Here is a 72089-nt window from a genome sequence, read left to right as displayed (position 1 = left end):
ATAATTTATTATCCTTCTTAGCTTGCTTTAGGGACATTTGCTTATATGTTTGTAGCCGTAGGAATACCCAATCACCTACACCAAAACTTCTTTCACTGCGATGTTGATCTGCCTGTTGTTTCATTCTATTTTGTGCCAACACGAGGTTATCCTTTAAGAGTTGGAGGACTTGTTGTTGATGTTCGATGTGATGTTCCACTACCTGAACCTTAGAATTTTCTCTTAAATATGATGTGATGGATGGTGGTTGATACCCATAAAGTGCCATAAATGGGGTCATTTTTGTTGCTGTATGGAGGGAAGTGTTATACCACCATTCAGCCAGAGGCAACCATTTGACCCATTGTGTCTGTTTATCAGATACAAAGCAACGAAGATATCCTTCCAAACATTTGTTTACTATCTCAGTTTTCCCATCAGATTGAGGATGATAAGATGAGCTATGAGATAACTGAGTACCAAGACAAGAAAATAATTCTGTCCAAAAATTTCCAGTGAAAATGGGATCTCTGTCACTTACAATAATCTTTGGGTTTCCATGAAGCTTTTGAACTGTTTCCATAAATGCAGTAGAAACTGTACTGGCTTTAAATGGATGTGATAATGCACAAAAGTGTGCATACTTGGTAAGTCTGTCAACTACCACCATGATGACACTCTTTCCCTCAAACTTGGGTAAACCTGTGATAAAATCCATTGAAACCTCCTCCCAACGTTGGCTTGGAATGGATAAAGGTTGTAATAGACCCGGTGTCTTAATTGTTTCAACTTTATTTTGCTGGCAAACCAAACATTCCGCCACAAACTTTTGAATATCTGATTTAAGGCCATCCCAAAAAATTCCTTCTTAACCCTGTGGTAAGTTTTTAAAAATCCTGAGTGCCCTCCTAAGGGAGAAGTGTGCAATTCCATAAGAATCTTTTGTTTTAGCTGGGAATTCTTACAGAGGTATAAGCGATCTTTGTACCATAACGAATCATTTTTCCAGCTAAATGTATCAGAAGTACTGGAATCTTGTTGTAGCTTTCGAATAAGTGCCCACACTTCTTCGTCATTCTTCCATTCCTCACTTGCTTCATTTATCCAATCCGGTTGGATAATAGAAATGGCACACAACAATGCTTCCACATCCTCATCCTTTCTTGAGAGTGCATCTGCCACCACATTTTTCTTCCCTTTTTTGTAGATGATTTCAAAGTCATAACCCAACATCTTTGTGACCCACTTTTGTTGCTCTTCAGAGGATAATATTTGTTCTAAAAAGTATTTAAGGCTATCATGATCCGTTTTTACCTTGAAGTGTCTTCCCATTAGGTAGGGTCGCCATTTCTTAAGTGCATGGAGTATTGCCAACATTTCCTTCTCATAAATAGCTTTGCTTAAAAACTTTCCCTTGATTGGATGACTTTCAAAAGCAATGGGTCTTTCATCTTGCATTAGAACAACACCAATTCCATTTCTTGAAGCATCACATTCCACAATAAAGGTTTTTGTGAAGTCCGGTGTAACTAAGACCGGTGCTTGGCACATTGCCTCTTTAAGATGTTCAAAGGCTTTTGTTGCTTCCGAAGTCCATGAAAATGAATCTTTCTTCAATAATGTTGTTAGAGGTGCTGCTATTCTCCCATAATTCTTAACAAAATTGCGATAATACCCTGTCAACCCAAGAAATCCTCGCAGATGCTTTATGGATGTGGGGATTTTCCATTCCTTAATGGCTTTAATTTTGCTAGGGTCTACCTTAACTCCTTCATGAGATACAATATGACCCAAATATTCCACCTCTTGGACTCCAAAGAAACATTTGGATCTTTTTGCATATAATTGTTTCTCCTCCAATAGTTGTAGCACCCTGTCAACATGTTCAACATGATCCTTCCAAGACTTGTTGTAGATTAGTATATCATCAAAAAATACTAACACAAATTTTCTAAGGAATGGTTTGAAAATTGAATTCATCAAACCTTGAAATGTTGAAGGTGCATTGGTAAGGCCAAAAGGCATGACCAAAAATTCATAATGACCCTCATGAGTTCTAAATGCCATTTTCGGAATGTCTTCAATCTTCATTCTGATTTGATGATATCCCGAACAAAGATCCAACTTGGTGAAGTAAATTGATCCATGCAATTCATCCAGTAATTCATCAATAATAGGAATGGGGAACTTATCTTTAATAGTGAGCTTGTTGAGCTCCCTATAATCCAGACACATGTGCCATGATCCATCCTTCTTGTGCACCAATACTACTGGAGCTGAGAAAGAACTTTGACTCGGTTGAATTATACCAGCCTCTAGCATTTCTGCAACCATACGTTCAATTTCACTTTTTTGGACATAGGGATATCTGTATGGCCTGATGTTTGGAGGAACACTTCCTGGAATCAGATGAATAGCATGATCATGATCACGCATAGGTGGGAGAGCTTTTGGAGTCTCAAATACCTTGGAATGATTGTCCAGGACTTTTTGGAGATCTGGAGAAATAGATGATTCCAATGTGGAAACATCTAGTGAACATAATTGTGCAATTACACCTCTTTGCTCCTTTTTTAGAAGCTTTGTCATGCCATTAGAGCTGATTATCTTTCCTGGTTTCCCTACAATACCCCTTAATTCAACTTCCTTTCCTTCCGTAGAAAATTTGATGAAAATTTCTTGAAAGTTAAAAGCTATTGTACCCAAGGATTGTAGCCATTGGACTCCTAGTACAACATCAGCACCTCCCATTGGAATGGAAAGAATTGGGCTAGTCAATACATATTCTCCCATGGATAGCTTGATATTATGGCACTTTCCAGAGCAATTTATTGTTCCTCCATTTGCAATCATCACTTGACACTCTGGTGCTGGATATAGGAAGCAATTCAATTCTTTTGCTACCCTACAATGAATAAAATTGTGGGTGCTTCCTGAATCAATCAACACTATTACCTTTTTCTTCTTGATTTGTCCTTCTATCTTGATGGTTTGAGGAGTGGTAATTCCCGCCAATGCATTACAAGATATGGTCGGATTCATTTTTTCTTCATCTAGGCTTTGTTCCTGGAGTATATATTCTTCTTTTGACCTTTCTTGCTCATTTTCTTCTTCCTCTTCACAATCTATGTAGAATAATTTCTTCTCAGCACACTTATGACCTTTAGTGTATTTGCTATCACAACTGTAACAAAGCCCTTTTGCTCTTTTTTCTTCCAATTGTTGTGGTGTCAACCTTATAGGTTGTGGAAGACTAGGGGCAACAACACTTCCATCTTTATAGTTGTGAGTGGTATGCTTCCTGGTTGCCATAATTTTGCTTTCCATTTTTCTTGCTAACCTGAATGCCTTCTCTAATGAATCAGGTTCCCAAAGGCGAACATCATGTTGGATATTATCCTTTAAAGACGCTATGAACACATCAATCCTATGCTCCTCTGGAATATCTTTTACCCTTATGTTCAATTTTTGGAACTCCTCAATGTGCTCCATTACTGAACCCTTTTGTTTGAGACTTATCAATTGGCTAAAAAAAATGTTGCTTTTTGTATCTTCATAATGTGCTATCAATTCTTCCGTAAAAATTTCCCAAGTGATAAATTGTTTACGAGAGAAAAGCCATTGATACCATACAAACTGATTTGGTTCCAAATATACAGTTTCCATACGTACCTTTTGTGCGTTTTGGACATTATTGAGATCGAAGAATTGCTCCATCTGTAATATCCATGTGGCGGGATCCTTGCCATCAAACTTCCTTATATCGATTTTTGGAATATGGTGATTCTTCGATCCAACATTAGCATCTATGGAATCATGATTAACATTTATTTTGTTCTCATCATGAGTTTCCTTTACTACCTTTTCACCATTAGTGACCCTTTCTTGTAGCAACTTCTTCAATTCTTCCATGTCTGTCTTCAAATCTATCTTCAAATCTGCCATGTCTCTCTTCAAATCTGTCTTCGAATCATCCATCTTAGCTTCCATTCCCTTTATCTTAGATTCCATGCCATTTATCTTAGATTCCACGCCACTTATCTTAGCTTCTGTTAGCTTTTGTGAGCGTGACATTTGTTGCACTTGTTCTTGTAATTTTGATATATCATGTAGCATTTCTTCCTCTTCTTCATGATTCATGCTAGAGCTTTCAGGTTCCTTACTAGGTGTTTGCATTTTCTTTCCTCGGGGCATCAGTTACCGATAATAATGCTTTACTATGCCCTTTGAATTCCGTTAAACCAAGCTTACACAAAAATTAAAAAAAAAACTACACAGTTTTTTTTACTTTATAGAAGCCTGATATTGAATTTGTTGTATATCTATAATTTTGGATCATCCAGTTCTTAAATTGCTACCTATAGTAGCCTTCTGTGTCCTCTTTCCAATGCCACAAGTCTGAGCCAAATTGGATTCTCCAAGGGAGAGTTATGTGAAATCTCCCACAGTGACTTGCTTTTAGACTGGTTCAGTAGAGCGAACTTGTATGACGTGCCATGAGTCACTGTTTCAACCTTTGAATCTGAAACACACACACAAGACACTATAGTCCGTCCTCTTTCTGTAACCTCTTACGAAATTTCAATCCGATCCTCAGAGAGAAAGTTATGACGATTTTCCCCAGGTCACCTGTTTTGAATGTAATTCAGGAGTCTGCAAAAAGACCAACTTCCGCAGATCATATCTCCGCAAATATCGCCCAAAAAGCTCTGAAATTTGGACCCAAGGTTTAGCGTGATTTCTTCTCAAATGGGTTTTTTTTTCAACTTCTGAAACGTCACAGAAAAAAAGTTATAGCGAAAATCCCACGATGACCTGTTTGGAGCAGCGAAACCCTAGAATCCAAAGCTCTGATACCAAATGTTATGAAACCAGCTCAAGAAAAGATAGAAAAGATAGATCAACGCCTTAGAATTCAGCCTCTTCGAGGGGGCAACCTCCTTTACATTACATAAATGAACAATTCTTGTATCATACAAATGACAAAACCTCCTTTCTATATATAGGAGTCTAAGGAGTCACAATATAATCCAGCCGACCTAACAATAATAATATAAAGCCACAAAAATAACAATAGAGGGATTCTATGGGGCACATAAATAACAATATGGGGGTAATAGGGGCACAAAAATATAAATAAGGGTTATAACTACAATAGTAATGGGGTAATCACTAGTATTATAGGGACCCAACAGTTCGAAAGAGAACAACAAGTTCAAACAAGAAGGTATTAAGATCTTCGGTAGTCAGTCCATGGAAGTGAGGTAAGGCTGAAGGACTTATGTTTTTCATTTTTGTGTCCCCATTGGTCTCTCAAATAGGAAAGACACCTTCTATTCTTTCCCCATTTCCTCTAATGTTTCTGTCTTCAGCCATGGTCTTATGAAGAATGGTTTCTTGCTCTTCTTTTGTTATAGGATCTTCGTATATCTCTGGAGGTTCATCTATAGGTTCTTTTGGATCACTACCATGAAAGAAGAGAGAAGGGTGACTTAGTGATGTGGTGGGGGTATTGGGTAGGAATTTTCCTGAATTGTCTTTGTTCCTACGAGGCATGAAAGGAAATCTATTTTTTGGGTGATTTTTGTTTTTTGCTTGTACTTGCAAAACTTAAATGGATTGAGCAACAAATTGCAACTCACTGAAATGAATCTTGCTGAAATGAAATTGCAGAATTGAAATGAAAACATGAGATGCCTAATCTACGCATGCTGAAATGAAATTGCAGAATTGAAATGAAAGCAGGAAATGCCCAATCTACGCTTGCTAAAATGAAATTGCAGAATTGAAATGAAAATAGAAAATGCCTAATCTACTCTTGTTGAAATGAAATTGCAGAATTGAAATGAAAGTAGGAAACGCCTAATCTAATTTTGCAGAATTGAAATGAAACAACTACCCTACTTTTGCTGAAATAAACTACTTAGTAGAATGTTGTAGTATAAAATAGAAGAAAAGCAATAATCACAAAATACTCTGACGCTTCCCCAGGATGGTGCCAAAAAGAATGATGGGATCCAGTATTGCAGCAATAATGCTACAACTCCTGGGGCTTCCTTCTCTACTTTTTATCAACCCGGTAGTTTGTAACAAACTTGGAAGCGACAGTGCTGCATGCACAAGTACTAGCTCTTACTGCAGGCTGTCACTTGATCAGCTGGTGCAAGTTCGCTAGAAGCTTAAGCCAACTTCTATGAGTTCTCAAAAGAAGGTTTTACTGTGATGGAAGAAAGCTAACTCTACAAGGGCTATTCTACTTGTAGAAAGAGAAGGAAAACTGAAACGAAATGCAAACCCTAGAAAACCCTAGTTTACCCACTAACCCTATTTTTGCAAGAAAAGAGATGGAAACTAATGGAGTGAATGCCATTGACTACTTAAAAAGTAAATTTCATTTATTCAAGCTACTTCTAAAGAGAAATGAGAAGAAATCATATTTTTATACTTTTGAGTATTTTTATGTGGGATTATTATGCTTGTGATTTGATTGGTTGTGAGTGTGCAGAGGTTTGGTGGCAAAGGAAGGTGGAGTTGGCTTTTGCAGAGGGTGAGGAAGGTGCGGAGAGGTCCTAAGAATCCCATAGTACCCTTTGAAGACTTTCATTGCGATTAGACTTCGAACAATCAATCACAGGAAACTCTACAGGAGGCCACAGGGGATCTATAGGAGGATCTATAGGAGGAGGCCGAAAGATGTTTTTTGAGGTTTGAAGGTGGAAAAATGATGGGAAAGGGGAAAGGAAGGTTGGATGAAGGTGTTGAGGGGTCTAGAATTTGTCAAGGAAGATTAGGGATGAAGGACATGGTTGGATTTGTTCAAATGGCAAGAAAACATTATGGAAGAAAACGCAGAAATTAGGGCAGATTGGCGAAAGGTTGTGAGTGAGCTGAGAATTCTATGAGAAGTGGGCTGGTGCTGGCTATTATATGGATGGATGGTGAGCTAAGATTTCGTGCAAGAGATCTGCACATTTACTTATCAAAACTGACCAAAGAAAGAACTAAAAACAGAGTTTTATATAGCTTAACCTAATTTCTGACCTAAAAATAGAAAATGTTGAACAATACCTCATGAATAGAAAATCATGCATGAGAACTATGGAAAAACAATGGGAAATGATCTAAGAAAGTGAATCTAAACCAATATCAACTTTTCCAAATCAAGTTCTCACACTAGCAGTTGCATGGAAGAGAAAAAACTGTGTTTTTGGTGGCAGCAGTAGTGCCTTGACCCAAATCATAGTCCCAGGAAGGGAGAAAGGAGATCAAGACCTGTTGTTGGCCTTTTTGAATCCTTTTCTATCACTGTAGCAACTTACTTAAGCAACTTGAAGCAAAAACAACTATGCTAACCATCAAAAACAACCTAATCTAATGAAGTAAAATGAATCTATGCAACATAAATTAACTCATGAATGGAAGCAAAAACATATAAGTACAAAAAGGAGGTGTTGGGTAGCTTGGGTTGGGCCCTAACCCAAGAGCTTCAGCCCTCTGAAAGAGATCAGTGTTGGCTCAAAAACTGTGTCATCTTTATTTATCAAAAAAATAGCAGTTACATCACATAAATTGTTCTCAAAAAGAACTTGAAAATAAGCTGACCAATGCGCTGTACAAAAGTGCGAAAATCTAACAGGATAACCTATTGAGGCTCAAAGTCTTCTTATTTATACAAATTGGGACTTCTAATAGTCCTCCTAAAATCAAGGAACTCGGCTTCCTAGGACTGAAGATAAAACACAATCCTACTTGACTTGCTTAGCTGCCCCTTGGAATCATCAATGTGGGCCTTTGTGCTTCGAGTTGTTGATGGAGCATTCGAGGAAAGGGGTAATTAATTAAGGAGGCACCCCCCTACAAGTCCTCTTCCCTATTTTCCTCGACTTTGGCTGCCATTTGCTCATAAATTCCTTGTCTTTGTCCAAAATTGTCCAAAAAATTTGCATAAAACACTCATTAGACTACATGGCAAAGTGACTAACCCAATTCACTTTATTAGCATAAATATATTCAAAGACATGAAAAAGAATAATGAGAATGGTGGATTAAGTCAAAATAACAGGCAGAATGAGCCTATATCGTTACCCATTTCTAGGGCTTATCATTGCCAAGGCATGGAGAAAAATGGTTTAAAATTAGAGGGATTGATAGTGAAGACTGGAGGGTTTTTCTTAAGGATCTGAGCATGGACACGATGGTCTACAAGAAGGGTATTCCAAGATTTTCTCTTAAAGGTAAATGGAGAAACTTATTGTTTGTGCTTCAGAAGTTTATCACTTGTGAGAGTAGGTTTGGACAAATGTACTTTTTTCATATTAGAATGATGATGCACTTCCTGGAGGATCATCAGATGAATCTTCCATATTTTCTCTTGAATAGCCTAAGGAAAATGGCTACAAATGTTCATCAGAAAGTTCATTGCAAAGAAAACACCATGCCATCGTGGTTTGGTGAAAATATTGGTTGAATTTCACCTCCAAAGTACAGGGGATGACTGAGAAAGTTTCTTGATAAGGAAACATTTGGATTAAAGATCCCCAGAAAAACCAAGTAGAAACAAGACCCTTAGGGGGAGAAAAAGAACCATAGAAACGACAAAAGAACAGGCACCAAAACTCAGACAAAGATAACAGAAGAAGATTTTCCCATAGTTAAGATTTTGTAGAGAATGAAGAGGGGAAACCCTAGAAGGAAGAAAGCTAGCCCAATAAAGGAAGAATTCTCACGAATTGAAACCTCTCCTCTAAAAGGAAACATCAGAGGATAAAAGGAGGAAAGTGCAGAAAATACAAACCGCAGGGTTGAGAAGAAGCACAAGATTTAGCACAACCCAACAAACCACACCAAAAATTACATAATACATCAACCCGGAGGAAAATGAGCCGACTGAAAAAGAGCCAATAGAAAACACTCTGATAGAGATTGAACCAATAGAGGATGAGCCAATTGGAAGCCCTAGGGATTCTCCAAAAGGGTCACCAAGATCATCACCACAGCCTCACAGCTCACCTCTAGGGAGCCCGATACATAATCCAAGTATTGACCTTGAACAACAGGAAATATATGACTACATAGAATCACTAGAAAGGAAGGTGATAGCAACAAAGGAAAAAATACAGAGCCCTAGAGAAGGAAGCAACCAATTAAACGAATAATCGGCCTCAAACATCTTGAAGCAGGAGATCTTTGAACTGGAAACATTGAATCGATATCTTAAAAATGAAAATCAAGCCTTGAAGACACAGAGTGAAATACAAATCGCTAAGAGTGATAATTTAATCTTAAATCTAAGCTTGTGGTATACGAAAAACAAGAAGTTGGAAAAGGAGAATAGAATTATGCAGAGAGAGATAATCAGTTTAAAGTACAAAATCCTAATGAGGAAGCCTAGAATTCCAATCTCTGCTAGAAAGAAGAAAGCAGTGAAAAAGGGAAATAACAAACAAGAGACACAAGCAGAAGACAAAGAGGAAGTGTATGAGAACATACAACATCTGCAGTCTGGGGGAATGTATAGTTTGAAGATTACGCTACCATGACATCTTTTTTTCCCAATAATCCTCTCTTTTTCATATGTATGCACCACTTAATAAAGCCATATCTCCAAGGTTTTGTTGAAGGTATGAATTAGTATTTTTTCTTGTTCATATTTAGCTGAATACCCTATTGTTTTAATTAAAGTTGCAATTAGCTACCGAACTTATGTGTTTCCACAGCTAGTCCAAGATTTCATAGCTGCCTTCATTGTTCGCGAGGTTTTAGAGCTCCAGTTTAATAACGAAGGTGTGGATGGATAGAATGTGATTCCCTCATGAATACCTTCCTATTCACTCGAAACCATTTTCCAAAGGTGGCACAGGAGATTGTGGTCAAACCCTGAGTCAACCATCAAATTAATGCAACACAGAGCCGAGATAAGCTGAAACCTTATCGTTTTGCTTTCAAAATAGAAAAACAATGGTTTCACGACATAAGATTAGATAGGGTTAAGAGATATTAGGCTTAGAATTATCATACAGTTATGAAAAATACATGCTATAAATTCAATGGCCTCATTGGTATTTAGGTGCGCGCGGTATGAAATGTTTTCTGAAAAATTTATGATTTCTGTGTGAATGAATTTGGTTTCTATGTGCAAATATTGTACTGGTTTAAAGCTCTAAACTGCTATGTGGAGGGCCCCTGCAATCAGTGTTAGGTTTTGATCGAATGAAATCTGATTTCTTTCAATTATTCAATTACTTTGTTTTGTGTGAATATGCTGTATAATGATTTCAAATCATTACTTGCATAAGAATTATACTTTTCTTTAAACTTAGATTAGACTATTGTTTACTTTTCTTTATACCTGGTACTGCACATTTATTTTCTTTTCTTATTATCCAACATAATTGAGTGTGTTCAATTCAGAAATGTTGCTTTGATTACAATGCTTGAACAGGAATTGAACAAGTGAGAAGACTTCTCCTAAATCAATTGAGTTCAAAAGTAATTCCTTCATAGATGATAGAGTAAGTTTCTATTTTACACTAGAAGATTAGGAGCTGCAGCAAGAGGTTTAAAATCAAACTCCAAACAACTTAACATAAGAAAAACCACCCTCACATCATCCACAAACTGATTGAACAACGATTGATTCCTAGGAAACTTATCCTTAAGAATGATAACATTAGTTCAACTAACAACATCACCTCCACCCTCAAACTAGATTGTGAAAAATACATAATGACATACTAAGATAGCTTCTAAGCACATATTATGCACCTATAATTCGCCAATCTACGCACCATGATTGATAGTTTATGATTGCCAATTCAATAACATTGAATTTACCAAACAAATACTAAGCACATATCTCACCACAAAGGATTAACGCATATGTAGTCACTGCACCAGTGAACGCACCAACACATACCAAGTTTTAATGCAGACCCTCTAAATTCATGATACACACCATCGTAACATACCACAATACGGCCTTTTCAACAAACATATAAGAAAAAAATAACACACATCATTGATACCACATATGCCAATCAACGCAGCTTCATACCTTTGAAAAGACGCAACGTATAACACTTGCATAAATTACGACCTTCAATTCCACTCTCAATGCACAATTCCAAACTGTTCAATGATGCTTCCTTTAACGGTTAAATAGGATTGATGCAAAGGGATATAGAATATGGCAGAGAACAAAACAAAGTTTTAATGGAAGGAGTTACATAAAAGAAAGGTAAATGGGACTGGTAGGTCTGATACCATATCTAACCAGGTTTGTAACTCCGAATGAAATTTTGTTTTCATTAAGTGAAATCATGAATATATACAAAAAGAGGGAGACTATTCGAATTTATCTTCTAATGTCTTTCCATCTTCTTTATTTTATTATTTATAATATTTACACTAATTTCCCAATCCCTTAGGATTAAGTTTCAACATCTTAAGGTGCCAACAATGTTCATGTATAGTAAGGTATTCATACAACCACTGATCAAGTAAGTTCAGTTTTGTTCAAAAATATAGTTGTAAAAAGAATGAAGGTAAAAATGTATAATACTATGTGTAAAGATCATATCAAGGAACTAGGTGTAAAGGAAGACGAATACTATTGTACGTGTAGGCCTAGTTGCCCAAAGAATATATCAGCAACACAAGATCAATGTAATGGTCATTCTCTTTTAGAAAAGGAGAATTATGTTCTTCAACAGGTCCTTCCTATGGTAAAGATGATCATCAATTTTTTTTCTTTCATTCAAGTGATAAAGAATTTGAACTACCAAGCCATGGCCATTTTAGTAAATATTTGAAAGTTGAGGAAACAGAGAGTTATCTTATTTAGAAGTTCCCAGTTTGGACAATATAGAAACAAATGTCTCATGTCTTGATGTGATAAATATCATGTCTCATCTGATTTGTGGAGACTTTCAAATTTTATGCTATCTCATATCTAAATTGTTAAAGTTATACAAGTAATTTATTTAACCAAAGGGATTTTGGGAGTAGCTTGGGTTATTCATGTCCAGGAAAACCTATAGCAACACTTGCTGCTACAACAATTACAAACTTGGGTTATGACAATGTTACAACAAAACAATCAACGAATATTTCCTTACCTAAGCAGTTGTTGTGCTAATGAAACACATTTTGAGGCAGAAGTTGCCACAATTCAAAAAAAAATCTATAGATTGGAAAGTGGGCAGTTAAGCATGTACTAAGTTTCCAGAAAATTCACCTACCAACAAAAAGGGAGTTTTTGAAAATTTTAATATAAATTTTGATTATTTATAATATTTTGCATGAGTTTGTTCCTTGCCTGTACTAATTGCTTTATTCCACTGTTTTATAGGTATGATAATGATCATGCCAGATTTGAAAATCCATAGGGGTGGAGCACAAAGAATACTTATGGGTCTTGTTATTGCTCAAACTAGCAGGGGCCCTAGGAGGGAATCCTAAAGGGACAATTGCTAGGTCTAGTGCAACAATGGAGCAATAGCCCATTGTCACCTCAACTAAGGTTCCCTACTCTTTACAGACTTTCACTGGTGGGAGGAGACTCGGTATGATAAGGATCACAAAGATGAATAGATCAACAATAGGATGGAGGGTGATCCTGGAAGCTTATTTACAAGAGAGGCTCAATATTGGGGCTTTCTTGTGTTGGAAGACAAGATGGAAGGTTCTCTAGGAAGGGCTTGGGGAGAATTTCAAGGGTTATGTTTTGAGTATGTGTCTTATAAAGGAGATCCTAAGCCCTAGAATTCTTGTGGAAACTTGGGTTTGAGGGGATCATTGAAGAATTAATCTTGATAGTCCATGGGACCACACGTGACCAAGTGGACCCGAGGTTAGATCAAGAGGATATGATTTAGCAACCAATGATACAATTGACCTAATTAGGGAGGGGAAAGGGATAAAAGAATGACTTTTCAATGAAAGGCAATGCAAGGATCCCAGTGAGGTTTCTAGCCTAAGGGAAACCAAGGGAAAGAATTGGTTTTCGAGCTATGCCTTATGATATCTCAAATCCCACTATCAGAATCTCATGAAATTTAGAGGGCTTCTTGAGGACACACCAGTGCAGTTGTGAACCAAAAATTGAAGTATTTGGATGGCTAGTTTGTGAGATAATCGATGCCTTGGGTGACCTATGTAGGCTAGGCCTAGAAAAAGAGGGAAGGTGAAAGAAATAAACTTTTAAGTGATCACTAGTGGAGGACCAATGCTTTTTCCTTTGGGAGAGATGGAGTCATGGAAGATTTAGAGTTTGGATTGATTTCCACTTGTCAAAGAGGCCTAAAAGATGGAGAGATGGAAGATTTAGAGGTTGGATTGATTTCCAAATCTTCATTTGATAGGTGATATTCCCTACCAATGACATTAATACGGTAACTTCCCCCAAACATCCCACTTTCCACACTTCTCTTAATAGTGGGGCAAGTAGATTCTTCATGCAAGGCCTCACAAGCCCTACAATATGGAGGAGCATCCTCAACAAGATTGGCAGGTTCAAGGGGATTTGGTAGTCAATGTCCATTAGATTGTCCTTTCCTCTGACAAGCATTATTATTTCTATTGTTATTATCTTGTGACCTTTCCATTTGGACCAACCTATATTGCAAAGTACTTATCTCTTTAGCATGGTTAGAGATTAATTTTTCTTGGTTGAGCTCCATGTTTTCAAGCTTTTGAAGTAACTTCTACATAGGACTAGCTTCAGATTCCTTAACTTCTTTACCCTTAGGATCTTTTAGTTTTTTGGAAGCTTTATTAAAGCCCGGAATCTCAAATTTCCCATATGCCTTCTTATCCTTCTCAAGCTCATTAGCTAAAGTTTGACACTCCTTATAATCCAGAAGTTTAGCACATCTTAATTCATAAGAGGTATCAATGTTAAAAGCATCAATTTAGAAGTCTTGGAGAGATTTATCGGGAGGTTTATAATCTTGAGGTAATTCCTTAACAATACCATTAAACCCTCTGTTAAATTCCTCAACGGTTTCATTTTATTTTTTCTTTATGATACTTAGGGCTTTAACCAAATGCCTTTCTTCCCTCTTATCTCCAAACTTATCCTTGAAGGCATTAGTAAGAGCTTGTAATGAATTGAAGGAATGATCAGGTCTTTCGGTGAACCACTCTAAAGCATCCTCTTCCAAAGAGAGCACAAAGAGCTTCATCCTCACATCCTCATGAGCAGCATTAGCACCACCCCATTTGTTAATGAAATGCCTAAAGCGATTAAGATGTTCTTTAGTGGTTACCGCATTATTCCCTTGGAAAGAAGTCAATTTATCCATACATGCATTAGGAAGGTCATGTAGGTAACCTTGAATGTTAGCAAAATTGCAAGGAAGATACAAGTCATCCATGATGTCTTGCTGAATGGGATCTAAAAAAAGCGAATGGATATCAGAGAGAGCTTCCTATCCAATATTATCAAGGAGTGCATGGGAAGAGAGCCTATTTAATTGAAAACATTTTCAGGATCCAGAGTGGGATTAATTAGGGTACTTAGGTTCCTTCTAGTGCAAACCCTTATAGGAATTGAATAAAGTGGAGTCGCCACTTGGAAAAGAATCTAACTCAAACACTTGAGATGAAAGATGAAGGATAGAAGATGAAAGATGATAATTGTAATAAAGCCAAGGTCCAATAAATTGGTCCCCGGCAAGGGCGCCAAAAAAAGTTGTCACACAAAATGTCTAGGCACCATGACAACGACTTAGATCAGGGGTCATCACCTTGATCCCCAATCTCTCCATTTGAGTTGTCTCCCAAAAGCAGACTAAGGGGAGTAGACCCTATGGAAATTGAATGAGGGAAGATTAGTTGGGAACTAACCAATCTGGGAAACACAGTTAAGAAACTGATGCAGGAGCATGAGGCTTGAAGACTAATGGCTTCAATTTTATTCCAAAAATACAAAAGAAAATTACAAGCAAAGGAGTGGGATCCTTTAGTTGTTATTTTACAAAGCTTGCTAGATAGGATTTGAGCTAGAATTCAGGGATTTGAATGTTTTTGTAATTAATTTAAGTATTTAAGCTTAGTTGAGATTCTCGAGGAGAATATCATGTAGGTAAGGTATTTATGTAGGATTAGGTAGTTTCGATCCATTGATTGAGGATATGATTGTTGAATGTATGGTATTTATCTAAGTTTTGAATTAGTGTAAAAGGATTTGGATGGATTTGGCTGAGGAGGATTTGATTGTAAATTCTGGAGTCTCTTTGTATCTCTGTATATATTGTGCATGAATGGTCAATCCCAGAGGGTTTAATTTCCTTCAAAATAATTTTGAATTGTGTTGATTTCTAGCCGACCTTTAGAGTTAAATTTTGTATAATATTTGTTATCGTGTTGAAAATATTCGTTCGCTATGTATTGAAACAACCTGGATATGTTTTAAGAGATATAACTTAGAAACAGTCTAAACGTAGCAGAAATGCTAAAACATGGCGGAATGAAGAAAATCCAACAAAGTTTTGGGTTGCTACACGCACCCCTTTGTCCTTGATGTTGGAGATGTTGTAGCCCCTCTTCTTCTTCTCCAACTTATATTTCGCCTTCATGGCTTCCGCAAGAGCCAAATCACTACCTTTACTGGCTATTATCATGGGGTCTTTTCCTTTACATGGGAGTCGAGAAATCCAGTGAATGAGGTCTTCCGTGATGGGAATAGGATCCTCCAGCCATAGGTACCCATCATGCACTAGGAAAAGTAGCTGCTTGATGATGAAAATGGTGATGGGCGCATGGTCGAAATGTGGTATCCATAACAAGTGCAGCAACCCGGCCTTTTCCACACCGCGCAGTCATTTCTGCGGCTCTAGCATTATCACCGCCCCCTCAGTGTTCTGCTTCATTAAATTCCCAGTCTCTAGGTGTGGGAACTTTTCGTTGTCAGCAAGGTCCCAGTCTTCAAATTTCATGGTTGGTATACATCCTAGGTGCATGCCTTGAAATACAATGCCATTGGGGAGGAGCGGGGTCTGGAGTGAGCTTTTTGTTTCATCCAAGTTCTTCAGTACTTTAGTTTTCCCTTCCTGCGAAGGGAGATATGTTGGCAGTTTTTTTGCTGCATGTAACAGTTGGATATCCTCCTCCACTTCTTCTTCTTCTGATGTGGCAATCAAGGCCGACAAGTCTTCCGCTTCCTCATCAGTTTCTATTGTGACTGCTTTCCCCTTCTCTTCCATGGATAATTTGTTGTGCCATGGATTCCATAGGGACATGTGTACTGGACCCATTTCCTGTTTATCCTTCTTGGGCCATAGTGTTTACGGCGATTTGGGGATTTCTGTCACCACCTCGACACCTTCTGGAACATCCTCTACCATTTGGGTCTGCGCGGCCTCGCCGGTGGGTACCTCTTCAATTCCCAACCCAACCTTAGTGGCCGTCATCATCTCTAGACTATATTCTATCTCTCGCAAACTTAGGGGCTCAATGATTGCTCAAATCTCAATGCTCTGTGCTCTGCTCAAGCACTCAATTATCAACTGACCAAGTGTTGCTTTCTGGCCAGCCCTTTGAGTTTTATAGTGCCTTTTGAATTTGAATTCGACCGTTCCCCCCAATTTTGGGCCATTAATGCTTTCTTGGTGGCAGATTTTCCCAAATCTTACCCATAACTTGCATCTTAAATGCCCACTGCCTACTCCATTTGGCCTCAAATCGAACATCCCATCATGAATAATGACACCAACGGTCAGTTCCCAGCCAACCTGTGTGGCAGCGCAACTCTCCATGCATGGCCGCAAGCCCTATGACATTTTGATTTTCCGTGCATCTCCAATATCGCAGCTCCCAGGCAGAATATTTTATGGTCCCACGCTCCCTTTCAACTTCCTGGAGTGCTAAGACTTTTCTTCCTATGGCTAGTTAGGTGGTCGCACCACCCGTGTGGGGCTTCATCTCGTCCTCCACCATGTTTTGAGGAGAATCCCCATCTTCCATTGGGTGATCAACATCACACACTCTACTATTTTCACTGCGCTACCCTAGTCACTATGTTTGGTGAGATGCGGTCTCAGCCACGGCAACAGACTAACTATTTCACCGTGATAGTTTTCCAATTTGTTAGTATGACTGTACACACCTTATCTTACGTTCCTTTGTTTTTCAATGATAAAATCTTCCTTTATTTCGTTTTCTAGTTTCTTGACCTTTGCATCCATTAAAGTGATTTTCTCCCTTAGCCGTACCTGGTCTTTTTCAAGTTCGCGAAGTCTAAAGTTTCCCCGTCGGATTTCTTCCTCAAGTCTTAGAAATTCTGTTTCACGTAGCTGTGTGATTTATTCATTCCGGTCTGTGAGGACCGTCATATCTACGGATGTCATTACACGTGTACTTGGATTCACATGCCCCACAAGGATTTCAGCCCTTGCTTCATACTTCGGCTTCAGAAGCGCTTGCATGGTCAGAGTTTTGCACATGGTCCTATAAGCTCACACAATTGCTGGTATGCACAGGTCCCTATCGGTGTGTCTCACATGGTGGAACCTGTTTAGCATTTCCCACACCTTGTCGAAGGCTTCCCCATGTATGATTTTTTTCATGCTAGGTCTTATCATGCTTCATTGTTCGCGCACTTGTCTTGCTTGCTTTCGCTTGTTGTTCCTATTTCCTATCATGAGAGCAGTGTGAGTTCATGCAGGCTGCGTACCATACGCCTGTACCCATCTGGAAAGGTGAGCGTGCAGGTTGCACCATCATGGCCGACTTCCACCCTCATCTGAGGCTTCCCAAATTGTAAGTGAATCATACTTCTGCAGTCACGCCAGCTCTTAATATTTTTCTGATGTGTACCCCACCACCTTACAGGCATAGCGCGTAGTGCCCATTTTAGAGCATCGAATCGTTACTATTCTGGCACTGCGCTTTCAAATTTGTTTAGGAATACATCCACCATTATCAACCCATCATACATAGGAAAATCCCTTACCTCTGTTGTCACATAGTGAAGTGATATTACCATCATGTTGCAATTGAGTGTGGTTACCTCATGTAACCGGTTCTGCCATCGTTCTATTTCTTCATTTGAATCTGATGTGCAGGAGCTTTCACGCTCCCACGAAATTTTTCCATCCACTGTAGGATTAACCCAATCCTATTCCCGAGTGGTTATGTTGTAGATACAGTCTAGCTCATCATTGCTCTTGTCGTCATGCACTGGCTCTGTGTAGCACGATCCTTCTGCAGGGTCTAGAGGTAGCACTACGCATAGTGACTTTTTCTCAAAGATCATTTTGTGCTTCTTTAGATTTATCACTCTGTTCATATCAGTAGCCCAATCTATTCCCAGAAGCGTGGGATAGGGATTGCTATCATCGACAATCTCTATCACCTTGAAATCTGCAAGCATGCTCGCACCTTCAATCTCTACCATTATTCCCTGCAATCTTCCCATCGGTAAGATCTTATGCTAGTTCTCCATTCGCAATAGAATATGGGACCATTGCAACGCGAGCCTACCCATGTGTTCCCATGACTATTTTGGCAGTACATTCATGTCTGATCCTAAATCCAGAATCACTTGATCCATTTCATACTCCCCAATTTGCGCAGTCAATCTCATTCCCCTTACTGTTCGCGATGTATGCTTTCTGAGCTTCTGGACTACGCGCAGTTCTCCCAACCTAGCACACCTAGTGATAAGCTCCTACAATCCTTTCATAGCCTTGCTGTCATGCAACAACTTCATACATGTCTCCAGGAAGGTAGTGATCATTGAAGGATCTATCGTTGACTCTAGTTGATCCTTACTATCTGAAGTGGAGACCTCTGTGAAGCTCTTTTTAGCTTCCATGAATGTCTCCTTCATGTGCTCCAAATCAAATTTAGGTTCCTTTGTAGGAGCCTTGTGAACCCACACACTTTCTTCAAGCTGATTACCTTTGTCATCTCCTGTCGTGATACAGATTCAAAGCACTATGTTTACATTCGGGTCCTCTTCGCGTGGCTCAGACCTCATCATTTGCAAATTCTGAGTCGGGGGAGGTTGGAGTATCCCTTTATCGCATAGCCTCGCTATCAGTGTAGGGCAGTCCTCTCTCTCATGATCAAACTGAGTACAACATAAACATGATTCTCTCATCATATTTATACAATCACGAGCATAATGCCCTGGCCCTCCGCAATTGTAACAAATCAACCGCGACCCCTCTTGGTCCCATTCGACCTCAACCTCATCCGCGCCCCTGAAATCCAGCGCATGCCATCCCTACATTTGGATCGAGGGCTTGTGTTTCAGTCTGTACTCTATAGGTAGGAGTTTGATCCATCATCAACTTGTAACTTCTGCAGGTGCACTTATCATGGCCTACCAACCTGCAAAAATTACAAAACAATTACTGGGACGTCTGCATATACTTATGTAATAGGTGACCATTATCCGTAGTTTGTTTTCCTCCTATCTGAAAAATCGTGCACCATAATGTAGGCACCGCAATCGGTCCTACCTGTGCCTCTGGTCTTAATGGCATCGACCCTCCTCCCGCTAAGTAGTTCGTGAAGACAGGATAATGGTCCGTGTCATGCCCCTGGCCTTTGCATTTTATTCACCATACCTCCTCGCGTGCTTTTGGGCGAGTTGTCCTGTCCTATTTCAAACTCTTCATTTCTAGACATAAATTTTGTAGTTGCACGTGGATTTGTTGGACTCCCAGGGTAGGATCTTGTATTAGCGTCTCGTGTAGTCTCATTTCAATCTCCAAAGCTTCAGCCTGGGTGGATAACTTTTGTTGCGACAACGACATCCTTAAATGTGGCATTAGTGACGCTACAAACCATGCACGATGTTGCCCATCTGTCAAAGTCATGTTGGCTTCGCGAATCGTACTCTTCAGTATCTGGTCCAGATCCCATGGGCTCTTGCCTGAAACCATCGCGATTGTGTCTCCGACTTTGGCCTACTAAATTCCCTGTTCAGCGCAACCTGGATATATGCGATCCCCGCGTTTGGATGGTTATTAGAATGCTTAATGTACCATGTTAGTGTGCGTTCCTGCAACATGCTTACCAGCGTTGCCTTCTTTATATTTTCATCCATGACTCCTTGTGCTTCCCATATGGCCCTTACCACAAACCAAAATTGGTCTGGATCTTCGTTCCCTACTCCTTCGAATACTGGAAATTTTATTGGGCTTGCCATATTGAACTGTGGTGGTGGCGGAGGTGGTGTGGGTGGAGATGGAGGTGAAGATGGTGAGATTGGTGGTGGTGTAGGTGGGGGTGGTAGGCGCGGAATTTGCTACCTTATCAGACTGACCATGCTCCTCGGAGAAACTTTCATGAGCTCTTCCTCACTTTCCCGCTGAGGTGAAATCAAGGGGCTATTTTCTATCTCTGCACTACCTTTGTTTCTATAGACCCTCCCACTTTGCGTAGCCCTAAACATCAATTTATTTGCATAACCCGCTTTTCACACAATAGCATCTTAATCCAAGTGTTCAAATATTTAATTTACTTACCTCGCGGTCCTTTGAGGAAGCGTAGTTTCGCCTTGTTGTAGTTGACTGTCATGTCTACCGTGAACTCAGTGATAAATAATACTATAATTCGATTGAGCTAATGGTCCACAACATGCATGATATTATCTTCTGATGATTTTAGTCTGTGCACTAATTCTGGAGTCCACACAATTGGTTTGTCGAGCCTACACCTTCCCTGACTGTCTGCTAGTTTTGTGATCGACTCATAAAACTCAGAGGGGAAGGATGCAAAGAAAATTTCATGGATTTTTGTATATAAGTAGCACTCCAACCACTGTTCTTTTGATATTTGCGAATTCCTGTGTCGCGAACTTGTGAATCCTTCTTTCCAACCACCCTTCAATTTCTTTCTTCGTTGGATTCTAGTGACATGACATTAGAAATCCCTTATGTAGATCCCTATCCTGGCAAAAAAACTATTTGTTGGCTTTTTGGGGCCTGACCCAGGTTTGGAGGTGATTTAGCCAAACAAATCTCGGTACTACTGGCTCTTTCGGTAACATTTCGCGGAGCGCAGACTGAGGTCTCACTCGAAGTAGTATGGGAGGGTGCTAGAACTAAGTTTCCACACCTTGGAGATGTTTGATGGTTTCAAGTGGTTCATGGTTCGACCTTGTGCGCATGTCACTATGTGCGCTTACCCATACTTTGTAGCCTGTGATGCTTCCTTCACGCAACCCTACTCAGGGGCTGAACAATGTTATTAACCAAGTCCTTACTCGCAACCCAATATTAGGTGATTAACTGAACTTATTTATAGACTTTTAGTTACACTCAACAATATTCGCAATTCATATAAGTTCACATAGTAAATAAATAGTATAATTGCAAGTAATATCAAACATGTAATAACTTAGATCAGATACATAGAATTCAAATAAAAATTCTCTTTATTATTTTCTTCCTTCTCAGACTCAACCCTACCTTGCGCACTCTATTGCAAGGGTACGCGCATTGAGCTGCGGCCTCTACTAGGCCTTTGCGCACTCAGTTGCAAAGCCTCTTCCTACTACTACAACCCAAGATACTTCGATTCCTGCTCTATGCTAGCTATCTTATTCTATCTATCCATTGTACTACTTCATTTCTTGCTTTACAACTTAGAGCCTCACTCTATTTATACAATCCCATGGTCCGTGGACCATGGGTAGGCTGACACTACATTCAAAACTTAGGGCGAACAACCCTATGACTCTAACATACCATTCGCGCTTTGTATCCGCAATTCGCAGAGTCTTTACAACAATAACAACTCAAAATTTGGGCTTTGAGACCCAAAACATGTCATGGGGGGGTTGCATGCCCAACGGTTATATGATATTAATTTTCATAAATTTCCAGGGAAGTTCAGGATGGACTGTTTAGGACCTTATGTCATTAAGGAGATTACTGATGGAGGAGCAGTACAATTGGTGAAATTGAATGGAGATCCCTTCCCAGGAAAGGTGAATGGTAGTCGATTGAAGCCATAAACCAGTGGTTCGACCATGTGACTAAATGAAGGTAGCAGAGTCTTAGCGCACCAAGCAACTGAAAGGAGGTGCAAGACTATAAACTACAATTCCCATGTTCGGGAGCTATGTGATTGGTGGATTGTGTGAAGCAAGGAAGTGTCACAAGGTCTGCGGTAGCGCGGAGGGAGTTGCACTACCTGGGGAGAAATCACATAGGTTGGCCAGAAAGTGACTGTTAAGGGCACTGTTCATGATTTGATGGTTGACATGCGGTTAAATCAAGAGCAGGCAGCTGACATTTAAGATGAAATTTATGGCTCACATCCTTGAAAATCTGCCGCCGGACTGAATTTGGGGGGAACGGTCGGATTTGAATTCAAAATACCTTATTAATTACAAGTGGCTATCCAATGAAAAACACTTGGCATTTTTAGAATTGAGTTGTTGAGCTCTCAGGCACCCATGAACCGAAAATTCTTTGAGACTTTCAAGGAGACTCTTTAATTTACAAACTTTCCAAAGATGATGCAAGCACTCTTAGAAATAATTATGTCATCATTCACAGAAATTATACATATCGAACAAGTAGTAGAGGAGGCGGCATAGGAAATGGAAATAGAGGCAAAAATAGCTGCTTCGGAAGTGAATGAAGTATTGGTGGAGGTTTCTAAATCACCGAGGACGTTGAGACTAAAGCTAACCCCAACCAAGGAAACCATGAAGGACAAGAAGGGCAAGAATCTTGCCATACCGGTGCATGCATCGCCAAGGAGAAACCCACCAAAACCCACCACACAGGAGAAAGGCAAGGCCATAAATTTGGAACCAGAGGAGGAAGACATTGCAGACATCCCTATTGACGATGAGGATGTGGGAGTTGAAGTCGAGGAGGTTGAAGCCCAGGGTGGGGATCCTATTACTCGGTTGCCGGATTATGTCCCTCCACACAATCCTAAGTCCAAGGTGACGAAGGACATGGATGAAAGTAAAAATCCCATGCAAACCCCTCTGCTGCTGGACGAAATTGTTTTCAATGGTCCACGCTTAGCACGAGTTCCTCCGCTGGAACTTGAAGACTGGGACATGGCTGACCATCAAAATTTCCCCACACTTGGCGACCGAGTAGCTGATGCACTACATCATGGACATGAATTTTGGAATGACTGCATTAGAGCTGTGGAGGTGGCTCAAGGGAGTAGAAAAGGTAGGGTTTCTTAACCTTCTCTGGGTGTCGCAGCACAACCGCACCTCGGTGATAGTTTTGGTCATCAAGCAGCAGTTGTGCTTGGTGCATGATGGGTGTCTGTGGCTAGAGGAGCTGATACCCATCACAGATAGGTTGATTCACCAGATAACGTGACTGCCATATATAGTAGAGAATTCGGCCATGATCTTTGGCATAAAAGGTGGCAAATAGGCTCTCGCAGAATCAATGAAAGAAAAATTTAAGCTAGTGAATAAGCCACGTGGATATGCTATATCGAGTATCTGTGACCTTGCTGTGAAGGTAGCCACATAGATCTTAGCGGGAAAGGTGATGAGGAAGTGTCAAGCCACCTATCATCGCGTTCGTAGCACAATGTGCTGAAGGAGTCCAGTTTAACTGGTTGGACTACCTTCGCGGAGATTTCTTGGCGAACTGCTGCGAAGCACAAGAGCTCAAAAAGATGTTCCACTACACGTGGCTCTTGTTGTCAATTGTGCTAGTAGCATGGGAGCTTCTAGAGGACAACTAGTTCCCTTCGGTTGTGCCAAACCTCCCTAAAGCAGCGAAGTATGCTTCGCTGTGGGTGACCAAGGAAGCACATCAAGTCAGGGACAACAAGATATTTTGGATCTTGATGGAAATCAACATTCGGATGACCATCAATCACAAGCTGCGATTGTCCCCTACAGGGCTATGCCAAATTAAAAGCCAACTTCCATCAAATATCCATCAGAGTGCAGAAGGACCCTGCACAGAAATGGTACGACTTACGTATTTGGCAACCAATAATGCCATTGATGCGGTGCTTGATCAATGGCTAACAAACTGGCACTCTATAACAGATTTGGTTGTGGGTGGAAGAAAGTTCACCGTGTAGAATTAAAAGGAGCAAGTCAAGTTTAAGATGACACAACTGGTTGAAAAGAGGAAGAAGGAAGCTGCTGATAAGGCCCAGGTGGAGTGTGAGGCCGCAAAGTAAATAGGGAAGCAGACAGGTGGGATAGAGCAAGGCTCTGATAAAGGTGCAAGGTCACCTACACCTGAGACTAAGGAAGAGACAGATGAGTAGCATGGCGTGGACCCTCAGGAGACATTCGCCTGCATCAAATGCCCAAGGGAGCTGGAGAAGGGATGGTGCAAGAAGAAATCAAAGGCAACGAAGACCTTGCTGGACCCCACCACATTAATAAAGGGTGATTTACATGATATCAGTGACACAGTTAGGGATGTCACCATGGACGCCCTGCAACAGTTTGAATAGCAGCAGCAGATGATCCTACTGGCTGTCCAAAAAGGGTTGCAGGAGCTGCAGACCTATGCGTCACAAGCTGGCACGATGTCTAGCAGACTAGCTATCGGCACTTCAGAGGCTCCTGATATGCTACGCGCGAAGAATTACAGTGCGATAGCGCTGCCGGATGGAGCACTCAGCACAGAGAATGAGGCTGACAGACCCACTATCAGTGCCATAAAGGGAGTAGTGTTGAACCTAACAGCACTCCTGCGTGAAGCACCCCACCTCTTGTGATGGATTAATTGCAGAGCTGAGGGCCCAAGAGCACCGCACCCTCTAGGTGATCAGTGAACAATGGATCAATAACGAGCACATGGCCCTATAGAGAAATGTTGCCATCGATGCTGAGATCGAGGTGACCATTCAGATAAAGCACATCTTGCAGGTCATTGAGGAGGAATCCAAAGTGGTCCCAGAGCTGGCCATTTCGAAGGAAGTGCTAATCAAGGTATGCATCTACAAGTTGATTATAGGGCTGCACAACACTTGGACTGAGATGGTGCGATTTCAGTTGGAGTTGAACCTATAAATTACAAAGTTACAGTTGAGGGCCCAGTCTTGAACTCCGCGAGAAGTAAAGTAACAGTGGGTGACCACTGTCACAAAAGTAGTAGCAGTGGTCGATAGTGCAGTAGCAGACTGCATGTAGTTGTTTGAGCAATCATTTGAGGTCCTGACAAGATTGCAAGAGGACCCCAATGTACAGAGGCTAAAGACGGAAGCGCGCGAGCTACAACAAGGTTGCGATGAGGTTAAGGGCACAACATTAACCATTGCACTGACATAGAGACTAGCCATGCTACAGGATGCCAATTAGCTAAAGGAACAGGTGGACGTAGTGCTACACAAAGAAGTAGTGATCAAGGAAAGACTAAAGCCCTGTTTGGATGAGGCCTACACAGTGACAGGGAATATCAAAGGCAAGCTTGCAACTCTACAGGAAACGAAACAAACACTTCAGGCTGACACCGCAAGAGCAGAGACCGAAAAGATAATGGAAGATGCAAAGCAGGTGGTAGCTCAGTGTACGACCAAAGTTGTAGTCATACGGGTTGAGCTAGAAGGACTTCGTGCAAAGATCTCTGCGCCTATTGAGTGACAATGTTTGTTTTGGGGGCTTGTTGGGAACGGGATCCCCTAAAGGAAATTTTTGGGGCTAAAATCCCATGTTTGAGTCAAATTTTGTAACAACCTTGTAAAGACTCTGCATTTTGTGGTCACGGAGTGTGTAGGTGTCATAAGTCATAAAGGGTTGTCCAGCCTTAGTTTTGTAAAGTAAAGTCAGTTGTAAGAAATATACCCATGGTCCACGGACCATGGGATTGTATAAAAGGAGCTAATCTCTAAGTAGTTAGAGGCAATCAATGGGAAAATAGAGAAGAGAGTTGTAGCTCTAAGCTAGAAGTCTAAGTTCTGGGTCGTAGCCTAGGTAGAGGCTCTATAGTTGAGTGCGTAGAGGCCTAGGGTAGAAGTTTGCAACTAAGTGCGCATACCCCTGCAGCTCTATGCATAGGGTGAATAGAATATGTAATCACTGGGAAGAGATTAATAAAGAGAAGTATTCTGCAATTTCTATGTCTTTGTTTTGATTAATGCATCCTATCAATTTATGTATGAATTTCCTTTGTAATTCTTATGTGATGCGCGAATGTGTATGATTTTGTTGGATAACTAAACTCATATAAGAGTATCTGTTTACGTGGTGCTAACTATGAGTAACTAATAAGATAAGTAAGCCACTTGGAATAGTTTTAGAATTTGTATAGTACGTTTCCTTGGCAGCATGAAAGGGTCTAAATCATGGGTTAAAGCTGCACGAAGGGCAGCTGAACCCTTTCGCGGAGGAATTGAAGGATAGAATAGAGGGCTTGACTAGCAATCCCGAGAGTGAAGTGACCTGCATGAACGCAGGAATAAATGGAATTAAATGACATCATGACCATCTTAGGGTGTGGAAACTTGGTTCTAGCATCCCCCCATACTGCTTTGGGTGAGATTTCAGTCAGTGCTCTGCGGGCTAATGTCGAAAGGGCTAGTAGTGTAGGGATTTGTTTGGCTAATTAACGCAGAACCTGGGTTAGGTCAACTCAAGCCAACAAATGGTTCTGTTTCTAGGACCAGAATTTTCATAAGAGTTGTTTGATGTCGTATCACTTGAATCCAACTAAGAAAGAGATTGGAGAATTGTTGGATAGGAAGATCCACAAATTCACAGCGTAAGAGAATAGAAACCCGTGACTAAAAAAGGAACAGTGGCTGTACAAGTACCTGTATATGGAGATCCATGAGATATTTTTCTTCTTCTTTCCAATTGAGCTATACGAGTGGATCGTGAAGCTAGCAGATAGCCAAGGAAATTGGAAACTTGATGGTCCTATTGTGTGGACCTTGGATCTAGTATGAAGGTTGGAAGCATCGGAGGATAAGATTGCCCGTGATGTCGATCATTGGCTTGATCACATCATAGGAGGATTTGTAACTAAATTTGCAGTCGATGCCTCAGCCAGCTATAGTGAGGTGGAGCGGTGCATTTTCGAAGGACCACGAGGTAAGTACGTGAAATATTTGAATACCTGGATTAAAATGTTATTGTGTGAAAAATGGGTTGTGAAGCTACCTTGATGTTTGGGGCTACACGTGTATAAATTCCCATTGTAGGTCAACAGATTATGCAATATACTAAAACACAATACAATATCTACTTCTACAACACTTTGCAGAAGCTTAATCGAATTGAGCAAGGTCAAGAGAACACATATAACTGAGGATGAGAAATCAATCACACATAACACATAAGAAATAACCCGAGGGCCTAAAACCCCAATCTATGTATTATCATACAAGTTGAAATCTTGTTCAAGTTACAAAAAGAATCAGCTCTCAAGCTATCCTGCTCTCTCTGCAATCAAACAATGCATCTCAAATACTGAATAGACATAGTATATGTCCTTCTCAAGCCCTCCAAGCCTCCTATTTCCTTGCATAGTTTTTCTTGGGGTCAAGTGAAGCCACATGTGTGAATTGGCCTCGTCACACTTACAAAAATTGAAGAAGTAACTGCAAAATCCTCAAGGAAAGAATTCCTTTTGTATACAAAGAATATTCACAATGGAATATTGTAGCAACTGATAGTACACTGCCCCTCTATCTAATCTCAACTGGGTCTTCGTCTGAACTGACATGCATGAGTTATTTATGAGAGAATACTCAGTTATCTGAAGTATAGTAGTTACATGCATGCAAGCATTAACTAACTGAACTTACTTTAATTCAACAATATTTTTGAATTAATATAACTAGACTTGACTCAGTTAGTTGATCCAACTAATTACAACTCAATATTAAAACACATCCTTATCTCTTTAACTGATGGATAAATTCCTCAATTAATGGAGAAACTGTTGCATGTCCCCACATAGACTTCATATTTGATTTTCCTTAACTAATTAACTCAAGATGAATTAATTAATTATTTTACAAACAACCGCTAAGATCAAATTCAAATTTTACTTCACTATTTTAGTTTAGGGTCTGACTAAAATAGGAAGGTATCTTGAAATACTATTTATAGAATGCTATTTTTATCACTTCCATTTTTCATTCCTTATAGCTTTGTTCAATACTGGTTGAACTGCTATTTATATCAGTGCTACTTTTAGCATTTCTTGTTGCTACTTTCAACAATAGCGGAAAAACTTACAGAAACGAAGGAAATCGATCAGAGGTTGAAGTATACAATCCATGAAGCTAATATGAACCTAACGAACAGACATCATCGTGAGTGGTTTGTGGCTTCGCTCCTGCCACACTTAAGGGTTGTGCTATTGCAACAGAAGATAACAATGCAGGCAGAGGCCTTGGAGATCGCAATGAGGCTTCATGAAACACTGATGCAAGATCCAAATATGGGGGTTCAATAGATCCATGTGCAGTTGAAAAATCTTTTCCTTGAGATGAAAATCTTGAAGCAAGACATGATAGTTTGACTAGAGGTGTGTGAAGAGGTATGGTGTCTAAAATGCAAGAGTTAGGTGCATGACAAAGACCATTTTCTGCTCTTTGTGAACTACCTTACAGGAGGAGGAATAATGCATTTGAGGCCAGAAGCTAAAGAAGGACCAAGCACAGGGCCTGCATTGTGGTGCACTATCTGTCAGGTAGCAGGAAAACATGTCACAGATAACTGTCATCTATTGCAGAAGTTTGTATAGACACCACAACAATTGTTCTGCAACTTCTGTAGGTCAGTAGGGAATGATGAGTGTAATTGTAGTAGTTATGAATTGATAATCGATAGAACTCCTGCCTATAGGGTTCAGGCCGAAACGTGCAACCCTGACCAGAGCTCAGGGATGGCACAGACAGGATTTCAGGGGCGCGAATGAGGCCAAGGAAGAGGAGGACCTGGTAGAGGTCGGGAACAATGGATCTACTACAATTGTGGAGGACCAAGATATTATGCCTATGATTGTACCAACCCAACATGTTCATCGTGCAAGTATTTCACTCTATTTGATCATGAAACAGAAGACTATCCTACACTGATAGCAAGGATATGTGACAAAGGGGTGCTACCACTGCAGCCTACTCAGAACCTATAGATGGTGAGGTCTAAGCCACGCAAAGAAGATCTGAACATGAATATATTGCTATGAAGTGGAATCACAATAGGGAATGATAAGGGGAAATAGCCAGAAGACGGTACATGGGTTCGCAAAACTCCATCAAAGGAAACTTAGTTTGCTTTGGAGCGCGCACATGAAACCTTTATGGAAGTGAAGAAAATCTTTGTTGAGGCCTCCACCTTAGGAAGTAAGGATAAGCCTAATTAGGAGCTGGAACCGTCTATGCTTACAACTTTCTTGGAAGCTTGTATGAAGTTACTGCACGATAACAAGGTTGTGAAGGGGCTGAAGGAGCTCATAAATAGATGTGTCGGAAACACTCTAGCTGAGCCACATGTAGTGCGAAAGATCGATAAGAATAAAACAAGGACGAGATGAGAGATGAGATTGATCGCGCAGATAGGAGAGTATGATATGGATCAAGTTATTTTGGACCCGAGGTCAGATGCGAATGTCCTACCTAAACAACCTTGGGAACGGATGGGGAGAACTACACTGCAATGGTCTCTGATTTAGCTAAGGATGGTGAATTAGCAGAAGATAATCCCCATGGGGCGGCTGCAAGGGGTGATTGTGGGTATGGAAGGCACGAGCGCATTGGCTGATTTTGAAGTAATAGAGATAGTGGATGACAAAAATCCCTATCCCGCGCTCCTGGGAATTGACTGGGCTATTGATATGAATGGGGTAATCAATCTAAAGAAGCAAAAGATGATATTTCAGAAGAAATCGCTCTACGTAATAGTACCCCTAGACCCTGTTGAGGGAGCGCGCTATACTAAACTAGTGTGCAATTATGAGAGTGATGATGATATGGACTATATCTATAAAATAACGGCGCAAGACCAAGATTGGGTGAACCCAATAGTGGATGGACGAATTACATGGGATTGCGAGAGTTCATGCAGGTTGGACTCTGATGAAGAACTAGAGCACTACCAGAATTGGTTACATGAAGTAACTATGTTGAGCTATAACATGATGACCTGATCACTGCATTGTGTGTCGTCAGAGGTAAGGAATCTGCCTACTTATGTTGGCCTGAATGATGTAGATATTTTTCTAGATGCATTTGAGATGGAGGTACCAGAAAAGTAGTGCTTCCAGGCAATGGACTGGGAATTGCATGCTACGCTCGCAAGGTGGTTGGGTACACACAAGGGAAGCTTTGATGATTGGTGAAAATGTAGGAGGATGATGAGAACATGTTTTAGGAAGCCTAAGATGCGAATGATAGACAAGTATGATGATCAAGATGATCTGCACACGCATTTGGCCAAATGGGACCAAGCTTATGGAGAGAATCCCCAACCTGAATGGGTGCACTTGTTCTGTCATACACTAGATATTTCCTGGATGAAATGGTGTGTAGAAATCGAGCTCCGCTAAGGGATAGGTGAATGGGATATTCTGCGTGAATGATTCATAATGACATTCAGTTTTGAATATGGGTTTAACAGTATTGATGAAGCACTATAGGATGTGAAAGCAGCAATATTTAGGATATTGCAGGATCCTTTAGACCTGATGTAGCCTGAATGGGCTACTCAGCTGAGTCATGCGCTAGAATGTTATAATGTAACTGCTAAAGAAGAGGACGAGGATCCACGAAATATTAACATCCCTGAAACAAAAGGTCACCGCGAGGTTGAAGGACTGCAGGTTGAGAACATTGATATAACCACGCCATTGAAAATGAAATGAGTAAACGTTGGTATTGAGGCAGAGCCAAAATTCACGAAGATTGGAGATTACAGGGACGACGCGATGGTGGATAATGTCACTGAAGTGCTCTGCGAATACCACGATTTATTCCCTACCAACTTTATGGACCTGAAAGGGATAATCGAAGACCTGGTTATGATGAGGATTACGTTGAAGTTCGACATGAAGCTAGTTGAGAAAAGGCCTTACCGTCTCAATCCAAAATATAAGGAAAAGGTCCGCTTAGAGCTAGACAAGATGCTTGCAGAAGGCATTATTGAGCCTGTGGAAGAATTTGAGTGGGTAAGCCCAATGGTGGTACAGGAGAAGAAGCAGAAGGATGAAATAAGGATATGCATGGACTAGTTTAGGGATCTGCATGGTACGCTGCCTTGGTAGTGCGAAAGGGTCTAAATCAAGGGTTAGGGCTGCAGGAAGGACAACTGAACTATTTCACGGAGGTATTGAAGGACGAAAAAGAGTGTTATAGACATTTTTGTGCCTTACAGCTCTAAGCATGAAATGTCCATAAACCAAGGGATCCTAAGTCCCTAAAAGTGTTGTTTCGACCCCTAAAGGAACAAGGTCAACAAATTATAGCTTCTCCCAGAAGTTCTCCACCAGAAACTGCTCAGAATCAGTCAAATCAGGATCATTTCAGCTGCTCCACTGGCTAGCTGCGTTGCATAGCACCCAAATACACTAGCTAGGTGCATTGCAACGCACCTAAATGCACTACCAGGGTGCGTTGAGTGGGAAATGACAAATGGCAGTGCCATTCCGCGAGGTGGAAAGACAATGGAAGCTTCCAGAATCTTCTCCAATGACACTTGCCTCACTGAGTTCAACCCAGGATGAGTAAGAGGCTCTCAGTCTCCAAGTGGAAGCAAGAACTGACAGAGAGAAGATACTAGTCAAATCATAAGCTGACTCATCCTCTTTGCATACATCTATATATGGATCCCTCATCCCAGAGATCCAAAGGCTGGAATTTGGTACATTGCAGAGAATTGTTGTTGGTTTTGAGATAGATATTAGAGTATTGGGTGATTTATGCTTTGTTGGAAGTGAAGAGGTGCTTCTGTGCTGGGAGGTTGATGCTGGATCAGGAATCATCGGTTGTAACTCCTCCTGGATCTTCTTGTTATATCAATAAAACTATTTGAGTTTCTCCTACATGCTTGTGTATCATTGATGATTGTTACATTTGTATGTTTAGCTTAAATCTGATCCTAAGCTATTTATGAATATAAATCCATGTCTTTGTGTAGTTTTCTTCTTCTGTGATCTTACAGGAACTTGGTGAAGCTGGGGAAGTAAGGAAGCAGGTAGCTGGAATTTGTCAAAGAGGAGAGAGATTGGATCAAAGGACTAGCGCAAGACACAGGTTGGTTCATCCTATTCCTCTTCGTTTATAGTTCATAAAGAAGAATACAAAAGTATTTTTCTCTGTTTGTTTCTAAGGTCTCTGTCACACCTTAGTGGGATAGGGTCGTTCCGAATGGACACTTTTCCCGTTAACAAAATGGCGACTCCACTGGGGACGATTGTCTAGTTAGTTTGTTTGTGTTTCTCTTGTTGTTTGTTTCATAAACTTAGAAGTAGCAATCGAACTGAATTTGCCATTAACAAATGCAAAGTAGACATCTGCTACTTCAATCCATTCATTGGATCTGTTTATGATTTGAACAGATGATTCACAAATGATCTGATTGCCCTTAGTGATAGCTCTTAGACCTCCTTTAAATCTACCCTCTGATTGTGCATTACTGATTGCTTTTACTCGGCCAAAAACCATAGATTAAACTGCAAACCGTGACCCAGAACCCGGATATAATTCTTGTTTCTGCCCCAGCGTAGGCTCTGTGAAGAGGTTCTGCATTTCAACGCACTTCCCGAGAGGGCTACCTGCGCTGCAATGCAGTTTCTCTGTGTAACAAGTGCGCTGATCAGCCTAGCCTTGTGCAGCTGAGGTTCTTTGCTTCATTTTTTCAGTTTTGTCTCTGATTTTTGCAGCCTGTGATCAGTGTATGTGTCTGTTTAAAAACCCCTTTTCTTTGTCGTAATTCCGCCTCCTTTGTACAAAAAGACTGTAGATTTTTTTGTGTGTTTGTTACATCATTTACAGTTTTCCATTGCAAAAGTAGAATAGTCATACTGTCGTCCTTTGATTTAGATCTGTCGCAAGTGTCGATTTTGATCTTAGGGGAAAGTTTATTTGCTGTTGACAGTCGATTATGCTTTTACTTTTGCCTTTGGTCTGAATTTGTAACTTTCTAGTGTCGAAACGAGTATTTATTTCAAAATCATAAAGTGTCGTAATCATCTCTACCTTTTGATTTCGAAAAGAAGCTTGTTTGTGTTTGTCATTTGAAAGCAAATTCAGATTTGTACATCAACTTTCTTTTTAGGCATCAATATTAAGAAAGTGAAAAACAAATACATGCACATGTGCATTTGCATATTGACAGTCTGTTTGGCTTGATTTAGGAAAGTGCATTTACAGTGTGCTCTTTTCTCTTTGTGAAAAGATTGTGTCTTTCTTTTCCCCTTGTAGCTAGGATTTTCATTGCTGAAAAGAGATAAAAGTTTGCTTATCATCTTTAGATTGGATTTTAGGAATTACATCTACATCTCGTGGTGAACCCAAAAGGCAAACTTCATAAGAAAGATCAACTTAATATAAATTCAATGAACTTAACAACGCTTTGGAACTTAACGCACAACATTTAGAGGTCTAGGCTAGAGACGTATTCCAGCGTCGTAAAGCCTGGTAACTGTTGTCCTCGCTGATGGTTGGGTGATTCCTCCACTTTGAGACGATAAGTTCCAGTACGGACTTGTGCTCCCACGTACCGTCGAGTATATATTGGGAGACCCCTATAGGCTTAAAACCTTTTATCCATAGGAAGCTGTGTCGGCCGCCCTACTGATCGCAATGCACCGAACACAGCATTCGGGAAGATTGACTGTCGTACCGTAAAAAGTATTCTGTAGTTTTGCGATTGGTTTGGTACTCCCTCTACCTAGATCTCCAGAGCAGTCCCTTTCGTTCCTTTTCAGACTCCTTAACGGAAAAGGTCCATCTGAGCACTTGTCACTTCAGGCTCATTAAAAATTGAAGGAGACTAGAGTCATCTTTTATTTTTTCTCGACTCTTAAAAACTGAAAAAACAAGTTGTGTCAAAGCGTCTAAAAATTTATTTTAAACGGAATATTCATTACCCTTTTCCTACGTTGATCTTAGGTTGAGAAAATGGAGTCTACCAACCAAGGAATTCCCCTTGGTGGAAATCCTAGTCCCTTCTCCTCTTGGGGAGATGTTGGTGCACCCCATATGGCCACATTGTCACTTCCAGGACTGACAATTGGCTTGCCAGTATGGCTCTTCTCAACCAATGTTGTTCAGAACACCACTATTCCTGAACAATCGAATCAGCAATTAGACGAGTCCAGAGTTGCCCACCAACCTTCTACTTCCTCTAATTCTTCCTCTCCTCCTTCCTCTTCGCTTGATGGGGCTGGCAAAGACAAAAGTCAAGTTCCTAAGGAGAAGAAGGAAAAGAAGAAGAAAGAGAAGAAGAAGAAGGAGCCAAAGGCGAATGGGGGAAAACGAGTGTCGTCTAACGAAAATCCACACACTGCATCGACCAGGCCTAAATCGCCATGTGTCATTTGCAAAGGAGACCACTTTCACAGAGATTGTCCTTGCATCCCTCGGATACTAAGGGACTGGTCTCCTCATTTGCACAATCCGGTATCATCAACCTCTGATGATCATGTTGAAAGCACACCGTCAACTAGCGAAAGTGAAGCCCCAGGACAAAAAGGGAAAGCTAGATTTCCTTGTAGACTGTGCGAAGGAAATCATGCCATCCACCGTTGTCCCTTCTTAGACGAAGCTAAAAGAGTTTTGGATGATCATCCGGTTTCACCGTTACGACTTCCTCCTGGATATAAAAAACTCTTGCCGAGTCCTTCACTAGTTGAGAAACCAGCTGGCCCACTCAGGTGGTCGGCTGAAGCGCCTATCATTGAAGATAAACCAACTGAATCCATACTAGACAAAAGTCAAAAGGTCGAGGCGGTAGTTGACCCGGTCTTGCCTTCAGAGGTTTTATCTTCAGATGATACAGTCACTGAAGAGAACAAGGATGACACCGTCCAAATTCCCTTCATCAACACAGACTCCGACGAACATGGGGGCAATCTACCCATTCCCTTACCGCAGGAGGGAAGTTCGTCAGAGCCATACCCGGCTGTCTACTCGGTCCACCTCCAAGCAACCTAGTTGTCTCCTTCGACTGGAATCAACTGGGCAGACCCCGTTTACCAACAAGTATACCATTCCGAATTATCATTCAAATATATAGAATGGTTATGGCTGGTACCATCATAGATGAGGGGGCTTCTGTGAGTATCCTTTCCTCTACTGCTTGGAAAGCGCTTGGTTCGCCACCGCTTTTGCCTGAGATGAGAAATCTGACAGGCTTTGATAAAGGAACCAGTCGACCTTTAGGGATCCTTCCCGATGTGCCCATAACATTGAGAGGGAAGACAGTTCGCATGAACGTAATGGTAGTTCAAGGACCCTTGGATTATAATCTACTCCTTGGACGAGACTATATTTATTGCATGGGAGCCATCGTCTCCTCACTCTTTAGAGTAATGTGTTTTCCGCACGAAGGAAGAGTGGTCAAGCTCGTGGACCAGCTTTCATTTCCCGGATCACGCATAGAAAATAGTCATATACCATCCCTAAATGGTCTCTTCACGCAAGAAATGTCTCAATCCCTGGTCCGTCCTCCCGATGAGCGCGAGTAATTCGGAGGGATATGACTGAAACCCAGGGGGCATGCGTCTTGGTCTACTTCGGCAGGAAAACTTCGGGTATAGGGTAGGTTTCCGCGGGAGAATATGACTAGTCTGTACCCCGTCCGTCAGTGGAAGAGGGGTTATTCTAGAATAAGATTCTCTTGTCAAAGTTATGTGAGTTGGTGGGCGTCGTCGCTCACCTTTGTTTATCTCGGTAGACATCGCCGAAGAAGTATTTTGTTTGCACCGCGAATAGAACAATCTTTGGGTAACCTGTAAGAGGTAGGCCTTTCCTGATAGAACAAATGTTTTGTCTGCAAATTGAGGGATAACCTTGAAACCATATTTTATACCTAGGGGCATGCAAACCTTTTGGAGTGCAATCGAGGGGCGACTATTTATTTTTTAAATTTTTAGGACCTCTAACCCTTTAAACTCGTACGATTAGTCGTCACCTAACTTGCATAAAGAAAGGATGTGGGGCAAAAATCTAAAAATTGCCATTTTTATATTAGACTTTCTTATCATATGACTGGATTAATCGAGCAGTTTTAGCACATAGTTCAAGCTCGTTAAAAAATAAACATAAGACATGAGAAAATGTTTCCACCCACGTTTAAGCTCGTTAAAAAATGAACTATTCCCCGGTAAATAACCACCGTGAATGTAACATTTCAGCCATTAAAGCCTTGGTCGTGTTTGCACCGTCACCTCTACTTTTTCATTGGCCGATCATTCACCTCCATTTGATTGTTTACCCATTTTGAGGAACAGGTGCGAAGAGTGATTTCACTAGCCATCCTTGTGACACTGCCGTGATTGGAAAATTCCAAACCTTACCTAGAATCAGCTGCTACCCATTTTATCACTCGTTCCTCAAAAGACGAGTCTTCTTTAAGCTCTTTTCAACTGACTCGTAAAATATGAAAAGATTGCCGAGTTTTGGCCTTCCAGCTCGTTAAAGCGACCGGAAGTGCTATCCCTCCTCTAGATTTTAATCTTTTTGGACTTGAGGGATTATTGCACAAAAAGATCGAGCGCTTGTTTTGTTCGGCTCGTTAAAATTATCGAAAATTCATCCCTTATGTATTGTTTTATACTTTTTCGGACTTAAGGGATTAGATGATGAAAAAGGAATTTTGGAGTTACCTTTACGTACCTTTTCAGACTCTCTAAAAATGAAAAGGACCGAGTTATCTTTGTCGTTAAACTCGTTAAAAAGATTAATAGCGACAAACTTGTCTTTAGACGAGAACGAGTTTCACTATCGCTAGGCTCGTTAAAACATAACGATGGGTTTGCGCGAAGGGAAAATTATAGAACAAGCATATGTTATCCTCCTCAAGCTTGACAAAAATAAAGAGGTACTGGTCAGCAATGACTGGGGAAAAATTGGGAAGAAAACTCAAAGAGTCTTTATTGGTAGCAAGTCGCTCTTGAACATGACACTTCCACTCCGCGTCCGAGTCGGGTTGGGTTGTTTCATTGACCGGTCACATCACCATGGTCACGCCATACCATCCACATTTGGGGTAAATGCTACCAATCCATCACATAAGTGTCGCCGACATGTTCAAGAGAAGTCATCCAGAGAAGTCACCTGTGTCCCATCCACTACCATACATTATACTTCATTCTTTCATGACCGCCATCCTGAACCATATATCATCAGATTGCTTTCACCTCCATCAAAATCATTTGCTGCATTCCGTGTCATTGATGTGGGATTCATTAAGGCCCTCCTTTGACAGATCGCTTCTTGTCGACATCAACTCATTATCCAAGAAGTTGATCTAGGAACACCCCATTCAGTACTTTGAAGCTTGCATGCCTCAATGGCAAGTTTCTCACTTCTGGCGATAGGTATACATCAATGACCTTCGACCGAAATATTTTGCGTGGTGTTCGACGCCAAATCCTTTATTCACACCACGTGAATTGTACTGTAGTACCTTGAGGGTCATCATCATTATTGGTGATTCCTCTCACGCTTGTTAACAGTTTACATCATTGACTGGTAATCAAGCGATGTCTTTTCATGTTCGACTTCAAAACATTTCTCACATGGATCGACTTGTACTTCGAGTGAAGATCGGACAAGATTGAAGACCCCGGATCTAGTTTCATCCATCCGGGCTGCAATATATATTCAGGGAAATAAAGACATTAAATGTACAGCATTGCAACACAGATAATCATCCTACCAAAAGGATGGTGGCTCTATCAGAATCATCAGTCTACCATCAGACGATTGTCTGTCTTATGTACATGAAAATGAATTTATAAAGTTGAGCATGGGAATGCCCGCCTCAGCTAGATCATGAAAACAGTATGAAGATAATGTATTGTATTGTATCTTATTACAGGTCTCCTCCCAACATTGAAAGAACTTCGATCCTCCTAATAAAGCATTTCACCCGATAAACGGCCTCATACTTTAGGGGGAAACTGTTATAGACATTTTTGTGCCTTATAGCTCTAAGCATGAAATGTCCATAAAACAAGGGATCCTAAGTCCCTAAAAGTGTTGTTCCGACCCCTAAAGGAACAAGGTCAACAAATTACAGCTTCTCCCAGAAGTTCTCCACCAGAAACTGCTCAGAATCAGTCAAATCAGGATCATTTCAGCTGCTCCACTGGTTAGCTGCGTTGCATAGCACCCAAATACACTAGCTAGGTGCATTGCAACGCACCTAAATGCACTACTAGGGTGCGTTGAGCGGGAAATGACAAATGGCAGTGCCATTCCGCGAGGTGGAAAGACAATGGAAGCTTCCAGAATCTTCTCCAATGACACTTGCCTCACTGAGTTCGACCAAGGATGAGTAAGAGGCTCTCAGTCTCCAAGTGGAAGCAAGAACTGATAGAGAGAAGACACTAGTCAAATCATAAGCTGACTCATCCTCTTTGCATACATCTATATATGGATCCCTCATCCCAGAGATCCAGAGGCTGGAATTTGGTACATTGCAGAGAATTGTTGTTGGTTTTGAGATAGATATCAGAGTATTGGGTGGTTTATGCTTTGTTGGAGGTGAAGAGGGGCTTCTGTGCGGGGAGGTTGATGCTGGATCAGGAATCATCGGTTGTAACTCCTCCTAGATCTTCTTGTTATATCAATAAAACTATTTGAGTTTCTCCTACATGCTTGTGTATCATTGATGATTGTTACATTTGTATGTTTAGCTTAAATATGATCCTAAGCTATTTATGAATATAAATCCATGTCTTTGTGTAGTTTTCTTCTTTTGTGATCTTACAGGAACTTGGTGAAGCTTGGCAAGTAAGGAAGCAGGTAGCTGGAAGCTGTCAAAGAGGAGAGAGATTGGATCAAAGGAGTAGCGCAAGACACAGGTTGGTTCATCCTATTCCTCTTCGTTTATAGTTCATAAAGAAGAATACAAAATTAGTTTTCTTTGTTTGTTTCTAAGGTCTCTATCACACCTTAGTGGGATAGGGTCGTTTCGAATGGACACTTTTCCCGTTAACAAAGAGGGCTCCACTAGAAAGCCCTAGAGCGAAGAGACCTGAACGAAGGCAGGAATAAAAGGAATTAAACGACATCACGCCCATCTTAGAGTGTGGAAACTTGGTTCCAGCATCCTTCAATACTTCTTCATGTGAGACTTCAGTCCGTGCTCCACGGTCAAATTTGTTTGTCTAATTAAAGCAGAACCTGGGTCAGGCCCCCTCAAGCCAACAATTTGTAATTACCTTGGGTTAAATTTCCATGTAAATAAATAATGTATGGAAATTATAAAAGGAAAAATAAAACCAAGGTCATAAGACAGATATTCCATGATGAAAGAGGTGAAAAACATTATGTTTTGTTCCACTTATGGTTGATTATTTATTGGCTATGTAAATTGGCAATGGAAGGAGACAAAAGGCAATAAATGGAAAATTATTTTTTACATATCGGGAAGGACATGAGGCAAAAATGAAAAAGAAATAAAGGAAATTGAAAGAAATTCCACTTCAACAAGTGGGGAAGAGGAAGAGACAAGAAAATGATAAAAATAGTAAAAGAATATGCATGCAAGGGAAAATAAAGAAAAGGAAAAAGAAAACAAAATAAAATGGGAGAGAAAACATTATAACATTCTCTTTGGGGAAAAGAGATGAAAACAAGAGAAAGGACACTGCCACATGGGGATAAAAGCAATACAAAAGAAAGAGACAAATAAAGAAAGCAAGAAGTGAAAGAAGAATTCAAGTGGTAGCCAAGAAGAAGGTTTGGACAATAGCTAGCAAGGGTAGAAAGGAATAGAGGAAAGAGCAGACAATAGGAGGACTTTTGTAGGTAATAGTGTGCATGTTTGGTTATCTTGCTAGAATTTGAATACACGAATCATGCATTTGTTTGCTGGTCATTTTTAGTTTTCATTGACATGGATATTCTCCTGGGTTAACAATCACGTACAACATTTCCATATGTCATTTCCTAGATAGCCATGATGTAGTGGGTTCCCTATTTGGTTGAGGTTTGGATGCCGATAAATTTTGGATCCTAGTTGAGGTGGTCACATGAAAAATTGTAAGGGTTGAGGGTGGAGATGGTTTTCTCCAGGTGAGTGTAGTGATTCCAGCTAGGGTACTAGACTGGACTCTATATTTAATATCGACCAAGGTGCGTAAGCTTAGAGGCGTGGTCTAAAATATATAGACATAAAGAATTACCGCCCAGGTGATTATGAGGTAGATTGCAAGGCTTCTTTACGGAAGACCGTTATATGCAGCCTATCCTTCACACACCTAGATTACCCTACTGATATATTTGACTACAATGCTAGTTATGAGATGCATCTATCAAGGCAAACTTATGAATCTAAGTATTGTGTATGACTGTGGCAATGATTCTAACCTCCTTACAGAGGTATCACTCAGAAAACCTTTGCTTGGTAAACACACACAGCATGCAAGATATTTACACTATTAAACTATATAAAAAGAACATAAATAGACTGTGAAATGAAGCAGAGTTTATGAGCATGCATCTATAAATCACACAGGGACCGAATCCCTTACAAGACTCTCGTTCCAGATCCTAGTGCTGACCATTCAACATAACCATAAACCCTTCATATGCGCACACCATATACATGTAATGAAATTCAAAGGATAAAGGAATCGAAAGCTTATATGACTGCAACCCGTATGCTATGTAAATCAACAGTTATGTAAATCGAAACTATGATGCAACCCATGTGATACATAAATCGAATCCAATACAACGCTGTGCAAACATATAAATCGAATCTAATACAACGCTGTGCAAATATATATGAACTGAAATGTAACAAAACGAAGAGCAGTATACCAAACGAAGAACGCAGGGCCCGTCCGCGCCTAAGGGTATACTGACTACCACCGTTCAGCAATCAACCAATGCAAAAGGGTATACACACGTTGTGACTGTAAATGGTTCTGTGTATTAACTAAAACTTTGTTCTGAGAAAATGTTTCAACGATTGATTAACCTTCGAACATTGAACTAACTGTATTTACACATGCGTACACACAGCCATGTCATCGATACATTGAATGTACATAGTGCTGTAGCCTTTTCAAAATATTCCATACCATATGTTTCAAAAAGAACAAAAATCAAAATGAAAATAGAACGATGTTGTTGCTGCTTTTATGCGCCAGAGTACCCTGCTTTGACTGAAGTTGACCGCATGCATATGAGGCTCGATTTGGCTGGGAGATAGGTGTTTGTCCATGCTTGGACATTCTGCTTTTCGCCCATGCCTTTCGTTCTCGCTCATCTGCTGCGCCACGTGTCAAACGGTAAGCCCATTACAGGATGTGGGTACTTCCTGTAACCATGTCATCAAAAACCTCTAATTCTGGAACATAAAACCCCTAAATTAATTTCTATGCAATTTAATAACTATAGAACGATTAATAATCAATATTCAAGGATTTTGAGGGATAAATGATGAAAATGTATGGATAAATGATGTGTTTCTGGGAAGGAAAAAGGGTCTTAGGATGATACCAACATCTCTCCCCGACTTAAGGACTTAGCATGTCCTCATGCTACCCCAGAAGTACTCCCCTTGAACTCTGTGCCTGCATGGATCTCTGCTGCCTTGAGCAGGGTATCTACATTCTTCTTCACCTGGTGATCCTTTTGTCCCTTGAGTTCCTGCTTTAACTTTTTATATTTCTCTTTAAGAGCCTTCTTCTGATTGTACCACTTAGTGGCCCAGTTGGAAATCTCAGATTGCTCAGTCTCCAACTCACTGATTCTTTCTTTGAGCTTTTCATTTGTCTTCTGTGTTTCTTTGCTTTGCGCCCTGAGCATTTCATTCTCTCTTTTAATAACCTTTTCCAACATGTTAGCTTCCATGAGCTCTTCTTTCAATTCTTCAATTTGTTTTTCTAACTTCTTCTGTCTTTTGGTGGGAGGTGGTGAACATTTTTCTTGTTTGTTATGGCTTTCCACCTCTATGTCAACTTCTGGTGCTGGTGGTGAATGATCACCACTTTCAACATCAATTTGTGCAGGGGCATGAGATTCGAATTGGTCTTCTTGCAGCTGAGTTTTTGGTGTCCTCCTTGTTCTTCGAGAGTAGGTGGTAAAATTTTTGTCCTTCTCAGCCCTCTTGGCATCCTCTTTTTGCATGTTCCCGGTCCTTATGCTGCCCACAGGTTGAGGTGCTCTGCTGGCCTTGGACACTGGAATTTCCTCATCTATGTCCTTCATAAACCCAGAATCTTCTTGCACTTCTTCTTTTTCCTCCTCATCTCTGATTTGGTTGACAGTTAAGAATTCTTTCCATGGCTTCCCTCGCTTCTGCAACTCATGTTCAATGAGGATTTTAATCAGGCCAAAATGGTACAGGCTTTTATCCTCATTCCCTTTTTGTTTCTGGATAGTTTTGGCCATCTTTGTTAAACTTTGCAGCAGGAAATATGGCACACTGATTACACATTGTTTCTTTAAATGGAGGAGTAGCTTGATGTGATATAGATAAACAATGTTGTATCTACCTTCACAGGTTATGAACTTTTGGATAATGTAAACCATTTCATCCCAAGGATGAACTAACCAGCTTCTTGGAACTCCCTTCTTCCAGTTTACTGAGGAAACTCTAGACCTGGACATGAACTGTGTCCATGATTTCTCCTTGAATTGTTTAGTTTTAAAGTACTTTTCTCCCTCAAGGCTGATTCCAATTGCCTGAGCTATAGTATCCTCTGAGATTCTGAAGGAGAAGGTGCCTATTAGGGCCTTTTCTCCATTAAAGGTAAAGGTAAATTGTTTTGTGACTTCTTCATTACTCCCATGGAATTTTTCCAGAAAAGGTAACCAATGTGCTTCTCGAAGAATCTCAATGCAATCGTTATGGTATTGTGAGCTATCAAATGTACTGGGTTCGACCCTATTAGTCATGGTGATGGCAGAGGGTTATGCCTCGAACCCTTCTTTGTCTATGCTCTTTAAAATTTAAACACAGAAGTGTCAAGTTGGTTACCTGGCATATATCGCTTCCTTCAGTCTTCAATTATGGTGCTTAGCTGGTCGATATGACTGCTGTGGGTGTTAGAAGTAGAATGGTGATGCTTCCCTTTTCGGCGCTCACCGGTTTCACTGTGTAAACCGACCCCAAACAGTGATACTCCCCTCGGCGCTCCTTGTTCGGATTTTCACTTTGTAACCCCACTCAAATGATAACAATCTCCTCGGCGTTCCTTGCTTCACTCTTTTACTTTGTAACTCTACTCGAATGATAACAATCTCCTCGTGTTCCTTGCTTCAAAATTTCACTTTGTAAGTTATGGGAACCGAGGATGTGAAATACCCTGTACTCGCCTTATAATGCAATCATTCAAAAAAAAAACAGAGTGTTGTACGCTTGTATGCATGTTAGCATAAGAACGCTGAGAGCGTACCCATAGTGCTGAGCTATAATGCTGGGTGGCGAGGTTATGATTCGGGTGTGTGCGGTGTAAAACATATAGGCCGCTTGTTATAATTTGACTGTATGGAGTGAAGAATATATATAGGCCGCTTCTATCTCATCCTTTATATTTTTTAAAAAACAAACACACAGCTCACCACGTGCCCTTTTTAATTATACTCGGTCATGTAGAGAATGTTGGTATGCCTGGAGGGTATATGACATGGTGAGTGTGTTGGTGATGGGTTTTAGGGATAGGTTGATGTAGGGAAATGATGAAATTTGGTGGGATAAGGGTGATGAGTGGATGTATGAAGATGTCCTTGAAATCAATTACAACAGCTTATAGTCACCAAAATTACATTAAAAACTAATCTAGGAAATTAAATGTCCAAGAACAGGAATACATTACTCTTTTGTTGATCATTTGACATGCTGAGTTGCTAATCCTTTTGACTATTCTTTTTGACAGGTCCTCTGAGGGAGGTTGAATACACAGGTCCTTTGAGAAAATTTTTGAAGATATAACAGGTACTTTTTGAAAAATTTGAATGTACAGGTCCCTTTTTGAAGACTGAAAATGTAATAGGTCCCTTGGAAGACAGAGTGCTGTAGGTCCCTTAGGAAGATTTGAAGATACAGGTCCCTTGAGAAAACTGTAATAGGTCCCTTGGAAAAACTGAAGATGTTCATGCAGCTCTTTGTATTGTTACAGGTTCACTGAGCTTGCAGTTTGCTGGAGTGTTGGTGGAAGTCTGTTGAAGTAGCCTTTGATGTCAAGAAATTTTTTTTTAACAGGTCCCAACTGAATGTTTTAAACAGGTCCCTTTACTGCTGGTTGGAATGTCTCAAACAGGTGTCAATTGCTTTAACAGGTCCCAACTGAATATCTTAAACAGGTCCCATTGCTGCTAGTGTTAATAGCATAGATGTCTGAACAAAACAGGTCCCCCTGCAAACTATTTATAACCAGGTCCCTCTGAAAATCATGACAGAACAGCTTATTTGTTAAAGTCTAGAATGCTGGAAACAAGCTGCTGTTGAAAATTTACAGTGAAATATAGGATAAGAAATCTAAAGAATTTACAAGGGAGAGATAAAAGTAACAGAACAGATGTCTCCCTCTCCCCGACTGAAAGTTTGACTTGTCCTCAAATCATGATGCAACTGAGAAATGAAACAATGAACAACAGAAATAGAATTCATACCCGCCAATAAATTGGTTTTCAGGTAGGAATTCGGGGTTAGATTGTGCCAGATACTGGTTTTCACATCTAACCCATTATTATTATTTTTTTATTTAGTTTTTATTTTTTTTTTTTATATATTTTTTTTTTTTTAATTTTTTTTTTTTTCTTCTTGATTTTGAAATTGAAAGAAAATGAAACTAAGGTAGTGATACTGCAGCTGAGGGCTGCAGTACCTCAACCTCTTCTTGCTGAGATAGTGCATTGAGAAAATCTTGCTTGTTGATGGGCTTGTTGTACAGCTTCAGGCGATGACCATTGACTGTGAAAGAATGACCTTTGCCATCAATAGTTTGGAGTTTTACTGAACCATTGTCATAAGCCTGAACAATTTCATAAGGGCCCATCCAATGGGTGGTGAACTTAGCTTTATGATCCTTGAATTTTGAATCAAAAAGCAGAGCCCAGTCACCTTCTTTGAAGTTCTTCTTCTTAATGTGTGAATCATGCCATTGCTTCCGGTGCTTTTGCATGAGGGTGGTGGTTTGTTCTGCTTGCTGCCTCATCTCATCCAGCTGGTTCAACTGCTGGATTCTCTCTTTTTGTGCTTGATCCAAATCAATTAGTAAATCTGCAGCTAATTTAAAAGTGTGAATTTGGAATTCAATAGGAAGCATGACATCCTTACCGTACACCAACTGGTATGGTGTAAATCCGGTGGTATCTTTCCAAGTAATCCGGTAAGCCCAGAGTGCCTCTTTGAGCTTTTCCTCATAGTTTTTGCGGTTCATTGCAACAGTTTTGGTAATGATCCCCTCCAAAGTCTTGTTGGTTGATTCCACCTGCCCATTGGCCTGTCGATGGTAGGGGGTACTTTTCCTATGCTTTATCTGGTACTTGTCTGTGATGTCCTTCATGAGCTTGGAGGTGAATTGGGTACCTTGATCAGTGACAATTTCTCTTGGCACTCCATACCTCACAAAGATCTCCTCAAAAAGGAAATTGACGACTGTGTGTTCGGTTGCTCTTACCAGTGCTTTTGCTTCTGCCCACTTTGTGACATAATCAGTACATACTAAGATGTACTTCTTACCATTAGAGGCTGGGTTGATAGGTCCTATGAAGTCCAGAGCCCACTTATCAAATGGTTCTAAGTGAACTTGGGGCTAAAGGGGGATCTGATCGGTAGCTGTGGGTCTGCCCATCCTTTGGCAGCTGTCACAACTCTTTACATACTTCTTGGCATCCTTGAAAATGGATGGCCAATAGTATCCAAGAGTTAGAACTTTGAAGGCTGTCCGCTTCGCTGCAAAATGCCCACCACACGGTTCATCATGGCAAGATTTTAAAATGTCAATTACCTCATCATTTCGTACACATCTCCTAATGATCATATCAAAACCAGTGTAAAAGAGATCGCCATTGAGCCATGAATATCTAACACTTTGTTTGATCAGTATTTTCCTTTCCTTTGCAGTGAAATGTGGAGGTGTCCTACCTGTAGACAAGTAATTAGCTAAATCAACAAACCAAGGAGTTACTATGGAAATTGCGAATAAGTGCTCATCCAGAAAAGAGTCCTCAACAGGAACAATCTCACCTGGATTTTGCAGTCTAGAGAGGAAATCTGCCACCTGGTTTTCTTTGCCTGGTCTATCTAACACTGTGATGTTAAATTCCTGCAGCAATAGTAACCATCTGGTAACTCTGCCACTAGTTATTGGTTTATTCATGAGATGTCGAATGGCAGAGTGATCAGTATGTACAAAGACTTCATAACCAGTTATGTAATGGCGAAATTTATTCACAGCATAAATGATGGCAAGTGTTTCCTTCTCTGTAACTGTATAGTTTAGCTCGGTAGGTGTGAGATTTTTACTAATGAAATAAATTGCATATGTACAAGATTCTTCTTTTTGGCCTAAGCATGCACCTATGGTAGTGTCAGATGCATCGGTAAAAATATGAAATGGTAAGCTCCAATTAGGCCCTCTCAGGACTGGTGTAGTAGATAGTTTCTTCTTGAGTTGTTCAAATGCATGTTGGCAGTTCTCAGTCCAATTGAAAAATACATCTTTGGCTAGAAGTTTAAACAAAGGTAAGGCTATCTTGCTAAAATGTTCAATGAATCTACGGTAATAGCTAGAATACTCGAGAAAACTTCTTACCTCTCTCTGGTTTTGTGGAATAGGCAAATCGGCAATAATCTGTATCTTGGCTGGGTCAACCTGGATGCCTTGAAAAGAGATATAATGGCCCAACAATATCCCTTCATTTAGCATCATGAAACACTTTTCGTTGCTGAGGGACAGGTTAGCTTCAATACACCTTTTCAAAACTCTCTCTAGATTTTCTAATGCATGTTCAAAAGAATTGCCATTTATTGAAAAATCATCCATATACACTTCAACACAATCATGAATCAAATCAGCAAAGATAGCTAACACAGCTTGCTGAAATGTAGCTGGAGCGTTACAAAGTCCAAATGGCAAAACATTGTAGGCATAGGTGCCCCAAGGACAGGTGAAGGTGGTTTTGTCCTGGTCTTCAGAGGCAATCCGGATCTGGTTGTAGCCACTGAAACCGTCAAGAAAGGAAAATGATGATTTGCCGGCTAGGGTGTCTAACACTTGGTCGATGAATGGCAGTGGGAAGTAGTCTTTGAGCATGGCTTTGTTTAGCTGTCTGTAGTCAACACAGATACGCCACTTGCCATTCTTCTTAGGCAAAATAACCAATGGGGATACCCACTGACTGTCAGAAATAGGATATATAAAGTTGACTCTTAAAAGTTTTTGCAACTCCTCTCTGACAATGTCTTGGAGCATGGGGTTCATTCTTCGTTGTGGTTGCCTCACCGGTTTAATGGTGCTATCTGTGTAGATGTGGTGAGTGCATGTGTCAGGGTGAATCCCATGCATGTTAGTGTAATCCCAAGCAAAGGCTTTTTGGTACTTCGTCAAGAGTCTAATCAATTTTTCTTGTTGAGATGAGTCAAGGTGGTTGCCTATGTTCAAAGTTTTGCCCAGACTGATCTCTATGACTTGACTCTGAGTATTGGTGATGGATTGAACTGGAAAGATGTCATGAAATGTAGATTGCAAGGAGTGGATAATGCATGTTTCTTGAAAGTTTTGAGCTAGAAGTACATCTGCAGCATTATATTGTTCATTCCTCACATTTTCAGATATATCAGGCTGTGAGAGAAATAATTCTACCAAATCAGTATTGTCTTCATGGAAATCATAGATCTGGTCAATGCTAAAAACAGATTGTACCTCCTCTTTGTCATTAAATTTGTCATCAAGCCACAAGTTATGTGTCACTGCAGGTGATTGTGCCGATGGATAGAGGGTGAGTTGTTTCCTTTCGGTCCCTCTAGAGATAATCATGTTACCTGATCGGCATCTAATAAATGCATCAGCAGTCGCTAACCATGGCCTACCTAGAATGATAGGATGTCCTCCTAGATTGGATTTGGGTTGAAGGACTAGGAAATCCACCGGATACTCCCAAGAGTCCAGTGAAACGATGATATCTTCCAAAATCCCCTCAGGAATGACTTTGGACCTATCAGCTAGTTCAAGAACAATTGTGGTATGTTGCAAATTCACAAGCTGGAGTGTTCTCATAGTTTCAAGGGTCATGACATTGATTGCAGCTCCAAGATCTATCAAAGTATTTGGGATCCGTATGTTGTTAATGATGGTGGTCACTTTTGGAATGCCTAGATCAACATACTTCTCCATGGAGATGGTATTGGTCATAAGGCCTGCTAAATTTCCTAAAACATGAATGGTCTGAGGATCAATCCTATTTCTAGCAGGTTTCTTGAGACACATGTCTTTGATGGCTTTGGTGTAAATAGGAATGTCCTTTATAGCTTGCAGCAAAGGGATTTTTATGTAGACATTTTTAAGTTCATCCAAGACATCAAATCGTGGTGGAGGCAATGGTGGTTTTACTTGGACCAAACGGTCTGGAAAAGGTGGTTGCAGTGATTGCATCTGTTTTTCTTTGGTTTCACTGCTTGGTTGTGTTTGAGTTGTCATTTCATTTTCTTTTTCTAAGTTTTCTTCTTGCTGATCTGTTATTGGAGAATCCTTTTGGAGCACCCTACCAGACCTCAGATTAATGTTTTGTAAGGGCAGTGTGGAGTAGGAAGTTCCTTCCTCTACATTATAAGCTGGCCTCTCTGCTCTATTGTTCGGATTTGGGACAGTTTGAGCAGGTATTTGTGTGGGTCTGGGAGGTTGTGGATTAGTTGGAAATTGAAGTTGTGGTACATTTATTTGTGGAGGAGCAGGCATAGTTTTTTGAGAAGGTTGGGGTTGATAAACAACCGGCTGAGGGTGCTGCTGATATGACTGTGATTGTGATGGATATGGCTGTTGGTACTGCTGATATGGTTGTGAGTAAGGTGGGTATGATTGAGGATACTGATGGTAGGATTGGGAATACTGTTGAGATGGTCTCCATTGATTTTGTGATTGGTTTCCATGCTGCCATGGCATAGGTATATTCCATGAGTTTTGTGCATACATCTGATCATTCATAGGAAATTGCATATTTTGATTAGGAAACATACCTTGGGGTGCTTGCCTTGGCTGCCATGGTCGCTTTGCACCCATGTAGTACACGTTCTCCATCTCTGTGCTGGCTGCCATGTTACAGTTCTGCACAATTTTAACTTTAGGACAGTTAAACATATCATGATGCTCAGTACAGAAAGCACATACTTGTATATTCTCTAGAGGACAGTCTTTTAATGCATGCTTCTTGCGACACTTGGGGCAGAAAATAGCCATGATATTGTCTTCTTCCTCCTGTTTCTTTTTGGCTTTTAAGGTATCAATTTGGTTTCCTAGAGTACTCAACAAATTTGTTTTGAACTCTTCTAAAAGATTACCAATTTCAGCCCGGGTGACACTAGCAGAGGCAGTTTTTATGACCCTAGATGACAAGGTTCTCTTTCCCATTTTGGCTTTACTTCTTGAATATTTTTCACACAGTTCAGCTATTTCTTCAAAGGGTAAGGCAGAGATATCACCTTTGCCCATTAAGTTGAGATCATCCATGTATTCTTCCCTGATACCTTTCAAAAAGATTGTGCGGACTAGATCAGGAGGCATTGTTCGGTGTTTAGATTTTTGCAAGTTATAGACAAACCGTTCTAGATATTCTTCTAAGGTTTCATCCTCTTGCTGACTCATTCTAAAGATGTCATCTTTAGAGTCTTTGGATCTGCAATAAGGCTGATATTTCCTCAGAAATATTCTCCTCATGCCATCCCAATCTACTATGGCATGCTCACCTAGCCCCATAAACCATTTCAAGGCTGCTGCCTTTAATGTGGCTGGAAACAATCTCAGTCTGTGAGCATCATCTGTATATCCATAAGTTCGACACACAATATCGAACTCGAATAAGAATGAGTCCGGATCCTCTGATGCCATTCCATAGAAATTGGGTAGCACGGATGGGGGTATATTTTTCATTTTAATCTCTTCATCCTCCTGTGGTTCTTGTATAGGGAATTTAAAAGTGGATTCCTCCTCCTCTTGATGGGGAACTGATCCAGATCCCTCCTCAGCCATTCTACTTGGTTTCTTAGTGTCTCTTGGTGGAAAAGAGAGAAAGGAAAATTGTTTGGTAATGGTGCTACTTTTCCCTTGTGTAGAAGAGTTAGGAAAGGGTGGATGCTGTGATTTATGTGCAAACAGAGTTTCCCTCTCAGCAAGAGTAATGTGCTGTCCTGAATAAAATTTCTCAGCTATTGTTTGAATATCCTCCTCAGTTGGTGTTGTATTCCCTGGAGAGTCTGCTCCTGATGATGATGGGTTAGTGTTGAGATGGTGGGGGGTTCTCACAAATCTCCCTTGAGTGTCTCTAAGTCTAGGCATAAATGAACATGATTTCTAACTGTGTTTTTGGTTGTTTTTGTGTATTGAAATTTTTTCTCTTTTTGTTTGAATCCTTTACGTACGCCTCCCCGGCAACGACGCCAAAATGTAGTGATTCCAGCTAGGGTACTAGACTGGACTTTATATTTAATATCGACCGAGATGCGTAAGCTTAGAGGCGTGGTCTAAAATATATAGACATAAAGAATTACCGCCCAGGTGATTATGAGGTAGATTGCAAGGCTTCTTTACGGAAGACCATTATATGCAACCTATCCTTCACACACCTAGATTACCCTACTGATATATTTGACTACAATGCTGGTTATGAGATGCATCTATCAAGGCAAACTTATGAATCTAAGTACTGTGTATGACTGTGGCAATGATTCTAACCTCCTTACAGAGTTATCACTCAGAAAACCTTTGCTTGGTAAACACACACAACATGCAAGATATTTACACTATTAAACTATATAAAAAGAACATAAATAGACTGTGAAATGACGCAGAGTTTATGAGCATGCATCCATAAATCACACATGGACCGAATCCCTTACAAGACTCTCGTTCCAGATCCTAGTGCTGACCATTCAACATAACCATAAACCCTTCATATGCGCACACCATATACATGTAATGAAATTCAAAGGATAAAGGAATCGAAAGCTTATATGACTGCAACCCGTATGCTATGTAAATCAATAGTTATGTAAATCGAAACTATGATGCAACCCATGTGATACATAAATCGAATCCAATACAACGCTGTGCAAACATATAAATCGAATCTAATACAACGCTGTGCAAATATATATGAACTGAAATGTAACAAAACGAAGAGCAGTATACCAAACGAAGAACGCAGGGCCCGTCCGCGCCTAAGGGTATACTGACTACCACCGTTCAGCAATCAACCAATGCAAAAGGGTATACACACGTTGTGACTGTAAATGGTTCTGTGTATTAACTAAAACTCTGTTCTGAGAAAATGTTTCAACGATTGATTAACCTTCAAACATTGAACTAACTGTATTTACACATGCGTACACACAGCCATGTCATCGATACATTGAATGTACATAGTGCTGTTGCCGCGTTTATTACATAGCCTTTTCAAAATGTTTCCATACCATATGTTTCAAAAAGAACAAAAATCAAAATGAAAATAGAACGATGTTGTTGCTGCTTTTATGCGCCAGAGTACCCTGCTTTGACTGAAGTTGACCGCATGCATAGGAGGCTCGATTTGGCTGGGAGATAGGTGTTTGTCCATGCTTGGACATTCTGCTTTTCGCCCATGCCTTTCGTTCTCGCTCATCTGCTGCGCCACATGTCAAACGGTAAGCCCATTACAGGATGTGGGTACTTCCTGTAACCATGTCATCAAAAACCTCTAATTCTGGAACATAAAACCCCTAAATTAATTTCTATGCAATTTTAAATAACTATAGAATGATTAATAATCAATATTCAAGGATTTTGAGGGATAAATGATGAAAATGTATGGATAAATGATGTGTTTCTGGGAAGGAAAAAGGGTCTTAGGATGATACCAACAGTGAGTCCTTGAGAGGTGGGTGGATACAGGAAAAATCCTGTCGACTATGGTGAATAAATTCTAAGGCATCAAAGCTTGTATTACTTTTGGTGATTTATGGACCTAATATTAGGTGAAATCATTGTGGCTTGAAGGTGGAGGGGGTTTTCCTCTGGATTCCCTGTTTGGTTATGTTTTGTCTTATCCGATATAATCCCAAATTCAGGCTAGGAATATCACATGAGGGTGATTAGGATAGAAGAAATGATTGGTTCAGCCTAATCTATGGTCAAGTGGAACGTGCAAGTCCCTAACTTGGTTAGTACTATGCATATGTTAATATGTGTTATTCTATAATGAAGATCAATAAGAATTTCATTTTGGCTTAATTTTTTGATTATGTGACTAATTTGTCATTGCTAATTTATTGCTTAAGTGTATGTTACATGCATAGTGTATTTCTTATTATATGAATTGCTCTTGTTATTGATCTGTTTGATTGTTTGATAGTCTCTTGGATAATTTATATGGATGCATGACCTAATATGTGTATTTTTATAGATAGCATTAGAGGGAAGCAAGCCTTCTTGATGAACATTTGACAAAACTAATGAAAACAATGAGAAAATTATGCATTCATAACCTATAGGTACAATAGTCACAAAGTGTTTGTATAAATGAATATTTTGTGTTGGGAAAGCATCAGTCCCAATAGCGCCTAAAAACAGATCATGAATACTTGTACATATTCTTAACAGAGGTTTTGAAATGTTTGGGTAGTTGGCTTGAATGTTGGCCCTAAATTTCTGGAACAAGTTTTGTGGTTGCATAGTCAGAACTAGGAAATCTCGACCACAACTTCACTGAGGATGGGTTATGCGTGCGACTGGAATTATGTAATTATGTAGCCACACTATCTGGCTTGCATCCATATGAGTGCAAAGTAATTTAGGTCAAGGAGGGGTCTAATCTCAGGGAAAATGATCACCAGGGAAAGATAGAATGATAGCAATGTGGTCATGTGTCTCTGGGTGTTTGTGGTCAAGTTTGGACAAGTGGACCCTATTTCCATAACTACAACTTGGAGGTTTGGTCATTCATAATAACTCTCAACTCATTTTTACCTTGGTAAGAATGTTAAAGTGGGGAAATGTGGTATGGGGCGTTACAATAACACTATTCATATCACTCTTGTAGAATTTTACTCTTATTGTAGGTCACAAATTCATGTCCTTCCACTCTTCAATTTCTTGAACCATGTTATGATGAAATATCTAGTTTAATAACTTAAATTCTACCATAGCTTATAGTCTAAGTGCATGGACAATTCTTGAAGACAGTGAATTATCCTCACAATTGTAAAATGTTATGTAGATATTTGAAATCTCTTTAGGAAAATGCATTACCTTGAGATAAGATAGCCTGTTATAAATTCGCCTTAAACTTATCTCATAATAACATGACCAAATGGAAACCATTATCCTTGTTAATGAAGATACAACCATTAAAAACATTCATATTCAGTTGAACCACAACTTTAGACTCTCTAGCAGACATTAGCAAAAAAAGGCTAGCATCTCTACCCAGTAAGTGTAACACATTCATGAAGGTTGCTCCAAATTACTATTAATAAAAAATTTCCCTTATAGCTCAATTGCATTGAAAAAATATACTATTAATACAAAAGTTCCCTTATAGCTAGGATTTCATCGCAAAAATATGCTTAGTTTTTATTTGTTACAACCCTACAAATGACAACACTTAGTGTGCATGGAACCATATCTAGGATTAGTATAGTGTACCTGCCATAGTGCAAATTGAAAAACTCCTTTATGTAATCTTTTGAATGCTATGGGATTGACTATCTCCATCAATTTTGTTGGGACTATAACAATTAATGTTTTATATCATTTTATTTCTTTTTTTCTTGAATGGATGCATCACCCTTTTGAATTTATTATGCATCATGTATCATTCATATAGAAAATTATAGATAAATACTCCTTTACCCATTTTGGGTGTACAACTTGAACTTATATTGTATGATAAGGAGCCTCATGGCATGCCATTCATAAGGTAAAATAAACCACATCTTGTGAGGATTATTGGTGAGACCAATGCCTGTCCAAATTTGAAATGTAAGCTCATTAGTTATCTATGTACTCCATTAATATCCATATATATAGCCATAAATAAGATATAGGGAAATAAGAATTTAAAAGAAAACCAAAAAGAGAATTTCATTCATTAGAGTATTTTTTTTTAAGTCGCCCAAATGAATTCAAATTATCTAGCATATCGCTCCTTTAATTATACATGTTGTAGAGCTTAGTAAAGAAAAGAAGGAGATGTATTCCATCTTTCCATCTTGGATACAAAGCCTAGATTTGAGAAGAGTCAAAGAGATTACTTACATCTAAGCTTAATATCAAATAAGCTAGAGGATTTGAATTAAAGGAGAAATGTACCAATCACATGCCATTCTCAATACATGCATCACTTTATTTGGCATACATTGAGTTGAAGTGTAGAACAATAATTGATATAGAAAAATTTGAAGTTGCATAGATATAGTGTGATGGTCAATTTTATACTTGTGCATTTGCATTACATATGTATAATAGGGTCTTTTTTTGCCACTACCAACTCATTGTAGGAAAATATTGATCACACAAACAATATCTAGCAAGAGGCCAAATAAAAACCTTGGAGAGTCACAAGTGCTATCTACTTGGCCCTTCCAATTTTAAGTTTAGATATTTATACTATTATGCTATTGAAACTTGAATATGAATGGTTGCAATCTTAATTGACGATAAAACTATCTTTTTCATGTTATGAATTGAAGTAAATAGACCTGCTAAAGGAATTTAATGACTTCCTATTATGTATACTAGTGTAAAATTAAATGAATGAATTCAAGCATGAAATGAAGGATTTAAAAATTTTGCACCTTATATTTGTAGGTAAGTCTCAAGTGATGTTGTATGTGAATCTTAAATGTATGAAGTGAATTAATTCTATTTTGTTGTAGATCAAGGTTGAAAGGGCTCAAGTTGAAATACTATGATATTCAAGATTTGATGGGTTTAGTTATGGTTTCTAGTATAATTGGAAAATTTAAATTCCATTAGTCTATTTGATGTTGTAAGAGAGATATGAAATCACATGTAGGTAGAGATATTTTTTGAATATTTCTTTTAAAAAAACTCCCCCGTGTTAGTGTTGTGATGGCAGTTAACTGTGACTCATTGACCATATGACAAAAAATATTACGAATACTGACATTGACAATATAGCGCATTCATTGCAACAAATCACTTGTAGTTGGTCTATCGATGCTAGTTTTTTTGTCGCTCTTTCGATTCCCATTTTTGGTGGTGTTAGTAGATCAACATTAATTTCTTTTAGTCTTCCAATAAAATGTTTCATTGAAGTAGGTATAATTTTGGTGGTAGACTGACCATAATTATCATCGATCATGTGACACCATTTTCCATAGTTATTGCCAATCATGTGACACCATAGGACTCCTACTTCAATATGATACCATTTTCCAATGCAAAATCATAAAGTTTTAATGATGAAAAGTGTGTTGCATTGTCAAAAACGAGTGAAGTAGGAACATTGAACCTCGAAATGATGTTTGGTTGTAGAAAGATGATGAATTCCTGATCATTCACCTGTTTGAACTTAACTTCTTTTGTCCACTACGTAAAGTAATCTGTGGAAGTTAGGATGTAGCAGTGATGATTTGATGTGTGCAGGAAAATTTCCACAATAATATTCAAGCCCCATTGTTGAAAAGGTTGTTCCATTGCAATCGGTTGTAGTGGGGTGACTAATTTCTTGTTTCTTTTGGCACACCTTCAACAGACTGGACACTTGCAGGCATAAGCATGAGCATCTATGAATAATGTAGACCAGTAAAAGATGACCCAAATAACGTTATGCATTGTAGTGTTTCCTGTAAATTGTCCCTCGACTGGTGCTTTATGAACAACACCCCATGCACCAACTGATGGGATAATGCTTTAATTCTGAGTGCCCTCTTCTTCCATGTGAAAAAGAGGGAGGGAAATGTGTCGTGCTCAAGGTATTAGTGCACATCTGTGTACCAATAGTTTATGTTTGTAGTGGGGGAGGCTCACTCAATGTTATACATCTCTTCGTTCCGATCCTAAAAGCTCTTTTTCTTCCTCCTTCGCATTTACTGCTTCTATTGCTAATCGGCAGAGACCATGGCCCTTGATAGTGTGAACTAGCTTGATTTATAGATTGTACTATTGCAACCCAGTCATCCAATTCACTCTCTTTTCACCCAGCTCTTGTTGAACAAGCAATGATCTGACCGATGGGTTCATGACAAAGATAACACAAGATTTTTCAATGTATAAGGCAAAAAATGCTTTACCACCTTATATATTGCATAAGCCTATTTGTCCACGATGGGATAGTTAAGCTCTGGCCCTTTCAGACTTGTGCTCATAAAGGATATAATCCGCTCATTATTTAATTCATCCTTTTGAGTAAGTACAACAACAAGAGAGGTATCAAAGGTGAAATTGTAGAGAAAGAAAATTTGTTGAAGTTTGGGCTATAAAATGTGGGTGCTTCTACTATATCTTGCTTAATAAGAGAAAACACGTCCTTTTCCCTTTTGTCCCATTTGTAGACTGTGTCCCTCTTAACCATCTCTTGTATTGGTTTGACAATTTGGGCATAGTTGGATATGAACATGCAGCCGAAATTTATTTTTCACAAGAAAGCCTGCATGACCTTCTTATTCACTGGAAAGGGAATCTACGTGATTGTGCTAACCCTATCTTAGTGGACCTTAATCCCATTCTTAGCAATGATGTGGCCCAAGAGATTACGCTCAAACACTGCAAAGATACATTTCTTGGGATTTAAGGATATCCTATACTTGTGACATCGCTCAAAATTCTTCTTTAGTGGTGTATGTGGTCTGACCTTTGTTTGGAGGACATTGTTAGATCATCAAGATAAACCACTATGCTTTGTCTAATGAGTATGTAGAAAGTGATGTCCATAGCATGTTGGAATTTGAACCAACATTGAGTATCCCAAGTGACATTCGTCTGAATACGAACATGCCCCACTTCATTCTGAATGTTGTCTTAAGTCTGTCAAGCTTCGCAACAACTAAAACCTAGGTTTATCTGAAATAACCATCTAGCAGAGAAAAAATTTTAGACCTTGATACTATTTGCAATATTTGTTCCATGGACGACATGGGGTAGTTTCCCTTGTCCAAGGTTTGGTTGATATTTCATAAATCTACACACAGGAAAATTTCCCCAGACTTCTTCCTTACTACGACCAAATTTTACACCCACATTGAGTGTCGCACTCTGTATATGATAAAAAATTCCAACAATTTTCTCAAATATTTTTGAATAAGATGCTCAAACATTGGATGTACTTTCCTTGGCTACTGTTGGAATGGCTTGGTCCCTTCATTGATGTGTAGCACATGCTCGATGATTCATGTGTCATATGTCTTGAGTTCGTCATATGTCCACGTGAAGACATAATGATACTACTTGAATAAGCGGATCATTAGGGGAATTTTGAGGTCTAAAATCGGCCTCATAAGAAAAATCTACAAACAAAATAAAATTTATAAGAACCAATAGGATTCAAGATGATGATGTCAACCATGGGCGATGATTCACCTTTTTTGGGGTATAAAAGTAGGAAGATTAAAAAATAATAAAATAACAAAACTACGTTTTCAAATTGTTTTTTAGCTCATCTCCCTAAGGTTTTACTCAAATTTCGAGCGAGAGTACTCGCTAGATGCAAAATTTAATTCCTCATCCAAGGAGTACAAAAATTTCATACTTTCGATGGACCCTGCTACAAGAAAAATGAGAAATACATGAAAAAACGTGATTGCAATCACATTTTTCATGTATTTCTCATTTTTCATGTAGCAGGGTCCATTGAAAGTATGCAACATGGGTTCTCCTTGGATGAGGAATCAAATTATACATTCAATGAGTGTTTCTACTCAAAATTTGAGTAAACCCATAGGGAGATAAGTTGAAAATACGAGTTGAAAAATTAGGTTTTTCTTTTTTTCCTCTAAAATTTGATGATGTAATCTAATCTTATTTAATTATTTCCACTATTATTTTACAATTTCCTTACGAGGCCCATTTTAGACCTCAAACTCCCCTAATGTAAGGTTTTCCACTCTTGTGGTCTGCAACAAGTACTGAGATTGACATATTTTGGATCCTTATCTGTTCCCAAATTGATCCGCTCTTGCGACAATATCGAAATATGGGTATTAATATTTTCAGGTCCCTAGAAGAAATTATGCAGGTCATGCAAATTTTCCATCGATACCACACCCTTACGAATGAGGTTTCCTTTTCTTTCACTAACTGCATCCTACAATGCCTTTTTGTGCTTGTCCTCATCGATCAGTGCTTCTTTAAATACATCAGTGTTTTCCATGAAGCACAATATCTTTTGTTCATCATAAAAAAATTCGTAAATTAGTGATATTGTCAGGGATAGAAGGCTTATAAACAATTTCAATAGAAAAACCATCCCTTAATGGTGACAACCTAGCAACATCATTTTCTAATGCATCTGCAGTTGTGTTACACATTCTTGGAATAAAAATGATATTGAAAGCTTGGAAATGTTAAATAAGATGCCATATCTCTTTTCGATAACTTCTAAGATGTGGTGGCACATAATGTATGATGTTGCGTACCTATCATACCACTACTTTTGAGTCACATACCACTTTCAAGATGGCAACATTGAGGCCAATGTCCTTTTGTAAACCCAAGATGAGTGCTTCATACTTTGTAGTGTTGTTCGTACACTTAAATTCCAACTGGTTAGAGATCAAAAGATCTATCTGTAGCATTTCTATTAAAACAAAACCAACTCCAAAGCCCTCCTACGTTTTGGAACCATGAAGTACATAGTCCAAATATCATATGTACAGGGGCTAGGAACTACACTAGTACTAATACAACTATTTATAACTGTAAAAAGTTCATTATCACCAGTTGGACAAGGAAGGAGATCCAACTATGTATCTAGTGGGACTAGGGATGGTTGTGCAAGATAACACCTTAGTTGAGTTTCAAGAAAGAAATTGCTGAAAAGTCATTTTGTAAAAGCCATGAGTTCATTATGTATGTCCACGGGAGTGACAATGTGTTTCATATATCTCTCAGGTCCTACTCAGATATGATTATAGTTTCCCCTATACAAAATCCATATAAATGACCAGTCTGTGGAAAAGTATCCTTGTAGCTTACTAAACCAGTATCTTCTCAACAACACTCTATATGCATCCTGAATGTCTATAATCACCATATTGATGCATTGGTGAACTCGTACATCAGATGATAAGCATATGATGACATCTATGAGTTCTCTAATTTCCTAGACATGATTCCTGTCGAGATTATTAATCAGTGCATATTTTTTTTCCCATTTAACATTAATTTTATTGGAACCAGATAATGGCATTACATTCATCGATGCACCAAAATCAACCAAGAAATTGTGTACATTGAAATTGAAGATTTCGAAAATTAAAATGAAAGGTTGGAAGAGTGTATTTGAATCCGTTGTTAAAGCATTAAGGATAGATTTGAGAGAACCAAGAGACTTTCTAGATCCCTTGTCTGAAGACGTAGCATTACCTATAGAGGTCTGACCAAGTGCTAGTAAGATGACGTCCTCCAGGCTCATGATATTTGTTAACTCAAATATTGAAATGTTCGCACGAACATTATTCATGTCATCAACTATGTTGTAGTCCACAATGGGAAGAATAGCTGAGGAGTCTAGGGATGTAACTTGGTTTGTGGTTTCTGGAGTGATGGTTATGTTCTTATTATTGACAGCAACATTTTTCGCTGAGACTATTTTCTTAGACTTTCTCTAAGTGTCTCGTGTTGAGTTAGCCGATGGTTTGATTTTCCTTAACAATTTTTCTTTAAGTTTCCACTTCAGCAACTCAATTGTAGTGGCCGACCTTGGTTTCTCAAGTTGTACAGGTTGGTATGCTTCTAGACTGAACCATCACTCGGAGGATGGTTATTGATAGTACTCTTTTGGCATGTGAGTATATAGTTAAACATGTTCACTGAATGCCTGACACTTAGATTTTCATTGGCTGCAATAGCTTCTTCCTTTTCTTCTCTATGTTTAGCCTACTCTTCAATAATTATCGAATCAACAAGATGTGTATCAACCATGCTCATGGCTTGATTCCACTGTAGGAACCTTTTTCTCTGAATGATGTTCTTTATGAAACGTGCAATATTGATTTGCGCCCAACTTTTCAATGTTAAACATGACATTCGAGCTCTACGCAGACTTTGTCAATTGTTTAATGTTACTGCTAGAAGCTGTAGTCCTTCTAAACAAGTTGAATATGGGAGGCTTGTTGCTCATGGTGGTCTCGCTTGACCTCGATTTGAGCTCTGCCATTTCATTAGACAAAGACTTGATAATATGAATCACGATTTAAAAATCAAATTATTATTTCTCTTTGGCCATGCTTATAGAGTCCTAAGACCTCTTACCCATGCCATTGGAGTCTTTTGCTGCTTCATCATCTAAGATGACTCTGATTGCATGCAAGTCCCTCTCAACAGTGATAACCTCTTCATAACTTTCTGTTAGTGCTTTTTTCACTGCTCATTTCACAAACTGCACAATGCTTACTTTCAAGGCAGAGGTGTAGTAATTTATGGTGATGGAGTCATGAGATTTCATGTTTTTTCAGAATTTGTTCAAAATTCAATTGAGCCTCTGGTTGAAATCTTTAACTTCTTCCTTTTTATGCATCTTAAGATTAGCCAACACTTTCAATAAAATTGTGGAGGTCTTATCATCAACAAAATTTTCAAGGAATATCTTCTAAAACACCCTCAATTTTTGGATGGAGTTTGGAGGAAGGTTGTGTTACCATACAACTACTCTACTATCCAAGGTACATGGGAAACGTCTAGTTGCAACATCATCAGAATGTACCCCAAGTGTTTTCAGATGTAGGTAAAAGTTGCCCAGATGGTCTTCAACCTTCAATGTCTTATTAGGGTCATACTTCGTTAAGAGATTTTCTAAATTCCTTGGCATCTTGTGTAGAACACCTTGAAATGAGAGTGGTCCCTAAGTCACCCAGTCCAGATTTTGGTCTACCGTGTCTTCTTCTCACCGTCCTCCTCTTATTTATTAGAACCCGATGGCTCTTCTTCCTCTTCTTCTTCTCCACCTATCCCACCAAAAGTTGTGTTCGAGAGTATAACATTGTCTCGTCACCACTGTGAAAGAGTGGAGGCTCTTCCAATTTCCCCACAGATTCTGCTAATTCTTCAAAACTGGAAAGAACCACGTCTTCAAGAGTCAAAACTACTATCTCTATGGAGGTGTTATTGTTCTTCTTTGGAGAATATAGAAGACTGATTACTCCTTAGATCAATCCAATAAATTTTGAAAATTGATAGGTTATAGGGTGGACGTCCTGAATCTAATCATACAAATTTTCAAATTCAAGCCCGGGATTAGAAGAGTCACTAACTTCAGAAGAATGAGTAGGGGAGGTGCAATGAATGTTTCTCCCTTGACCAAAATATGGAATGATGTTGTCAGTGGTTTTATCAACCATAAAATATTTTTTTCCCTCCTTCTACCGACAAAAATGTTGATGGTTATGGACCCACCAACATTCAGGGGATCTCCTCGGTATGTGGACCATTATTTTGTTGAATCCATAGTATGTGGACCATTGTTTTCTAGTATCGAAACCTATATAAGGAGATGTAATAGTTTGTCGAAAGAAATAGAAGAACTAAGCATAGATTGTTCGTATTCTTTGTCTTGAGTGTATTTCTAGGGAATGCTTTGCAGATGAGTGCGTAGAGGCGTTGAAGAGTCTGTAGCTAAGTGTGTAGAACACCTACAACTGGGTGCGTAGGTTAGGGAAGAGCATGTATTGAAGATCCTTATTAATAAAGAAGAAGTTTTGGTGAAGTATTTTGCACCTTTCTGTACCTTTCTGTATTCATTCTCTATTGATACTGATATCCCTCTAGCTGCAAAACCTAGTTCTGCAACCTCCCCTAACCAATTCTAGTGAGATTGCGATCTACTTGTATGTTGTTGCCAAAGAGCCAGTGATTGAGGGTTTTATTGGTGCATAGCACACTCTGAAACTAGATCAAGACCCCTTAAACAAACAAATGGTCATGTTTCCATGACCGGGGTTTGCTTAAGGGATATGTTTCCATCAAAGAAATATATCCAGGAGTGGGTTGAACAGAAAGAAAGAGAATTTGCGGAAAAAGAGAACAGAAACCCTTAATTATTAGATGAAGACTGGTTTCAAAAGTATATATTCGAAGACAAATATGAAATCTTCTTTGGTTCATTCCACATTGAATTGTATGAGTGGGTATCTAATTTGACCGAGCATAAGATTTATTTCAAGAATGACGAACCTAAGGAGTGGAATCCTAAATTGATATAACTACTCAAGAATGTCAGTAAAAATATCTCTAGGGCTAGTTATTTCTAGATCGATAGGATTTTGGGAGGATTTATCACTGAGTTCGTGATAAATGTGATTGTGTCCTATAGTGAAGTTGAACGAAGATTTTTTAAAGGATCATGAGGTAAGTTCTTAATATATTTTAATCTTTGGATGAAGATGTTATTGTGTGAAAAGGGGATTCTGCGCATGTAGTCAAATTAATGTTTGGAAAAACAAGAAAGAAGCCTGAACGAGGGTTTACACGAAGTGGAAAATGATACATAACAGATATTAAGAATTTTATTGAAACTGCCCATTTTCAGGAGGATGTTAGAGTGAAGAAGAAACAAGTAACCCTATAACCATAGGAAATTCCCCTGCTTATCCTGAAAATACGTTGAAGTTAGGAGTTGAGAAGAATCAAAGTGTATTTGGGATTACCCATCCATCCATACCCCTTACACCCCACCCCCCTCCCCATAGTTCCCCTACATCCCCAACCCCTCCCCCTCCACCTAGCGCCATGAAAAGGAGAATGGTCGATGACATTAATCTGCCTATCTTTAAAGGACTAGGATCAGAGGATGCCGATCAATTCTGGTTTGTAGCTGATGCAGTATGGAAAGTGAGAGAAATCGCTAGTGATGATGTAAAGAATACACAGCTCATCACATCACTACTAGAAAGAGCGCTAAACTAGTATATGAAATACTCTGTGACTAACCCAACTGCTTCATAGGATGAAATTAAGAAAGCATTGGTAACTGAATTCAACAAGATGAAATCATAATCACAGTGTGTCATAGAGCTAAAATAGATCAAACAAACATCGAATGAATCTGTGTGGGAGTTGGATCAGTGATTCAAGGTGTTGATGGGCCAAATAAGCTTTCATATACCTTGAGAACAACATAAATAATGGTTCATAGCCATGCTCCTGCCACATATTAGGTTACCTTTGACACAACAGAAAATCGTGACTCAAGCTAAAGCATTGGAGATTGATATGAAGCTGGAATCTTCACCGATTAGCGATACTCGTGTAGAAGTACAATAGACATAGAGTCAACTATCCAATCTGACCTTGAAATTGTAGCACCTCAAGAAAGGTAAAGACACCAGATTCGAATTATGGTGTACAAAATGCAAAGCAGAGGGTAATTATAAGGATCAATGCCCTGTGATAAGATATTATTTGGCAAGTGGAGAACCTAATCAAGTAAACCTAGGTATGTGGTGCGATATTTTTAGAATGAGAAGCAAACATTTATTTGAATATTTCTACCTATTACAAAAGTATGTACAGACCCCAAAGAAAGTGTTTTGTAACTTTTGTAACTCAATAGGCCATGATGGGAAAAATTATTGAAGTTTTGACTTAATGATCGAATGCACTGCTGATACGTATAGACTACAAGATGAGGGAAATACACATGAGGAGCTAGGCCATCACTTTGGTCGAGGATAATTTCAAGGACAAGGATGAGGAGGAGGAGGAGGAGGAGGAGGAGCTGGTCGAGGATGTGGCCATATTATCTGTTACAACTATGGACCAAATGGGGACTTCGCAAGAGACTATTAGAACCCCACGACAACGTACAATTGCTGTATGTCTTTTGATCATGTGATAGGAGAATGGTATGTCTTTATTTTGAAGATTCAAGAGAAAAGAAACCTTCAGCCTACAAAAAATATCCAAATGATTACCAATGAGCCAAGGTAGGATCAACTGTGCATTAACATTGTAGCAAGAAGTGAAGCTCCAACTAGAAATGATAAAACCAATGGGAAAAGGAAGTTGAAGCTACATGGATAAGGAAAACTACTAAAAAGGCCCCTTCACTTGATATCCTAAAGGAAAAGAAAGTATTCATGGAGGCGAGGTGAAGCTTTATGGATGATGGAGCCTCAACATCTACCATGCACCCAACTTAGAAGGATAACTGCAAGATAGTACCGAAATAAGGTGTGAATCCAAATATTTTTAAGACTTTTCTACAAACTTGCATTAAGTTATTGAGAAATCAGAAGGTTGTGGAGGGATTGCAGGAATTAATAAACTCTTGTTCTCTAAAGAGGTACCACATATTGAGATGTGCAGAATGAATAATCTTCATAAACAGAAGAAGGTGACTGGAAATGCAATGAGGCTTAGAACATAGATTAGGGAATAGGACATGGATCAATTTATCTTGGATCTAGGATCTGATGCCAATGTCTTACTGAAGAAAGCCTGGGAATTGATGGGTAAGACAAAGCTACAATGGTCAACTATCTAGTGGAAGAGGGTGAATCAAAAAAAGATCGTCCCTCTAGGAAGATTGTCAAGTATCACAGTAGACATTAATGAAGTGCACACTACCACTGACTTCGAAGTGATTGAGATTGTGGATGACAGAAATCCCTACCCAACCTTTCTTGGATTGGATTGGGCATTTGATAAGATGGCTATACTTAACTTGAAGAAAAGGCAAATGATATTTGAAAGTAATAATATGAGATTTATTGTGCCATTAGATCCATTAGAGGGAGTGAGATATACTACACCTATCAAATAAGAATATAGCGTGAACGACATCGAAAAAAATTATCAGATAACTACAAGAGAAGAAGAATGGATTAACTCGACTACAGATGGAAAATTGACTTGAGAACAAGAAAGTTCCCACAATTTAGATTCAAAAGAGGAATTTGAAAACTTGGAGAAGATGTTGCATGAAGTTTCTATAAGCCAATGTACAAGGACCACTAAAGTAATGTGATGTATGAAAACTAAGGTACATGATATACCTTTATATGATGGTTTGGGTGATGTAAATACTTTCTTTATATATTATGAAATATGGGTACATGAATGCAAAGATCGTTAACTCTTGATCAAGCATTGAGGGCTACTCCTACTAGATGGTTGGGTACTCATAAGAACAATATGGGAGATTGGAAAAAATGTAGAAGGTTGATGTGGGTAAGATTTGGTCAAGTAGATGTTAGTGCCAGTCTTTGAAACCTTCCACCAGTGATCAAATATACTCTTACAAAGTGGTCTCAGTGTGTCAAAGTCAAATTTTGTCATTTCAGTGAGTTTTCGAGTAAAATTTGGTCACTAGGTATTAGGTCTAAGGTTTGTTTTCACTCCTTCCAAAGTTTTCCAAATGTCAGTCCATGTCACCATTCAGCTGAGTGTACCATCATTCAGAGAGTTTTCATCATTATTTCAGGTTCCAATGGGTCATTTTACACCTTGTTCGTGTTTCAGTTGTGCTAATGTAAGGCTCACTTCCCTCTCCTAGGGTTTTGAAGGTAATTTATCTTGGATGGTCAAATCATCAACAAAACTTGTGTCCTAATGTTCATACACCTTCCCCTATCCTTAATGTACCTTATTAAACACTTCCCATTACTGATATCCCTCAAATTCCCCATTTTTCCACAAAGCCTAGTTTCTTGCTACAATTTGACAATTTTCTAGGCTAAGCCTATGTTTTTCCCTTTTGGACCCCTTCCCCTCACTCAATCTTTGAAATTAGAATTCTCATATTTCCTAACATCCCTCCCTACTTCTCAAAATTTCCTCAAGAATTTAGAAGCCCCTTATCCCTTTCATTTCACTTCATTTCGACAAATCCCCTGTTCCACAGATTGAGATATGTTTTACTCAAATTATGTTTCTAAGAAAGAAAACATGAATTTGGAAAAAATGAGAGAGTTTTTTTTCAACAATAGTCCAAGTACGAAAAATATCCTTCACTTTTTACATAGGTGTCATGGTTTTAGAGAAATGTCAAAAGTAAAGTTGCCTCAGGAGGGTTGATGCACCTCTGGAGTGGCCTTGGGAAAATAAAGATTTATCCTAGCATGGTTGTCCAAATGACTTTCTTGATGAATTAAATGATAACTAGACACAAATATATTTCCAATGAGCTATCCTAAGCTCAATTTGGAGTTGAGGAAGACCTTCAAAATTTCACTGCAACAACACTCTGCATTTTGGCAACCTCATTTTGCACATTTTGACCAGTCTTGGGATATTTTACTTTTGATAAGGAAAATTAACTCCAAATTGAAAAATTCAAGTTGTGTTGGAAATTAGACTCAATAAGATTTCCAACAAGCTATCACACGCCCAATTTGGACACCAGGAAGGCCTCCAAAGGTGTCTTGCACAAAGCACCATGCACCTGTCAGCTGGCGCTACGCACCTAGCAGAGGTTTTACACTGAGTTTTATTCAAGTGCTATGCATAAAAAGTGCACTACGCACCTGGGAGGCAGTGCTATGCACCTGCCTGTTGAGCTCCAAATCAAATTTCATCACCTTCTTCTGCCTCCAAATTCACAAGTAACCTCTCAACAAGTAAAGCTTCACATCTAGTCTAGCAAGGGATTTTTTTCATCTATTGTGGTGATTTGTGTGTCTAAAAACTAAACCCTAGCTATCTCTAAAATTGTCTTGCAAAATTTTCATATGGTTTTGTTTTCTGTTGTTTTAATTCCCCTTTGATTATCTTCCTATACTCCATTCCCTTGCACTAAATTTCACTAAATCCCTTCCTCTTTCCCTCTCCCAAAATCATTGGCACTCACTCCCTATTACCAAACCCTAAGCCCTATACATTATTCCTAAACATTAACCCTATACACTCCCCAAACCCTATTCACATCATCAAACTCTACCCACTCTCCCTAAAACCCTACTCATCCCTAAACTCTGTTTAGCATACATTTTCACACACGCTCTGCCCATTTCTTTCCTTCACCCTATTTCCACACTATTATCCATAATACATCCATATACAACCACATTTTTCAAAACCAAGGGAAAACAATGGAGATGGACAGTGAGTATGAAATGGAGGAAAAAACCCTTAGTGACAGTTCCATGGAAGGCCTTAAGGAGCAAAGAAAGAGAATGATAAACTCAAGATCTTGGCTAAAGCATCACTAGCCCAACAAAGCACCTAACAAGGATCACTCACGCAAAAGTTCAAGAAATTTGGAGCAATTTTTGTCATGTTTGAAATTTTTAATGTAAAAAGCAGGTTTTTCCAATAGGTGCGTAGCGCCACTAGCGCTACAGTTTTGATGGGGGCCTCTATTTGCAAAAAAATTTACATTTTTGGAATCAACATGAAAATTTATGTATTCTTAGAAATGGCTGAGAAATTTTGACAAGTTCTGGACCTCCAAAAGGGCCAAAAACACCCAAAAAGTGCTCTCTCTGCCACTTTTTCGCCACACAGGAGGCAGTCTTGGGAGATTGCATTTTTGGAGGGGCAAATGGACTCCAAATCAAAAAATTCAAGTTGTCCCAGAAAGTAGACTCACCAAGATTTCCAATGAGCTATTCTACACCTTATTTAGACTTTGGGAAGCCTTCCAAAATTGGCCTGGGAAAAGTGCTACGCATAGAATCAATGGCGCTATGCACAGGAGAAAAAAATTCCAGTTTTGCCTATTTGCTGAGAATTTCACCTAGTTTTCTACTAGTTTAACTTTTTCTTCTCTATTTGATAAATTCATGATTTAATATGATGTAACTTGATGTACCATGATGTAAAAATGATGAAAAATGACCTATGGAGGTAGATACATCAATTAGAGTTGGTTTTAGGATGAATGAATCAGTTTCCATAGTTTTAGAGGCAAGTTGTTCCACTGCCTATTTTTCAGTTCCTAGTTTAGATCTTGTTGAAACAGCTCCTTGACTCATGGATTCGACCCCTGATGGCTAGCATAGGTGGTTTGATGCCTATATCTTGTACTTTCTTAGTCATTTGTCAAGGTTGGACTCTTGTGGATGCATTGAGCTACTTTGTACATCACTTCTGCAGTTTGGCAAGGAAATGAACTAGGGTTTTGCAGCATTTTGTGGGATTCTTGTGGTAATGTGAATTAGCATTGTTTTTCCTTTGTTATTTTAGTTGATCTTATGTTTATATGTGCCATCATCTCTCTTATTTTGCATAACTAAATGAATCAAGTGTAAAAGGTGGAATTCATTGGTGTTTCAGTGCTCTACCTTGGGGTTTATTTAGTTTTAAATGTTTTCTACTGTTAGAAGAGGACGCATGACACTTGCATGCCCTCTCTAACTTCTCACCAGTCTTTAGACTCACCATTACACTCATTCAAAGTGCTAAAACAATTGCCTACCTCGCCCCACAGAAACCTCTGCAAATTTGTGTTGATTTCCCGGACCCAAGTTGCCTTCGCCATTTGATCCAGCAACCAACCATTAAAATCAAACAAAATCACAAACATACCTAGCCTAAAATTAGTTTTTATATCAATCGTCTCAAGCCTTCCTTGATAAATTTTCATTGATATTGACAAGGAGAGAGCCCTCTCTCGACCTGGTAGGGCTAGCTACTAGGTTAAGCATGGTTTGATGTTACCCTAGACCTGCCTTTCTCAGCTTGAGGTAGATTTAGGCTCTAACAGTAGAAACATAGCTCATAGAAAAGAATGATGGAAAAAATGATCCTAGAGACCACATATAGCTCTGTATGGCAGCTTGTGGGTAAATTCTGCAAGAATAATGAGTGCATATAACGAAGCCTGATATAATGAAGCCATTGAAGATGAGGAAGGTAAATATAGGGTCAGAGGTTGAACGGAAGTATGCAACAATAGGAGATTATTGGGATGAAGACATAGTTAGCAAGATAACATATCTTTTTCATGAATATCAGGAGTTGTTCCCTACTAAGTTTTCTGATATGAAAGGCATATTAGGAGATTTGGGAGTCATGAGGATTCCTATGAAGCTGAATGTGAAGCCTGTCACACAGAGACCTTATAAACTGAATCCAAAATACAAGGAGAAGGTGAAAGAAGAATTAGACAAAATGTTAACAACTCAGATAATTGATCTTGCTGAAGAGTCTGAATGGGTAAGTCCCATGGTGGTTCAGGAAAATAAGGCAAAAGAGGAAATTAAATGGTGCATGCCTACACGACCCCTTCCCTACACCATTTAAAAATGAAGTATTGTACAATGTAGGAGGACAGGAGGCCTATTATTTCATAGATGGCTCTTCAGGATGCCATCAGATCAGAATTGCTTTGGAAGATAGACATAAAAAAAACTTTTGTGATAGACTGGGACTCTTATCAGTACACAATGATGCCTTTTGTATTTAAGAATGCACCTACTATAGTTTCCAGAGTTGTAATTATGGCCTTCAAGGAAACTATACACAAGTTTCTAGAAGTATGCTTCGATGATTGGACAATCTTTGGTCTATTAAAGAAGCATGTGGAAAGCTTAAGGTTGATGTTGGATACATGGAGGCAGCAACATATATCATTGATCTTGAAGAAGTGAATCCCTTGTGCACCATTTGGTGTACAGTTGGGACATGTAGTTTGTAAATAGGGATTAATGGTGGATCCCACGAAGATCACAGTTATTGTGAACCTGCCAACACCAAAAACAGTGAGACAACTCTGCACCACGCTGAGACACACTGTACAAAAAATTTATAAAGGGTTACGCACAGATAACTACGTAGATGGAGAAATTGCTGAAGAATGATGTGACTTTTCAATGGAACGAAGAGTGCTGGAAGAGCCTGGATGTAATGAAAGAGAAGATGGTAATTTCACCTATTCTTGTTTTCGTGGACTATAAGAAGGAGTTCCATGTACAAGTTGATACATCCTGCATAGGATTGGGCGTAGTGCTACCAATGCCAGGAGAAAGGGAAATTGATCGTCCCATAGAATTTGCAACTAGGAAATTGTCCAATATGAAAAATAACTATATCAGGAAGGAAAGAGAGGAATTAGCTATGGTGTATGCCTTACAAAAGTTTAGACACTATTTGTTGGGGGTGCATTTAAAAATGTTCATTGATCACTCCGCATTGAAATATTTGGTGAATAAGTCTGTTTTAGGAGGAAAGATCTGTCGATGGTTGTTATTATTCGAGGTATATGACTTTGAAGTTATAGTAAAGCCAAGGAAATTAAATGCTAGACCTAGTCATCTATCAATAATAAAGACAGGAGAATAACCCACAAATATCAAAGATAATTGTCTTGATGCACAACTATTCACGATTAGAGGCACAAATGATCACTTCATAGATATTATTCCATTTTTGACCACAGGAATGGTGCCTACAGAGTACACTATGAAGCAAAAGAAGGTGTTGGTCATTCAAGCAGTTGATTTTTCATTGATTGCTGGAAACTTATACAAAATGGGACTAGATGAAGTACTATGTAGATATGTCCCTGAACATGAATGACAGAGTATTGTGATAGAAGCTCATGGAGGAGTCATAGGGGGGCATTATGCAGGAAAGTCCACTATGCAGAAAATCTTGATAGCTTGGTTATGGTGGCCCATAGTACATAAGGATGCAAAATAATTTTGTCAAGCATGTGATGTATGTCAAAGAATAGGAAAGCCATCTAGAAGAGATGAGATGCCACTAGTGCCATAGGTAACTTTGTAGGCTTTTGACAAATGGGTTATTAACTTTTTTGGACCTATCAATTTTCTAGGAAAGAAGACTATTGCAAGGTATATAATCACTGCAACTAATTATTTGATAAGATGGGATGAGGAACAACTAGCTAAGGATTGCAGTGTAGAAACTGATGCAAATCATCTTTCAATATATACTGTCCAGGTTTGACTATCTTAAGATATTGATGAGTGACCAAGGAACACATTTCTTGAACAAAACCATTGAAGCACTAGCTGAGGAATTTTAGGTTTACCACTAGAAGAGCACTCCCTATTCCTCAGGAAATGGAACAGTGGAATATTTCAATAATATTCTAGAGAATTCACTAACCAAGGTATGCAATGTGGACAAAGATGACTGGGATTTAAAAATTCCAATGGTGTTGTGGGCATATAGAACAACATGCAAGAAATTGATAGGGCAGACACCATTTAGGTTGGTATATGGATAAGAGGAAGTTATGCCTATGGAATACATTGTGCCATGTTTGGGAAATGCAGTTGTCATAGATATGGTAGACCCTGACACTGTGAAGGGAAGAATTTCATAGATACTAGCTCTAGAAGAAGACATGCTTGTAGCAGGTTTCAATCAGCAAGTACAGAAAGTAAGGGAGAGAGCCTAACATGACAGGTGTATCAAGAAGAAGACATTCTAGTAAGGAGATATTGTATTATTATATGACAGAAAATTCACAAAGTTCCTAGGAAAACTTAAAAAACATTGGTTAGGAAAATATATCATTAAGCACATCTCTCATGGTGGTGCAGTTCAGTTCGCAAACTTGAATGGTCAACTAATTCTGAGATGACTGAATGGCAGCAGATTGAAGATATACAGGGACGACTCTAACTATGGAGCTTCACACTAAAAATTGAAGGGAAGGAAGTCTTAGTGCCACTTTCAGTTGAAATTGGGCACGTGACTATAAAATTCTCTACAGAAAGG

This window comes from Pinus tabuliformis, chromosome Q (genome assembly GCF_031772625.1).
Source record: "Pinus tabuliformis cultivar Carrire ecotype Pingquan chromosome Q, CPIR1, whole genome shotgun sequence".
In the NCBI taxonomy this organism is placed as follows: Eukaryota; Viridiplantae; Streptophyta; class Pinopsida; order Pinales; family Pinaceae; genus Pinus; species Pinus tabuliformis.
The sequence above is the reverse complement of the archived record's forward strand: the minus strand, read 5'-3'. Positions refer to the sequence as shown.